At 41.6% G+C, this 72,089-nt stretch overlaps 3 protein-coding genes across 4 annotated transcripts in view; 1 reads left to right on the top strand and 2 right to left on the bottom strand.

Moving 5' to 3' along the window:
- The window catches only part of ephb2a (eph receptor B2a), a 37,443-nt gene extending 14,749 nt beyond the window's left edge, over positions 1-22,694 (bottom strand). The window contains exons 1-2 of one of the 2 annotated variants that reach the window (XM_028408912.1): positions 22,595-22,694; positions 4,456-4,520 (exon numbers count right to left, since the gene is read on the bottom strand). In XM_028408912.1, the coding sequence (XP_028264713.1) occupies positions 4,456-4,520; positions 22,595-22,694 (165 nt within the window). Of the gene's footprint in view, positions 1-4,455; positions 4,531-22,594 lie in introns of those variants that run through there. The other variant, XM_028408913.1, reaches the window with a different exon arrangement.
- Positions 22,695-37,624: 14,930 nt separating this feature from the next.
- LOC114438495 (histone-lysine N-methyltransferase SUV39H1-like) lies at positions 37,625-45,960 on the top strand. Its single transcript, XM_028409902.1, has 6 exons — positions 37,625-37,748; positions 39,076-39,221; positions 40,044-40,703; positions 43,248-43,394; positions 43,760-43,889; positions 45,081-45,960. Exons 1-6 carry the CDS (start codon positions 37,730-37,732, stop codon positions 45,212-45,214), a joined length of 1,236 nt encoding a protein of 411 aa, XP_028265703.1. The 5' UTR covers positions 37,625-37,729; the 3' UTR covers positions 45,215-45,960.
- A 7,459-nt stretch (positions 45,961-53,419) lies between these two features.
- gpr173 (G protein-coupled receptor 173) lies at positions 53,420-57,531 on the bottom strand. The gene is made up of 2 exons (XM_028410197.1): positions 57,095-57,531; positions 53,420-54,802 (listed from the first exon to the last, which is right to left on the bottom strand). The coding sequence occupies exon 2, from the start codon at positions 54,602-54,604 to the stop codon at positions 53,420-53,422; it is 1,185 nt and encodes a 394-aa protein (XP_028265998.1). The 5' UTR covers positions 54,605-54,802; positions 57,095-57,531.
- Between the last annotated feature and the right edge of the window lie 14,558 nt (positions 57,532-72,089).

The following is a 72,089-nucleotide window of genomic DNA, read 5'->3' as shown; positions in this document are numbered from 1 at the left end:
CAGCACAGCATTTAAGTTGGGTTGAGGTCTGGACTTTGACTAGACCATTCCAAAAACTTGATTCTTTTATTTTTCAGTCTGATGTAGATTTGCTGCTGTACTTGCTGAACAGGGTCATTGTATGACCCTGTTCGACCAAGCTTTAACTGTCTCTTCATGTTCCACTCAATGACTGCAAGTTGTCTAAGTCCATCCCTCCAATCTGCCTTATTATGAATAATAATAATAATCATAAATAAGAAGGTAAAATCACAACTATTATTAGCAACATTCTTTTGTCCCTGCAATTTCACCACAACAAACAAAATCAGGCATTTTAGCCTGCCACAATCTCAAAAAGGCCAGCGAAATCCTGGAGGAACTAATTTCTCTGATGTTGGGGCAAATTTGCTGGGATGTCCACTCCTGCGAAGATTAACAGCTGTCTTGAATGTTTTCCACTTGTCAATAATCTTTTTTCTTGCTTTTTATGTCTCTCTTGTCATTGTGTTAACCAAGGGTGTAGTTTTAGCATGGACGGAGGTGACACGTTCCCACCAATGTCCAGTGATTACTAAATTGTCCCCACCAGTAATTTGCTCCCCTCCAAAAAAAAAATATTCTTATTGGGTGCAGGAAGGGTTAAATTCAGTTCTATTCTGGCATTCTACCGATAGATATCCTCCTGTTGTTGATACTACCCAAAGCCCTTGATTTTCTCATTCTGATTGGGTTAAATCAAGGGCTCTGGTCCTACTGTAACACATATGGCTGTGCCTTTCCCTGTTGTTGTGTAGCTGCTAGGGTTGGGCGGTATCCAATTTTGATACCGTCAAACACCCTCCACATTTTTTCCCGGTATACGGAAATACCGTGCCGTGTGCCAGTCCCGATGCATTTTTGTAATTTTATCAGGTTAAGAGCTCAACATTTATGTTATAAGTTACGAATGGGAGTTAATTCATAGCACTTTATACTTTGATACAGCCTAAATAAAAACATTCTAAATAAAAAAATAAAAACATTAAAACAATAAAAACAGCCTAAATAAAAACATTCAAAGATAAGCTTTGATATATTGTTATATATCCTGCATATCATTTATCAGTTTAAGCTGCATAAATTCTGATAATAAAAACATTTGTCTGGTAAACTGAAAACCTGCCAGTCACGTTTTCCGCTGCCAAGTTTTTCTAATGAAACAACAATAAACATAAGGCTCAGACGGCAGCACGAACGTGTTGGTTTGTGCCTACACCATCTCAGCTCCGGCTCGACTTCCAAAGCGCAGCAGTGTTCTTCTAAGGGACAAGGTCACAGGTGCAACTTTAGCTCTCTCGCTCTCTCTCGCTCTCACTCTTCTCCGCGCTGTCACATCATGTTCATAAACTTTATTAAACGTCTCCAAAGTAAAATATATTATACTACTGAAAACAAGATTCAACCACACAAGGCATTAAATATGTATAATATTTGATCCTTATCTTCTATAAGTTGCATTTTTTTTATTGACGGTATTAAAAATGATACCGTCGCTACATGTATGCCCCGCCGGCATACCTTAATATCTTAATACTGCCCAACCCTAGTAGCTACATTGGTTAGCAGTGCCAAAACACATGCGAGACAGCGAGTGGAAGATCGAAGATAAGATAAGATAAGATAATCCTTTATTAGTCCCCCGCAGGGGAAATTCACAGTGTTACAGCAGCAACGGCACATGTAAGAAGAAAAAACAAATATAGAAAGTAGATAAATAGAATAAACACAAGGTGAATGAATGCTTCATTAAATACCAGAATAAAGTGACTTGAGTACTAAACTGTTATTGCACGGTATGATCTGGTATGGTGAAGATGACAGTTTAGATTATATACATAAGAGCTGTAAAAAATAAGGTTATTGCACTGTTATTATACGTTTATTAACTGAGATAGCGAATAAACGCACACTGGCGTGTTTTACTATATGACAGTCACAGTCAGAGCTGTGTGGTCATTGCAAGGAAGGCGGTAACCTGTTTAAGCATTTAAAATATAAATCCAAAGATGATGCCTGCCTTTGTGACTGACTGTCTCATTGTCATGACTATACCTCTCCACCAGTGCAAAATTTTTTGCACTGGTGGATTTTGCAGTTGTTAGCAAACTGCATTGTCAGAAATATTGCACAAACTATCCAGTCTCGTGCTCTCCTGCAGTACTCCATAATCATAGATTATTCAGGTTCTCAGGCAGAAGTAAAGAAGTGACAGCTATTGGCATTGTACGTGCACTGTGGGACTCACTGCCTAAACCTAATTACACAGGCTGCATGTCAGGCTAGTCCTTTAATACGAGATGCTTTAGGGTTCATGATCTGGGCTCATTAACCAAACAGTCTGCAAAATTCAAAGCTATGTTTTTAGCAACAGATTCAGAGGGACAAGCTTAGAGGAGATGGCAGCATCTGGATCTAACACAGGTCCAAGGGCAAATGGATTGCATGAGAGGTTTGAAAAGGGCAAAACGGTGCTTGGGGCTTCTTTTGGTATTGGAAGTTATTTAGGAGTTAGAAAATCTCAACAAGTCCCTGCAGAAACAGATTGCAACTATTGCAGGAATGAAAAGCTCAATAGAGTGTGCCAGACCCACTCTATAGCTAAAAGGATCTGAAACTTAACGATTAAACATTTTCAAGAGAGCTTTAATAAAGCAGTGCAAAGGGTGGACTCTCTTGGCATTGAACCCATTCAGATCCCTCACCAGAGGAGGCCACTAAAAAGATACACTGGTGGGGCTAGCCCTGAGGGTCACCTGAGGAGCATTACAGATTTTTACAAAGTGCTGGATAGTGTAGATGTTCAGTTTCAAGAGAGGTTCAATCAATCAGATCTAGGAGTCTTGCAGAAGCTGGAAGATATTCTGCTCACTGGAGAGGTGGATAGCATTGTGGATCCTGAGGGCAATGCCAGTGGAAGTGAGGGATCTGTTTGATTCAATTTCAGTTCAATCCAGTTTTATTTATATAGCGCATCAAAAATGGCCTAAAGTGCTTCAAAGAGACCCAGAGCCTGAACCCTCTTAGGAGCAACAGTGACAAGGAATAACTCCCTTTTAACAGGAAGAAACCTTGAACAGGACCCAGCTCATAAGGAGAACCTTCCTGCTGACAGTCGGCCGGGTAGAGGAGAAGAAGAAGAGGTAGACAGGATCAAGTTGAAGCACTTGTAAGGCTTTTAGTCATTCCAGTGTCATCTGCTGAAGCTGAAAGAAGAGAGTTATTCAGAAGTCCACCAGATTAAGCAGTGTTCCCTACTTTTATTAATGTCGATGTATAAGAAATGTCACTATGCACTATGGCTCAAGTAATGTAGATAAGTGTTAAAATGCAATCTCACAGCTTATTGGTTGTTATTATCTGGAGGAAAATATGTCTTGTACTGAGTTTTTCCCTTTGGTTTTGGTTGTGCAGTGCTATCTATTTGTGTTGTTGCTGATGCACGAGACCTGTTTCATTTGCACCATAGCTAAAGTAAACTGGAATTATTCATTGGTAAACTACTTCTTTGTCAGTCATTGGTTTGAAATTAATGTAACACAGTGTGGTAGTGTTTCATTAATGCAAAAAAATCTTACGTCCCCACCAATGTCAAAAGCAAATCTACGCCTTTGGAAACACACCTAAATGTGCCAAAACGTCTGTTTTTATAGAGGTCTGTACACCTACTGATGATCAATTCATCAAGGACTGATGATCAGCAGCACCTGCTGCAGCTAACACAATTCATACATTAAATCCTATGGGAGGGGGGCACAGCCTTGAACACAATCTTTTTCGTTTGGCCTCATTTTTGCTCAATAGTCACTTCCACAACCTTCCTATGTAAGCTCTCACAGCAGTAATGCTTGGGCTAAATGTCCACATGTTCCATATTGGCAATTGAGCTAATGTAACATTAGTCAGGTGTCATTTCAGGCTGGATGTAATTATCAACCGAACGTGTTGTTTTGAGAGGATGTAATGGCATAGCGTATGTGACTTCCTCTGAGTCAAGTAATACTTACACCAAGCCGGCTTCTAACTTACATAGATAATTCATGTTTCCACTGAATTTATGCACATATACAACATTAACATGCATTTTTTAGAACGATAGACATGTATTTAGGTATATTTTATATAGAGAAGGAAAAATGTGCTCTTCCTTACTTCTCGCAAGCAGGGGGTGAAGTTACCTAGAACTTATATTTATAAACCCAGGCCAGTGGTTATGCAGCATACAGATCCCTTCTTTGTAAAAGCAGGACTTATTGAAAGTGGTCTGTAGTAGCTGTGACAGGGTGCATGACAACACTGACTTGCAATTTTCAAATTTCAATTCAAAAGATTTAAAATAAAAATGAAACTGAATTAAAATGAATCTAATCCAACTGAATAGAATAGAATAGAATAGAATAGAATAGAAATGATTTGCTCATGATTTGTTACACTCACCCCCTGTGATGGGTAGATGGTCCAGCCCAGTTCTGCTGTTGCTGTTGTTGAATCCATTAGTACTTCTGCAAAAATAAACAGAAACAAAAAAAGGTTAAGGTGTTATAAAAATAAGTTTTGATGAAAACCTAATTTCCATACTATTATCCTACCTACTGTAATTGTTATATGTAATATTTTATCAAACTCTTTAGTTGATATACATATACTATAGGTCCTCTTCTGAGGTTTTGTCCACATTGTCACTGGCTTTTACAAGCACCTGCTATCATCTAGTACCAAAGAAATGTCCCTAGAAAAAACAAATTGAATGAATGCATAAGAAAATGAAGCAACATCAGATAGATCTTACAGTTCATTAGCCTTACAAACTACTACTAGCCTGTGCATTGCAAAACCATCATGAATTTATAATAAAAATCAGACTAAAATTATGCTTCCAAAGGCAGCCAATGTTATTTAATTGGATACTGATATTTAGTATTTGCACACACACACTCACAGCATGTTAATCAAACATTTATGTAACAATGTAAATACTTTTTGGATTGCTTGGAGTTTAGCTGTCCCTAAGGCTTAAAAGCACACAATTTTCAATTTAAGGACTAATGCTTTTAATTTCGGGGCCAGTATTTGCAGTGTGCATATGTATAATGCAATTGTGTTTATTTTTGCAATTATGAAAATCTGTGCAGAGCATGCTGCCAATGTCTAATAAAAAGAGAAAACAAGGTTGTCTGGCAGAAAGTTTAACCCAATTTATGTTGCAATGCAGGGTGCTTGTTTTAGTGAATACAACTGCACCCTCATTTGATTCTGCTGCAGTATTCTAGCAGTCTGTGCAGCTTTGCTATCTGACAAACCTTCAGTCCTACGCACACACAGACACACAAACCCTGTGTATTTATTTTGACTGTGGTTTGCTCATTTTATTCTCCCCACTAAACACCACAGCACCCCTACTGCCACTCTGCCTGTCTGAAGACATCTGCTCACCCCTCCACTACATCCATAAGCCTCAGACTGAGGTCTACCACAGCCGAGAGAAACAGTGTCAGGTGAGACCATGCTGCTTCAACTGCATAGCCAACATATGTTTAATTATTTAGATCAAACTGCTTTGCTGAGCAAAGCGTCCACCTTCACTGGCTTTGAAGGAAGTGATGATCACACAATGTTGGTGGTGGCTACAGACCAGGCAGTAGCACACCAGTAGCTGGTGTGCTAGAACAAGCAGTATAGTATAAGCACTATAAAGTTTAACTAAACAAGGTTATATTCAGCATAAGTATGTAAACCAAAGTGGGGAAAAATAGTAGCACTACAGCCAATAAGCTCTATTGTAATACAATACAAAATATAAGATAATAATAAGATCGTTGTATCACTAGGTGAATTGATTGACTTCATATTATGAATGTCAGTCTTGTATTGGTAATGAATCCGGCTGAAATGCCAACACCCACTGTTCCATCCAAATGGCCCATTTTTCCAAGTGCTCACTTCCTGTTAGTATCAGCAGTGATTAATGAGGAGCAGGGAGGTAGCAGCAAACCAGGTGTCAGAGCTGCCGCTAAACAGGAATAAAGAGGCCTTGAGCACTGACCCGCAACCAGTTCCCACAGACCTAGCCAAGAAGGAAGCATAGATGGGAGAAGACTGAAGATCTAAATGTGTCTGCTGCAAGCAGCATTACAGCCTGTGGTGTCGCACACATTTATTACTTATTAACAAGAAAACATATTACATCTTGTAAACCATTTTGTGTGTGGGTTCTGTTTTTGAGTACACAGACAAGGGACACATTATCAGATTAAAGGAATATTGTCCAGCTCCAATTGCTGATACATTTTTTCTTCTTTTTTTTAATGACACTCCAATGCTGACCTATTATGAGTAAACCGCAAATCTGGTAATAAAAATATGTAATGAATTTTAATTCTAATGCACTTTACATTTGGTACCAAGCCTCAAAGTGGTATCTATAGACAATCAAAAACCTCCAAACTGCAGCCACACTTGTGCCTCTTTTATAGCCACCAACATGGCATCACTATGTGCACTGGGAACACAGTAAACATTAATCAACTTATCTCTGCATCAATGTTCATTTTGGACTGATTTCAGTATCTTCATGCATCCCTAACTCAGATAATCTGATGGGAAGATTATAGAATAGAATAGAATAGAATAGAATAGAATAGAATAGAATAGAATAGAATAGAATAGAATAGAATAGAATAGAATATACTTTATTAATCCCTTTGGGAAGGTCCCTCAGGGAAATTTGGGTACCAGCAGCAATACAACACCGACAGTCAGAGCAAGAGTTAAATAGAATAAAATAAAATATAATACAGTAAAAAATAAAGGATAAGAGGAACTATGTACAAACATTGCACACCAGCATAAATGGTAATGTAATATAGTGCAGTAAAGTAAAGGAATTAAACATTGCACAGCAGAATAAATGGTACAGATGGATTATTGCACATATAAATTATTGCACATATAAATTATCTCATGCTACAAGCTGTGCATGATGCCCAGCTAAACACTACCATCCATCCATGTATTTTCTTAGTTTCTTAGCTCCAACTTTTGTCACATAGAGGTTTGAGCTATCCTGGCTACAACTGGCAAAAGGGCAGAATACACCTCGGACAGGTTGCCAGTCTATCACAGGGCACGCATAGAGAGACAAAACATCAGTCAGACTTAGTTAGCCCAACATGCACATCATTGGTATAGGGAAGGAAGCTGTAAACCCACACAGGCACAGGGAGAACATACAAACTCCCAGAGAAAGGCCCCAGCCACACTCAGAACTGGAACCTTCTTTTAAGGCAGCAGTGCTAACCACTGCACCACAGTGCTCAACCACTGAACACCATATATGGGGCAACAGCTATTCTTCTGCAGCATATCATTATTACTTGCCCACGTAGCCACCAACAAGCTTGTCTGCAGGCAGATCACCATTTCAGTACTGGTGAGCAACCTAAGTCAGATCACACATCAGCAGCTGGCCTGCATACTTTTGGACTCTGCTTAAGGTGTTCAAAGTAGAGCAGACAGGTCCCTGAATAGACTGCCTGCAGGAGAGGGACTGACAGCAGGACGGGAATAATCTGTGGGTGAATGCAAGCCAGGTCTTATCAACCCTGACTGGGTCACCTGACGTTGGAAGACCAGAAACATTCAATTTTCATCAAAGCAACTATGATATCGGTGATGAAAACAACAGGTTAAAACTGATAATAACAATGAATAACAAAGACCACAAATCCATAATCTGTCCAGCCATAACACATTGATATTGGTTCATGGAAACTTTTTTCAATAAACAGGGTCTGAATATTCCCTCCCTTTACAGTTACACAACAAACCCTGTCACACCAATCTATCCTTTGACCTAAAATGGGGCAGACCCTTTTCAATGATTTGCCTTGTAAAATATTTGCAGATGTCCTAATGATATCTTGGATTTTTCAGGTTTTTGTAGCAAATCTGTCAAAGGTCATTCACCAGTGTGTTTTTATTGATACTGGTCTGGACGTCTCACTCTGCCTATGACATAAGATTTATTTATCTGATTGGTTGTATGTCTATCCTATCTATCAATCCAACTCACATCCACAGACACCAGACCGATTCTTTGTATAGAACAGAAAATGAAGTAGGATGGCTACCCAACCCTACAAATCCATATTTTTATATGAAAAATTGATTAAAAAAATGCTGTTACTTGAAGTGAAGTGTTATGGCTCAGTGAGTCTTAACAGCTTTAACAGTGTTCTCATAGTTATCGTTATTTTCTTGTGGATTTACCACCACACTGCATTGGGACAATTTCACCCATTTGCACAGCATGTTTTGAAAACATCCAACAAGGAATCTTCCATATTAATGAAGAAAGAAAGACAGAACTTGATATGTGTGTTAATAATGAAGAGGAGTGCTGCAGTTGTGCATTTAAAATGCAGGCAGTGCTGGCATTGGTTGGAGCTGCTGATGGGAGCTAGAGCAGAGAAATGGGGACAGCATGGGCTTGCAAGGGCGGGGGTGCATTAGTATATGTTGCCCTCCTTTCGTGACTAGACATTCGTCATGGCAGCTCTGTCTCTGCAGTTTGAACACAACTGAGTAGCCACAATATGCTGGCAGAAATCACCTGACATAAAGGAACCACTGAGTATCAACAGTAATGATGTCCTCTACCGTCTAGAGCTCAGAGCACTTAATGGTTTAGAGCACCTAAATAATACCTTATGAATTATTATTTAGGAATGGAATGCATATTTCTGTAAATATGTCATTCATTTTACCAACATAAACTGTAATCTCATTCTTTTTTCTGTCCAATAATGGCTCCCTCCCCTCCCCACTGACTCCATCTGTCCTATACATACATATATATATGTATATATATATATATATATATATATAGAGAGAGAGAGAGAGAGAGAGAGAGACCTCTTGTTCAGCCTTTCTCTGCATGATTCAATGAAAAGTAGGGCAAAGAGGAGGAGAGAGTGGGCCAACTAAGTCCAGCACACATAATCCTTGTAGGCTGCACCACGCTCTGTGTGCCATGCTGGATTAAACCCCACTGGGATACATCAGCTAAATTTGCGTTGTTTTATGTCACAGTGCTGCTTTCAGCACCAGCCTTCAGACTCACACACAGTCTCCTCATTTGTCCCTCATTAGACAGCAGACATTGTTTATTTTTGGGTTGCTTATAATAAGCTTATAGTAAAGGTTTGAATGTAAGCGCACAATGTAAAGGTCACATTTTCATACTGTTGACCATCAGGACAACTGCATGGTGTTTCATTCAGCCAACGTGTCCCTAAGAGTTTATAAATTAAACAGGATTTAGTCATGATTTAAGCAAAACTTGATTATTTAGGAATCATTCTGGATTCTTGCTGATTCTTTCCTTGTTTGTAGCATAATACATGTTTATATATGAATTCAATTCAACTCTAATTAACTTCACTAACCCAGGCTGCATGCACTGCAGTTAATAATCAAAAACAATTTCATCATTCGTTTTTTTATTTGATTTTTTTTAAATCTGCTTAAATGTCAGTAGAAAAAAATTAAATTTGATTGAAAATAATAACATATATTTCTGTTTTTAGCCTTGCATATTGTTACAGGATACTGTAGTGGCAGAAAATCTTTCCATATCTTTGTGCAGCATACAGCCATTAGCCGTTAAAAATGTAACCACTGTGAGTTGTTTTGAGCTGTGTATTATATCTGTCTGGGGCGTTTTATAAAAATGTAAAATGTTTTATTGTTTTTATAATAAATTGTATATCTTCACACAAACACACATTTATGCTTAATATGTCTGTGGATGCTCTCATTGTGTCTGTTATTTGTGCTTAATGGTTTACATCTTTTTGTCCTGCCGCTGCATGCTGTGCTCACCTGTTAGTTCCTTTTTTACAGTGTGGCTTCTTTTACTAATTCACCACTCTTTACATTACTAAAATGATACTATGGTTGTTAGGTTGTGTTCTTTGTGTTGTTGATGTGCCTGTGTTTAAGACCTGCATGGAACTGAGTTTTCAATTCCTACAATAAAATAATAATTTATTTAATTTTATATTATTTATTTTTATTATTATTATTATATTTCGTTACCAGTTGAACAAAGGGCCTGAGTTATTCGATTTATATGATTAGCACAATAAGCACAACACCTGATGTGAATGACATAGGCCTTGGGATCTTGGACCCGCCTGCTGCAGCAGCTGTGCGCAGCATTTCTCAGGGGACAGTGGGGGTTGTGGGTTTTGCGGGGGCACCATTATTTTGTGGGTCTGAAAAGTTTGGGAACCCCTGCTCTTGGCAATCTTGTCCACATTCAAAATCATTTTTGCCACAACTCAATTTAATCCAAAGCACCAACCTCATTGTTTGCCTTATGAGAGCCGAGTTATGATGTTGATGGAAAACTTTAATATGGGTGGGTTCATCTGTTAGAGGCTTCAAGGAAGAAATGTGCTCAATGACCTCATGGACCCCCACCATCACCATCACCACCACCATCACCACCACCACCACCACCACAGTAAGTCACAGAGCTTACACTAGCAAAAAAACAAAGCACAGAATCAATAAATCAAACATTGCAATGAGGCACCGATTTCTATGTACATGTCCAGCACTACACAACTTAGAGCTCAATTCGCAGTAAACTTTAATGATTAATGGTAAACTTTGGCTGCCTCTGTGACGACTAATATGATCAGCTGAAACAGGTCAGTCTTTTGTCACACTGAGCACTTTTAAACTGATATATGTTATTTTAATGTTTAACTAATCAGGATTAAAAGATTATTCCTCATCACACAGGACAGGAACATTGTACTCAGACCCTTTCTGGACACACTGCATCAGCAGTACAAACATGTAAAGAAATTACAGGCAATACTATGGTTTCTATTGCTTGATACATAATTAATTTTCCCATGTAAAATATGTTGAGAATGTGTCTGTTAAAAACAGGCTTAAATGTCTAAATGTTGCAAAGGAGTTTTAATGTCTAAACCTAGTGTCATGCTGTCAGTTCCAACACATGTGTGCATCTTTTCTTGAAATGTAGCATACACATAAGCAGTTGAGAGAAAAGATAATAGATGAACATGAAAACATTTTCTAAATGGCAAGCGATCGACCCACATCCAGGTAACGAGACTGTTTTCAAAATGTAATTAGTAGAAAGTACAGATATTTGCGTAAAAATGTAAGGAATAGATGTAAAAAGTAGGCAAAAAAATCCATACAATATGGAGTAAAGTAGACATACCCAAAATTCTACTTCAGTGAGGTAAGTTTTTATACTTTGTTACTTGACACCACTGTCAGTCTCACCGGAGATTCGTGCAGCAGTCTCAGCTGCAGTCAGAGCAGAGAACAGTCACACCTCTCTGTGCCACTCGTGTGCAAAGCTGCCCCTGGTCTCATTAGGCTTACAGGACAGGATGTAAATATCATATTTAAATGGCAAAAAAAAAACTGTGGTAGTTGAAACACTTTTAATTAAATTATGCAATGACGTCATTTAGTGGGACAGCCAATAGCTGTTGGCAATACTGGAGCGTCTCTGAAGCACTAACACAGACAGTGACAGAATGGAAACTTCAGAGGGGCAACAGCAGCAACACAATAGATATTATTCTCCTGCAGCTACTGTCTACAATGTATTATTTTTGGCCCACCAGCTAAACAGAATAAATCATACATAATCAACAGGCAGCAACATGTTTACATGGTGTTCTGAGCAGACCATTGTCAGCACATTTCTTGTCTGCGTCATCATGGTGCGTCGCACGGTGCTGTAGGGTTTTTGGATGTTGGTTACATCAACCCAGAGGTTGCAGTGCACAGAACCGTGATGCAAACCGAACCGTGGATGTTGTGACCACACCAATTTCTACATCTCACACTAGAAAATGTCACTGTTTCAGCAGCAAGGGAAGCCATCCTGCCCCTCCACCCTCACTTCCCACAGGCTCTTGATAGCATATTTCAAACTTATGTAGTTGCTGCATTTTAACACATACACTGTATATAAACGATTTTCCATGATGCCCTGGGCAAAAATTCCCAGGGGCTCCTCCAACTAGCAATCATCACCCCTGTATAATAAATAATCTGACACTAACAACATAATATCAAATGTTAACTTTTTTTGTTTTAAAAGTGCAGAGCATATTTTCAAAATAAGACAATAAAAATGTTAAAGAAGCTGGAACATATCAGCATGGCATTATTTACAATTTATATTTGATTTTACAAGGACAGTATGGTTTACAATGGTTCCAATACAGAGGATTGCACCATGTTCTAAAGCCTGCATTGTGGCATTACATTTACAGAATAAAACAAAAAGATACATTTTTCATCATAAAACTGTTTTCACTACGGAGGACTAATAAAGGATGCTCTTATCTTACACCACCTGCAGACAGCACACAATCACTTCCATCAGTGCATCTTAGCAGTACAAATGCATACAGGCTAAATTCTATCATTTAACATTCTTAGCATGACAGTTAAGCTTGGCTAGACTGGAGGCTGCTCAGTTTTGTCCATGTTAGCTCAGCGGTTGTTATTTTCAGCCTTGCAAGCTAGCAAACAAGTCATTGCTTGTCTTTGCCCCTCTTTCTTTTTCCTTTTTTTGCTACCAGAAGTATAACTGGGATTCATTTTAACGTTGCCGCTCTCATATAAGACTGACGGTACTCGCTCAGACAGTGACAGGTTGGGGGTGGGGCCTCTTAGGGAGTCTGCGCCGGTCAATCACTGTCATTGCAAACTTGTCACTGCCTTAGTACCCTTGGGGGCCCACTTATGGCCTCGGGCCCCAAGCATTTGCCCGTACTGCCTGTTGACAAGCGGCACCTCTGTCTATGGTCTGGACAGGTAGTGCTCTGAAGGACTCCATTTCTGAAACACCTGGCGAGACCCTGGCCTACACCAAACCTGGTTGTGTCATGAAACAGTTCAAAAAGAAAGAAAAGAAAGAAAGCAGAGGTCCCACAGAGGAAATGAAGACTTGATACCTTTTAGCGACCTCTATACACATGTACATCGCCAGTTGTGATGGCCATCTGTCATTACTGGAGAAGGTGAAAATTGACTGTTGTTGTAGTGTGAGGATGTGATGACATGATGGAGTAACAGTGTGCTCCATGGATTCACAGTCCTGTGGTCTTGTGCACTGATACATCAGAGCCTGAGAGCAGTGGTTAAAAGTCTTTGTGAAGTGTGAACAGTCCCTGTTCAGTGTCTTGGTAAACATCCAGAGTAGTGTGTGTTCTCAGCTGCTTTTCTGTAGAAGTATTTTCCCTGTGTAGTGCACCTTACTGTCAAACAGCAGCAGGTTTTACATGCAGGGTGTCTGGGACATTTATTGACTACTGTACTAATTCTTTTAATGATCTCTAAATGGCTTCTGTGTTTGTGGGGGCCCCAGCAGAACACTTGTAATAACAGTCAAGTGCACAGCTTGTAATAGCAGGTAATTTACCAGATAACATTAGCGCACCCAGGTCTTATGAAGGAAATATTTGTAGTGACAAAGATCCTAACATTGCTCTTTCACATCTTCATTTTGTGTTGTAACCGAAATATATCTTCCCCATCCCTGTTATTAAAAATAAAAGCAGCAGTGGAGTTGACAGGCCTTTGGATGTGCATACCTTTCTTGCTACAATTTCTAAATGTGTTTTGTGTTTTGTGTATTAGCTTTGGCTTGTTCTGCAGGTATAAATAATAGAAAATCTACAAGAAACGAAAATCATAGGGATACACTGATAACTCTACTGTCAGATGACACTGACAGTACAGAGGCTGATTGAGCAGATGTCACACGGACCAAATGTACTGATCTCCTGGGGAAAGAGAATATGCTTCAGTGGGTTTACACTTTTGCTGAAGTCATGCTTCAGTTGTTTCACAGTCTCAGTATCTTGTTGGGGAAAATGTACTAAAGCATTTGGCCTTTGGGAAAATATAATACCAGCCAGAAGCATAGTGTGGAGACAAAAAACAGAATGCTATGGGTCACAAAATCCAGCTGGAGTGGACATTACTTACTGTGTGTATATAATATGCATTGTGAAATGTACACTTCTACGTTTACTTCTGTATGTAGATTTCCCTGATAATGCATGAAGTAGCAAGAACCTGGACCAATTTGTGTCACTAAATGATTACCCCCCTTATGAAAATGTCATTCCTTTTTAAATACCTCACAAGTCCTGTTTAGTAGATCAAAGAAATTTAACACAATTTTACCACAGTATTACCCTGAAAAAAAGCCTTATTTAGCTAAAATGTGCAGACTGATTTTTTTTTTAATTTTTTTAAAGTGTCCTCTTTGTTTGGACATAGGGACAATCACTGTTGCAACGATACTATGTAGTCTATGCTTTAACTGAGTGACCCCGTATGTGACATACTTCTACATGCAGTATAACAGAGTCAACACTTGTGAAAGCATCATGGTAAAAGTTAAGGTTAGACTTAAAGTGGCCTGCACAAAGCTCTGACTGAAATCTGTGCAGTGGTCCATGCCAGAAGACCATCAAATCTAGAGGAGACTGAGATTTAAGCTATCAACAATTTCATAAACATTTCAGTACATGTTTGCACATTGACTGTTTTACTGTATGGCAAATTGTTTGCTTTCTATAGCCAGAAAAAAACATTCTGTAACACCCTCTCACTTTTTTTCCAACACACTATATATGAGGACATAGTGCTCTTTTTCTGGCATACTAAATTGTATATTTGTGTGGGTCCAGAGTAGCTGCCCAGTCAGTGGATTTTCAGCCTGTCCACTGCTACTTTCACCAAGGATCTCCTGTGATTTCTGCATCTCAGACAAAGTCCCTGGTTGTATTTTGTGACAGTAGGCCTTACTATATATACTGTGTTGCCTGAATGAGAATAAAAAAACATATATATAATTTCTTAAAAAGAGGAGAATATGTTTTTAAAAAAAGCTTAAACAAACTTTAATAAAGTGCTCTAATGCCAAATGTTATCATCACTGGATTATCCTCTTTTTTGACAGCTTTGGTGAAAGGCAGTATAAAATAGACAGAGTACATGAGTACTCAACACTGAATGAAAATAAGATGAATGCCATGTTTTAAAAATAGCTACAGATGGCATGAGATTATGATCCCAGGACAGCAGGCTAAAGAGAGTCACAGAGAGACTCAATTAAAAATACAACTGTTATTTCATGCACAAGCTCCTTCAAAGAGGAAACAGCCTGGCCACTGATGTGACACTGCTCAGCAACATGGATAACACATTTTGTTATCCAGTTCAAATTTCCAACTTTGGTGAAGCAACCAAAGGCTAGTGAAGAAGTGGGTCATGGGCTGTTTTGATGCTCAATGTTTTCTGTCACTGCTCCCAGAGGCGAAAGAGCACTGTGCTGCTCCCAACACTAAATATCGATTGGCTTAGATAACTAACTTCCTCTGAGAAATGTCAGCAAAGGGCACTGAGGCCAGGCCTATAAGAAATTAGGACAAATGGTGTAATAGGATCACATAGGTTGTGCTTTAATCAAAACCAGTTGTGATAATAGTTAAGATATAGCAAACCTCATTTCGGGCACAAATGTTTCTGGAGACATGGCTGCGATCCAGCATCCAGGTACCTCTGCCATGACATTTCCTTTAATGTCAGGAAGAGTTTGCTTGTATCCTCACTGTCCCTTCTTTTTAGGTAACAAATCACATTTTAGGTGAAGTGGCTTAAAGAGTTTCAAAGTTAAAACATTGCAGAATTTGATGTTCATGTTAAAAAGTAGAAACAAGTTGAATATTTAAAGACTATGAAAGAAAAAAGAAGAAGAAAACCTCATCCTAAACTGCAGGCTCAAACTCAGCCTTTGAGCGGATATGGTACACTACAAAGCAGGTTATGTGTAGTTCACATGTGTTCCTACCCAAAACACATAGTGCTGGTGCAGGAGGGCACATGATTTTAAGTGAGGATTAAAAGAGCAGACCTATTGGACCGCTTTGCAGCAATCAAACTATTATTTCACATGGAATGAGCGAGTGAGTCAAACAGGGTCCTGGGTGAAGGTAAACAAACATGAGCCCTGTCTTTAAAACATTAATGTGTCAACAAAAAGGAGGAGTTAATGTCAGAGCATGTGATTAAAAAAAAAGTAGAGGATATATGCATGAGGTAAATTATGCCAATATGGAGATGACGATGTGCCACCTCCTCTTGTTATCACACTGTGTAGTTGTAAGTAAGTAATCTATATTTATGTAGCACCTTTCCCAGATAAAAACAACAACAACAAGATGCTTTTAAAGAGCATTTAAATAAACAGAACATTTAAATTTTAAAACAAAATTGAACAGTAATAATAAACTCTACAAGTTCAGACGCCTTCCTTCAATCTTCTCCACATATGATGACCTGGATGACTGAGAATCTTCATCAACATGTTGCCAATCACTTTGGGAAGGACACCCTATGATTGGTGAGGGAACATGAAAAGACCTCTGGGAAACTGGCAGACTACAGGAATCACCTACGCTTCAGCCTGAGATGCAGACAGGAAAAGTTAACCCCGAACAGCCTATGTCTCGGATCCATCAAGGGCCACAGAGCAGACACCATCCTGCAGAAAGCCCAGAACCAACTCCTCAACGAAAGGATTAGGCAGATCAACTTCACCATAGATGCTCTCATGGCCGCAGACAACATCACAGCTTGCCGCCCTCCTACCCAGCGAAGTCATGGATGAAGTCATCAAACTGACTGAAAAAGTCCAGACGGTACAGCACACCAAGGGTAAGGAACGACAAAAACGCAAATTCCATAAACTGAAAACTGTTTTCTCTTTTTTTCTTTTTTTTTCTTAAAAATGCAGCTGACCTACACACATGGAGGAGGGAAGACCACTCACCGCCACAGCAGGACACCCAGGACAAATGGGTAAAGAACCTTTCAGACAGACAACTGAGCCAGCTGGAAAAAGAAGTTCCAGAGGTGGACCTCATCACAGCCACAGAGTCAGCCATCAAAAACAACAACCTGACAGACACAGAAGCTGAACAACTCTGCTTGAAGGTCACAGCCACACTCTCCACTGCTAAAGCACCGCCATCCAACCTCTCCATTGATGAAAGGAAGGCCCTGATCGCACTACAGAAGGACCAGGACATCACCATCTTATCAGCAGACAAAGGAAGATGCACAGTAGTCCTCAACACACAGGACTACCACTCCAAAGTTTAGATATGTGGATGACACCTGGGTCAAAATCAAGACCAATGAAGTGGAACGGTTCACAGAACACATCAACGCAGTGGACAACAACATCAAGTTCACTCGGGAGGACACCAGGGACAACAATCTGGCCTTCTTGGACTGCACAGTACATATTGAGGATGACAGGAGCCTCAATGTGGAAGTGTACAGGAAACCCAAACACACGGACCAGTACCTGCTGTTTGATTCACACCACCCACTAGAACACAAACTGGGAGTCATCAGGACCCTGCAGCACAGAGCACAAACTGTACCAACCAGCTCAGCGGGGAAGAAGAAGAAGGAACATCACATCAGGAAGGCCCTGCAGACCTGTGGCTAGTGGGCACTCATCAAAGCCACAAAAACAAGACCCCCCAACAACAAGAAGAAGGACAAAAACCGGCGGAGAAAGAACATCTCCATTCCATATGTGTCAGGAGTATCAGAAAAACTCAGCAGGATCTTGACATCCCGGTCCATTTCAAACCAATGACAACACTGAGACCCGAAGGATCAGACTCCCAGGGAGAAACACAGCAATGTGATATATGCAGTCCAGTGCAGTGAGGAATGCTCTGATCTGTACATTGGAGAAACTAAACAACCACTCAACAGAAGATTGGCTCAGCACAGGGGAGCCACCTCCTCAGGACAAGACTCAGCTGTTCACCTTCACCTCAAAGACAAAGGACAACAAAGAGGAAAGGTGCTTTGAAAGAGGAGTCAAGGAAGCCATCTATGTTAAGCTGAGAATCTTCATCAACATGACAAACAACAATAATAAAAGTGTCTTCTGCTGCTGAATCAACAGTCAGCCACATGGAGAGACAGGGGCGGAGCGTTCCAAAGTCTTGGGGTCACAGCCTGAAAGGACTGGTCTCCCTGGGTTTTAAGATGAGTTTTAGGGAGCTTAAGAAGGTTCTGGTGCGAGGATTGAAGGCTGCAGCCAGAGAGGTAACATACAAGCATTCCAGTTGTTTGGAATGGCCATCAAGGGACATAGATCTCCCAGATTCCTGAGGCTTGACAGAGGATTCCAGAGAATCAAGGTGGTGAGTGATGAGGGGAATTTTCTCATCTGGAGCCATCACAAGATTTTCTGTTTTTATCATTGTTAGGTTGTAGACAGTTTTATCTAGCCAGCATTTAACACAAGAAACACACTTTATCAGCTATTGCAACTGGTCTAACTCTGTATTTCTGAAGGAACAATACAACTGGATATCATCAGCATAAAGGTGATACAACACATTTTTAAAAGTACGTATTGTTATGTTTTAAGGTGTGTGTTTTAGGACCCAAATGCAGACACGAAGAATGACTGAGGTGAACTGAAGGTGAGTATAAACACAACAAACCAAAATCCAAAACACAAAAATCCCAAAAACACAAAGTCCAAACCAAAAGAGTAAAACAGGAACTAACAAATCCAACAAGATCAAACACAAAGGAGATCCAAAAGAGAGGCCCGGAACACACAGGAGGTCTCTGGAAACCAAGGAAGACACATGAGACGACCCCGTGGATAAACTGACAGACTGACAAAAACCAAGGGAAACACAGGACTTAAATGAGAGGATAATGAGACACAGGTGAGACACATCAGGGCGTGGCAAGCAATCACAAAGGAGGGAAACACAAGGAAGGAACACAAGGGGGAACGTGGATTTTTATCAAAATAAAACAGGAAACACGCAACAGTTTCACTGTTCACTGATCCACTCTGTTTATAGGCCTTAGTTTCATGTAAGTATGGCAGTAGCAGTACCTAGGACATCTAGGCCCCACCCCCTTACGCAGAAGTGTTGAAAATTGTCCACTCATGGCTTCTCCCTTAAGATTAAACTCTTAGACTGTCACCTTACTTTTTAAAGTGTCTAAAGACACAGATGTGAAAAAAATATATATACTATTTTAATCACACGTTACAAAACATACCTCCCCATGTATAAAAAGTGTCTGTTATATTTTTGGTAACCATGATGGCTGGTCCATCATCAACCCCAAGAGGGCACACCACTATGTTCACACCAACGTTTCAGGATGAGAATGGGCTGACTGTGTGTGTGTCTTTGTGTGACCATGTCAGTGTTCGTGAGAACCAATAGTATTACACCATATTGAAATCATCAAGGAGTCTGAAAAAATGGGCTCCCACTGAAGAGAAATCACCAAGTTGAGGACTGCTGTCACAGCAACAAGGCAACTCAAAGTGCCGCTTGCATACAATGCAAAAGAAACACACATTGAACAGACATTTAAACACACAAAAATACAAACAATAATAATAATACTAGCATCAATAAAACACTCGGCCAGTATAGAGATTTATACATTATTCTGCCGCTGATATTCCTCCTGCAGCCACATAATATTGCATCTAATCACTCACCCACAGCAGCAGCAACACAGACTGCTACAACACATTGCAATTATGTGCAATTCACTGAGGTATGTAGCTAGATCTGTGCTGAAGGTAAAAATAGGCAGTGTATCGGAATGTAGAATACACACTGAGAGGCAGGGAGGAAAACATGGACCCTCACGCCAAAGTAAAAGCATCTGTAGGAAATTCAAGTTGTTGTTATAATGCGGAATGTCACCAGAGTCTGTCAGCATTAACTTACTTTAGTCTGGTAGAGGATCAATGAGCCATTAGATGACAGGTGGGACAGTCACATTAGAGCTCAATCCCCTCCATTTTCAACTCTGACCCCTGATACTTGCTGTAATGTGTTGATAGTGTTTCTGAACAGTGAGGGATTAACAGCTAGCAAAACTAAATATTTCAGATACACTGCAGGCCTGTTGGCACATCTGTACTTTTGACTGGAAAATATTTTAAAAAAAGGTACAAACTTATTGACAACAAACATGTGGACATCCCAAGATTCCAGCCACATGTGATTTACATCTCCACTGTGCTTTCGGCCTCTCTGCCAGATGGGATTTAATCCATATTCAGACACAAAAGTATCAGTGAGGCCGAACACAGCACAGGTCCACAGTCAGTCCTAAAGGTTCTGAATGGTCCCCGGGTCCTTCAGACCACATAAAGCATCATACCTTTGGGCATTGCCATGTTAAAAAATAAGAGGTGACCACAAACCAGAGATGCACTCTGGTGGCTTTCTACTGATGTGGTGATATTATCCAACTTATCCTGGACATTTGCACATATACCAAAAACTTTCACACACAAACACTCAGTGTCTGTGTTCATGTTGCGGAGATGCAGATATTTCATTTCAGAAATATATGTAATGACATCTGCGCACATTTAGCACTTAAATTAAACCACTGTTGGCAGTGTTATGAATTGACAAATAATGGATGTGAAAGACTAAAGACTTTCCAGCCCTCCAGCAATCCATCATCACTGGAGCAGCTTGTTATGTGTTGATGGCAAAGAAACAAACTAGCTTTAAGCCACAGAGACACAGCCTGGATATTTAAATGATGCTTCAGACTCCTTAATAAAGTGCTTGATTAAACAATCCAAATAAATAGGGAAGTCTCATATTTTAGCAGCTCTATGACACATAAGTCTGTTTTTCTACATTTTAACTCAGGCCTCTGTACTCCAAGATCCCTGAGGACAGCAGCATTTTTTGTCAGATGTGAATAGATTAAAGAGCCTGCATCCAAAACACTGACTAACTAGAGACAGTAAAATGTGCCAAAGGACATCTCTTTGACTTATTTTCTCAGGTTTGAATAATTTTGATTTTTGCCATACTAACAACAGCATGTTTAAAAGTGATGGAGTGATTTATGTTCTGATTGATGTTCTGATTGATTGTCTGATTATATTTCAAATGTTGAATCACTGAGCCTATTTTGTGTGTTTGCTACCACCCACGTTTTTCAAGAATGGTTTGAGTATATCAGTTAAACACCTAATATATGGACTGTTAAGAATGATGAATAATAAATATTAGAATACTCATAATGAATTCTTTATATTGATAAAAGACAAACTATTGTGAACGATTTTAGTAAAATATGTTTTGCTGTTCTATACATTTCTCAAGCATATGTAGGCATACATGAAATATGAAGAGAAACCACTAAAATGTATCTACGCTAGAACCTGTAGGTACTGACCTCAATCATTACAGTTTAGATTTTTTATTTATTGTTTTATTTTTTTTGTCATTTTTGTTGTTTGTAAAATTCAATTTACTCAGTTAATTAGTTTGTAGTATTTATAGTCTATTATGGAAACCTGCAGCATGTTAACATATAATCATGAGACATGTATTCATAATTAATTTGAGACTAATTAGATAGCAAAGAACCTGTCTGCCAAAAAGCTGCAGCATTGTTGTGACAGATTTTAAAGTGCTCTGAAGCCGAAGCTTATTTCAGTCAGCTGATGGTTTAAGAAGTATGTCAGTTATGCTGGTCCTTCACACGCATTGGGCATTAATATCTGATCTAACACTGACTTTACTCCATTTCTTTTCCTTTAAGTAAGCTTAAGGGCTTTAATCTTATTTCACTACCAGTTTAGTTCATTCATGTAACCTTCCTCAGCTCCCTATTTAACAGAACAGATTTTGATGACTGCACCATGCAATCAAGTAAATATATGGTTATGTTGTATTTACATATTTTCAAGATTTCAAAGGAATTCCATTTAAAAAAAAACAGTTAGTTTTGGATGATGGTTGCACAGCATGAGTTTGTACTCACTGACCCACAGCAGGCCAGGCGGAAGCAAGGGTTAAATCATACAGTCATTTGTAATTTAGACACATTTAATGTAGCACAAATATAAACATTACATTTTACTTATGGGATTAAATTTAGGTCTAGAACTAAATTGTTTTATTATCACTGTATTTTCCTAGAGACAGGTCTTTTCTTACATGTATGCAGAATGCTAGCTGTTAACCCACATGTTGCAGAGCACTTGATAAATAATAATAATAACAACAAAAAGTATTGTATAATAATAATATTAATAATAATAACGTATGTAATAATGTATCGTTGTTATTGTTATTTAACGTAGGCTAATAATAGGCTAAGTGTTGTTTTTATAATAATATTAATAATAATAATTATTATTATTATTATTGTCATTATTATTATTATTATTATTGGCAGGCCATAAATATATACAAAAATAGAGAGTACTAGCCAGAGAGGCTGATGACTGCCAGCATGTCGGTGTTTTCCACAGCTCTCCTCCTGCTTATTAAAAAGCACACAGTCCGGGTTTTTCCATAAATGATGGAGCTGTGCCGTTCCTCTGCGCGCCTCCACACACATTCACACTCAAACACAGAGTTGAACACCGGCTTACCTTCGACAGCCCACACCGACGGCAGTATCCACAGAAAACACAGGAAATTCATAATCATAGTCATTCCAAGCATCTGACTGTGTAAAGCCAATGCATTCATCGCGGAGCCGTCCAGCAGCGCTTCATTGACTGTGAATTCATCCAGAGATAGAGCGCATCCTCCTCCTCCTCCTCCTCCTCATCATCATCATCAACAGCAGCAGAGGGATAAACGCTGAGGAGCTGCCGGTCTGGGCGAAACCAAAAGGAGGGGGCGTACAAACAACGAAAAACCATACAGTGCGTTCTGATCTATAAAGTACTTTAAAACCTTCGGGGACCCACCTCTTTTAAGTTGCTGCTAAGTCATCTTCTTCAGAACAGCTGTTTTCTATGATGATGATGATGATTCCCCAGTGAAAGCTGTGGGTTTAAAAACGTTTAAACAAAATAAATGCCAAAATAGCATCTACTGTTAAATACCCAGCTGGGTGGTCTAGTGAGTGTGTGTCTCACTGCCAAATCCTGCTGAAGGGCTTTACTGACATCTAGAGAAAGGTGGAATCCTTTTTCAAGGAATTTTTTAAGGATCCTTGTTTGCAGAAAACATGCCCACTCATTGGACTGTTCCATTATGGATCGTAAGTTAGCGTTTGTTCTGTTCTCAGAGTAAATGAAGTAGTGCTGTCTGGGCAGAGTGTGTTTTCATAAATATAACATTAAGAGCAACTGGTGTTCATGAATATTTTGGCCAACAGCCAACTTGCATGATGATAAGATGTCAGAGGGGTTGTGAGACGGAGGACACAAATGCAGACTTAGGTGAAAGCAAACTCAGAGTTTAATTCAAGCAAGGTTCGGTACACAGGAGTTCAGTCCACGAGGCAGAGGTAATCCAAAAAGGCAAAGGCAAAATGCAGTAGTCAAGTCCAATCCAAGTCACACACAAGAGAATCCAAAACTTACTCGAAAACACGTAGGGAAAAAACACAAGAATCCAAAACTTACTCGAGAACACGTAGGGAAAAATCACAAGAGCAGAAAGGCTACTTGGACGGCTGTGTCGCATGGAAGACTCACAAAACGAACTGGCAACAAGGGGCAGGAAACACACAGGCTTTATACACAGGAGGGCGGGAAGACAATTGGACACAGGTGAAGCACATTAGGGCGGAGCAGGTAATCACAGGTGGGGGAAGGGAGCACACATGAGGAAAACAGAACTGAAACACAGGGGGAAGATCGAGTTTCAAAATAAAACAGGAAGTGACTAGTAAAACTAGAACTAATACAAACAGAAAATGAACTACAAAATAAAAGACCTGGCTGAAACCATGACAGTACCCCCCCCTCAAGGAACGGCTCCCAGACGTTCCATTAGAAACCACGAGTCTGAACAAAAATACAGGGAGCAAAAAATCAGTCTAATAAGGGTCCAGAAAACAAAAACTCAGAAAACTGGGTAGAGACCCAGCGTGACGAAGTCTGGGGGGGCTCAGAGAGCAAGGCCAGAGGCTGAGAAGGCCGAGATTTCCCAGGGTCGAGAGAAACGGCGGGGGAACACCAGAGACGAGGTTGCAGACCCTCCAGGGTCTGGGCGGAAGAACAACAGAGATAGAGACGCGGCCCCTCCAGGGTCCGGGCGGGAAAACAACAGAGATGGAGACACAGCCCCTCCAGGGTCCGGGCGGAAAAACAACAGAGATGGAGACGCGGACCCTCCAGAGTCCGGGCGGAAGACCACCAGCGATGACGAGACGACGGACCCTCCTGGGTCCGGGCGGAAGACCACCAGCGGTGACGAGACGACGGACCCTCCTGGGTCCGGGCGGAAGACCACCAGCGGTGGCGAGACGACGGACCCTCCTGGGTCCGGGCGGAAGACCACCAGCGATGACGAGACGACGGACCCTCCTGGGTCCGGGTGGAAGACCAACGAGGACGAGACGACCACCAGCGATGACGAGACGACGGACCCTCCTGGGTCCGGGCGGAAGACCAACGAGGACGAGACGAAGGACCCTCCTGGGTCCGGGCTGAAGACCAGCGAGGACGAGACGACGGACCCTCCTGGGTCCGGGCTGAAGACCAGCGAGGACGAGACAACGAACCCTCCTGGGTCCGGGCTGAAGACCAGCGAGGAAGGCGAGGCGGACCCTCCTGGGTCCGGGCAGAAGACCAGCGAGGAAGGCGAGGCGGACCCTCCTGGGTCCGGGCAGAAGACCAGCGAGGATGAGACGACGGACCCTCCTGGGTCCGGGCTGAAGACCAGCGAGGAAGGCGAGGCGGACCCTCCTGGGTCCGGGCAGAAGACCAGCGAGGAAGGCGAGGCGGACCCTCCTGGGTCCGGGCAGAAGACCAGCGAAGACGATGGGACTGACCCACCAGGTTCAGGGCAGAAGGTCAGCGGAGATGAGGAGGCTGACCCACCAGGGTCAGGGCAGAAGGTCGGCGGAGACGAGGCTGTGGACCCTCCCGGGTCCGGGCAGAAGGTCAGCGGAGACGATGAGGCTGACCCACCAGGGTCAGGGCAGAAGGTCGGCAGAGATGAGGAGACTGACCCACCAGACGAGGAGGCTGACCCTCCAGGGTCAGGGCAGAACGCCGGCGAGGACGAGGCAGAAGACCCTTCAGGGTCCGGACAGGAAGCCAGAGCCGAAGACGAGGCAGAAGACCCTCCAGGGTCCAGACTGGAGACCGTCGCTGGAGCAGAAGACCCTCCAGCGTCCAGACTGGAAGCCAGAGCCGAAGACGAGGCAGAAGACCCTCCAGGGTCCAGACTGGAAGCCAGAGCAGGGGACCCTCCTGGTTCCTGACAGGAAACCAGAGCAGGGGACCCTCCTGGGTCCGGGCAGGAAACCAGAGCCGAGGACCCTCCGGGGTCTGGGCAGGAAACCAGAACTGAGGGAGGACCACCGGCGTCGGAACTGAAGACCAGAGGCGAAGGACCACCGGCGTCGGGACTGGGGCTCGGGAGCGGTGGACCACCGGGGTCGGAACAGGGACTCGGGAGCGGTGGACCACCGGGGTCAGGACAGGAAGCCGGGGACGGAACCCCACCATGACTTGGACAGGAAACTGGGGTTGGGGGTTCCCCAGTGACAAAATCAGTCGCTGGGGCTGAGGGTCCCTCTGGGTCAGGGCGTGGACCCAGAACAGATGGCCCTCCAAGGTCAAGGCTGGATGCACCCCCTGCATCCGGGCGGAACCGGAAGTGGCGACGTCGTCGGGAGCCCGCCTCCGGGCGGCACTGGGGAGAACGGTGTCGACTGTAGACTGTCTCCGGGCGGAACCGGAAGTGGTGACGTCATCAAGAGCCCGCCTCCGGGCGGAACCGGAACTGGTGACGTCGTCGGAAGCCCGCCTCTGGGCGGAACCGGAACTGGTGACGTCGTCAGGAGCCCGCCCTCTGGCCGAGATGGGAGGAGCGACGTCGCCTGGGACCCGCCCTCAGGCAGCAGAAAATCCCCAGATGAGTCGTGGACTGGTTGGGGGAACCATGAGGGCAGAAAAGAGGCCACAGGAGCAGTGAGCTCATCCATCTCCTGGAAAGGCCTTAGAAAATGGAGGTGGAGCCAAGGCTCAGCATTTAGCGCTTGGCTCATCCCTGTTCTCAGTACCTCTTTCCAGTTCCACATCTCCCCCAACTGCTTTAGCAGGACAACCCTGCGGTTAACCAACCGCCACATCTCCTTGTGGTCTGTGGGAGGGGACGGCAGATTGTCCACCCGGTCTAACTCGGCCTGAACAGTTTCCCAAAGCCGGTAGACCTTCCTCCAGAGATGCACCATCTTAAATGGCGATTCCAGAGGGCTTTGGCTTGAAACAGCCGCTCCGACTGCTTCCATGTCTGCTGCGTCCTTTAATGGCCAGTTCGTAATGTCAGAGGGGTTGTGAGACGGAGGACACAAATGCAGACTTAGGTGAAAGCAAACTCAGAGTTTAATTCAAGCAAGGTTCGGTACACAGGAGTTCAGTCCACGAGGCAGAGGTAATCCAAAAAGGCAAAGGCAAAATGCAGTAGTCAAGTCCAATCCAAGTCACACACAAGAGAATCCAAAACTTACTCGAAAACACGTAGGGAAAAAACACAAGAATCCAAAACTTACTCGAGAACACGTAGGGAAAAATCACAAGAGCAGAAAGGCTCCTGGGTCCGCCGCGGAAGACCACCAGTGAATGGAGAGACGGACCCTCCAGGGTCCGGGCGGAAGACCACCAGCGATGACGAGACGACGGACCCTCCTGGGTCCGGGTGGAAGACCACCAGCGATGACGAGACGACGGACCCTCCTGGGTCCGGGCAGAAGACCAGCGAGGACGAGACGACGGACCCTCCTGGGTCCGGGCTGAAGACCAGCGAGGAAGGCGAGGCGGACCCTCCTCAAACAGTTTTGATTGTGTTTAGGGCTTTCAGTGTCCGTTCCCATTTACATATATACAGGCTTTTTTCAGCTGTGGAATTTCTTGAAGCAGCTCCTGTCCAGCTGAAGACAGAGCCCAACCTTGCACTCCCCACATTTCCAGGGTGTGCTTTTTTTTGCACTGCTCCCTCCCCATGCTAGCCTTCTGTCTTTTGTCAGTGCTTTCTTTTTCATTAGTGGGGACAGGAAAGTGGTCTTGAGTGTGGGGGGGTTGAGGTGTGGCAAACAGCTCCTCCTGGAAAGCGTTGGCTTGCGCTGCTGCATCATGCTGAGCTCCTTGTCCACAAGTAAGCACAAGTTACAGCAATGTCAGAAAGGTGCTGAAAAAAATGTTGTTGGCCAACTCACCCACTGCAATGTGCTGTAAAGACTCTTGCAGCGGTCTCAGATCAGAGTAAGGAGAGAGTTGACCATTTGGAGAGGGTCATACTTCTCCTCCCCCCTTTTCTGCTCATTGATGGCATCCTTCTCTAGATCACTCATGTGCACGTTTGAATTGATAGCTCTCTTGACATCACTGAAGCAGGAAAGGAAAATGTGTTTTTTTCTCACTCATTTGTTTAGGAGGTTGCAGACTGACATAAACAGCAGCATGCCAAGGTATTTTCTGAGCACCTGTTGGAGTGATGTGTCACCATGCAAACTTTTTCCCCATCTCCAACTTCTTCTTGGCATTTTGTTATTGTGCATCCCTAATGCCTCGGCCTCTCCACAGATGTAATTTCGCCTCCTCTCTGTATGACTCAGGAGGATGGCCCTTCATCAAAAAAATATGGTGGCCCTGAAGGTCAAAACACAACGTTCACAAAACACAACTACATCTCAGAAAAAAACTACATTTCACAAAACACAACCACATTTAACAAAAAACAACCACATTTAACAAAACACACACTGACAACAGCTAATTTGTTGCCAGGATAGAGAACAAGATGGCATACAGGAGTATTTTGAGACATACATAAAATGTATGCAGAAAAAAGATCAGACACATTGTAAGAAGAAGAAAAATCTAAAATAAAAATATAAATGAAGACAAACAGAATGAATGCTTGTGGCGATAACAGAATAAAGTACTGAATTGTTATTACACATTATGATCATGTATGGTGACAATTTACGCTTTATACATTAGAGCAGGAAACGTTATGGTCTAATGTGAGCAGGCCTGACTCTAAAGTCTGACAGCAGCAGGTAGGACGGCCCTGCGGTTGTGGTGAGCTGTCTTGTCGCCCCCTGTGTGCCATGAAGTTTTCTGCATTTTCCTGTCTTGGCTCTCTCCCTCCTTTTTTCATCCAAGGTGTTCTGATGAGGCTGCAGTGTCTTCTGGCCGGAGCACTAGGTTGATTGGGCTCACCTGTTTCCACTCCCCCACTCTTCCTCTGCTGATTTAAGAATGTCACTCACTTCCACTCATTGTCAGTTCTTCAGCGTACCTCAACAAGACCGCTTGTCAAAGACTCTTAGTAAACCTTTTTCCTACCAACTTGTAATACAAACCTTTTTTTCTCACAGGAGCTGCTGAGCCTGGCCCATTCCAGTCTCTGATTCAAACCTTCAGAGCCTGCAACACATCAGCCTATTTTAGCATGGGTTCTGTCCAATCACAATCAAGACGTATTGTCCCTACCCTTTCCGTTTTCTGAAATGTTGTTGTGTTTTGTGAAATATCGTTGTGTAAAAGATATATAAAGATATTACATAAGATTAGATAAGATATGTCCAAAAGAAACACTTGTGTTTCTACCAAGCAGCAACCTTCGGGGCTCAAAGTTAAAGCCCATGCGGAAGTGTCAAAACTTGTAATTCACGCCGCAACAGCTGGGGGCTGGCTCCAAAAGCGAGTCATTTCCATAGACTCCCATGTTAAAATGGCCGACTTCACAGCAGAAAAAAACATGTTTACAGCCTGGTACAAAAAACCACTCAGATGATAGGTTCTCTTCTAGTGTCAATTGTAGGGGGGGTGAATTTTTTTACAACTCACTCGTTTCAATGGTATTCTGACTTAAAATTACGCCTAATTATGGGCGTTGCCGCTTGAGTGACAGACAGTTGACCTGTCTGTCACTCAAGCGACCTGACCTGACCTGTTTCCTGCTTCCATGATCGCCCGCCCCCCTAAACCCCACTCGTGCTCCCCCTCTTTGTCCATATTTGGAGTTTTGGCGGACGTGACGCTGCCAACATGGCGGCGGTCATCAACGTCCTGGAACCTCCCACCGAGCCTCAGAACGGCTCTTCAGAAACAAACGGGTGACGTCACGGAAGCTCTGTCCATAGTTTTTACTGTCAATGGTTTCTACACAAAAATGTGACACACCCCCTGCCTGCTCCTGTCCATCCTCTTCTCTCAGGGGCTATACTCACTTTTGCAGATCGCCTTGAAATTTCTTCATCCACTATTTACAAATGTTTTGGCACTGAAATCTATGAAACCCTAAGTGTGCCAAAAAAAAATGGTGTAAGAAGACGAAAAAAAAAGGAAAAATCTAACTAAATCTAACACTACTACAACAATGCTTATACTATTATATACAATATAATATTTACAATGAAATATCAGCTTAAACACTACTAAAATATCACAAAATCAGAATCAGATATACTTTATTAATCCTACCTATTAATACTCCTGCACCTCAGCAGCACGTTGTAAAGAGGATGGAAGCTGTTCTCCAGGATCCCCCGCAGCTTAGACAGCATCCTTCTGTCTGACACTGCTGTCAAGGAGTCCAGCTCCACCCCCACAACATCACTGGCCCTTCTGCACACTAGTACCACCTCACAGATCCATGTGGTACCTGTTACACTGTTACACTCTGTTCATATGAGGGTCTGTGTTACAACCACCACTCATGTTCTGTGTGTTCTGTTCTGTTCATTGTATGTCTGTAATGTCATGTCAATTTATAGCCTTACTTTTAGATTACTTTATTTACCTTGTTTTACTTGACCTTATTTTATCTTATTTACCTTATTTTTATCTTAGTTTTATCTTAGTTCATGTTAATCATTATACGTTTTATGTATGCACCAACCACTAAGGCAAATTCCTAGTAAAGTGAATCCTCTTCACTTACATGGCAATAAACACGATTCTGCTGCTTTCAGTCTGCTGCCCCAGCACACGACAGCAAACAAAATGGCACTGGCAACCACAGACTCATAAAAAATCCTCAGCATAGTCCGACAGATGTTAAAGGACTGGAGCCACCTCAGAAAATAGAGGCGGCTCTGGCCCTTCTTGTAGAGGGCTTCAGTGTTCTTAGTCCAGTCAAGTTTATTGTCCAAAACCACTCCCAGGTATTTGTAATCCTCAATGTCCACACTCTGGAAACTGGAGCCTTGTATGTCTTGGTCCTCCACAGGTCCACAACCAGCTCCTTTGTCTTTGCCACATTGAGCAGCAGGTGGTTCTGCTCACACCATGTGACAAAGCTGTCCACCACAGTCCTGTACTCAGACTCTCCACCTTTGCTAATACATCCCACTATGGCAGAGTCATCAGAAAACTTCTGAAGGTGACATGACTCAGTCTGGTAGCTTAAGTCAGAGGTGTGGAGTGTGAATTTTTTTACAACTCACTTGTTTCAATTGTATTCTGACTTAAAATTACGCCTAATTATGGGCGTTGCCACTTGAGTGACAGACAGTTGACGTAACACAACGTGAGTTTCCTGCTTCCACCATCGCCCGCCCCCCTAAACCCCGCTCGTGCTCCCCCTTTTTGTCCATATTTGGAGTTTTGGCGGACGTGACGCTGCCAACATGGCGGCGGTCATCAACGTCCTGGAACCTCCCACCGAGCTTCAGAACGGCTCTTCAGAAACAAACGGGTGACGTCAGGGAAGCTCTGTCCATAGTTTTTACTGTCAATGGTTCTGATTGATCTAGAGTTTTTGACTAACACATCACTACTGGAAATCAGAGGTGTACAGAAATGGAGAAGTCCCCTTTGGGGCTTCTGTATTACTGACCACTACATCAGACAGGGAGCTCCCCAGCCGTACAAACTGGGGCCCATCTGGCAGATAGTCAGGTTGGATGGTATTAAGGCAGGGGGTCAAAGCGCTGAATCCGTCCGTCTTATTTCCGAAAGACCTCACGTTCTGTCAGCGTAAAAATGGATGGTGCAAAAATCATAGTTTAATGTACAGGCAAGCGTTCATGCCACAGTTTATCAGTCCAAGACAGGCAGAAGTACAAACGGGGGTTCAGAAGATAATTGGAATAATCACTTAATGATCCCAATTAGGTCAGTGTATATGGTAAACACAGCTGTGTGCTTTCTTAATGTGTGACAACCTGTAGCTACGGTACGGTTAGCTGGTGGAAGCCTAGCTATGTACATATGAATGCATATATTTATGTTTTCTGCATTTACATACAATACATAAAATATGGTCTCACTAAGAAAACTATGGCAACAAACTAAAACAATCACAATGCTATATTTATTGTGCTATATTACATTAAACGGATGGAGTGATTTGTTGTGTTGTTTTTTATGGCATCATTTTATAGTAGGCCTCAGCCAATATATTTTTGGCTATGGTAAATCCATAGGGAGTCTATGAACGTCACCCTACATGGGTTTAGGATAGATTATCAGATTATCAACCTTGTCACCCAATATCATTGTTGGACCTCACAAATGCTCTTGCATCTAAATGGATAAAAGACTGGAGGTTCCTCCAGCAACACATAAATGCCTCTGATGTTAATCTACCACCTAGGGATGTAATGTCTGGTGCTCTACATAGTGTCAGTCCCATTATCTACTTCATAGGAACACAGCTATCACTGAATGTTTTACTTGTCACATAATAAGAGCAGAGTTTTGTTCCTGCTGTCACATCCACAGAGATTCTACAGCTGACATGTCAGAGCCATTTCATAACGTGAAACTTGGGTGGTTGAAGAGAGGGAGAGAGAGAGAGAGAGGAAGCAATGCTGGCAGTTGAGCGAGAGAGAGAGAGAGAGAGAGCTCAGTGAGGAAATAGAGCAGAAGAATATGGGCCTGACAAAAAGGAATCCAGCCTGCCTCCAGATGAGTGAGGGCTGCAAAACAACAGATTAGAGGAGCCCAGGGCTTGTTTCCATGGAAACCTTTGCCCAGGGAGACGGCAATGAGAATGCAGCAGATTGTAGGTCAGACGCGCCATCAGCGATCCAATCAGACGTAATCTGTCTTGACTTGTGGGTCATAGATTGAGTAATAAAGCTGGTGCCTTTCCGTGGCTGCTCTCACTGCCGGGTCCTAGTCCCAGCACGCAGAGCAGAGCAGTGTCTTCATATTCACTGGCCGACAGCACAATGGGCATCGTGTAGGCACTGGATAATACATCAACAACAAAACGAGAACACCTCAAACTGGGTATTAAAACAACTCAGATTTAAACATTCAAATATTTTCACTCATCCCTGGTGTGCCAGTGGTGAGGTAGCACGATTTAAAACATGCAGTCTCATTTGTCCTCATAACCGAATGAACAGAAAATAAAACTTGAGATAGATAGACATTTTTCAAGTCTCCTTTTAAAGAAAATGAATGTAATGATATTTCTGTGATCTGGCTTTTTCTCAAACTGATAATGTTGTTTCATTTAGCCAAAATCTAACTACTGTAATAACAGCTACTTACAATACATAGCAATAATAAGCTAAAAACTGCCAGGAAGTGTCCTAGCTTTGTCTGGTTTTCACAGTTCTCTGGATTTAGGCATCATGAGTACATTTACAGTGACAATTGTTTGTCTACTCTGCTGCCGGAGTGGAATGAGCCATGTGCACCTTTTAGCGAAGGGTCAAGGATTTCCATTTTAAAGTTCTACACGTTATTCCTCCTTTGTTTCCATCATGATACAACCACACACCCCAACAAGACTGCATGATACATGTGCATATGTTTTTTTTATTAACTGATATAACGTGCTGTAATGTGGAGGCAGGAGGTGATCTTTTGGCCTGGCCCATGCAGAGCATAGCTGGCCAATAGAGATGCAAAAAGTCTGTAAAACAGGATAGGTTGAGTACATGGATGGCACCACACGGCGGACATTCACCCAGGAGTCAGGGATGTGCGTCTGCTCTGGACAACATTGTTTTACATACTGCTAGCTTTCGCTCCCAGTTAAGTAACATTTTTACTTTTGGAAAGGGGTTAAGCATTAACCACTACTTGATAAACTTAGACATTTGTCACCCTTTCTACCCCACAGCAGTGTTTCAGTGCAAATCAGCGTGAATTTACATAAAATGTGAAACACAAAAAATGTGTAATAATACCACAGAGTTACGTGAGACATGAGGTGTGTTCCACCTAGTATCAGCAGAAGGTGTATGGAAAATATGAATGTATGCTAGACGTAAAATGGGAGTTAAACGATGGCAAACTGCATTAGCACAACATGCAGCACGCAAAATGTCATTCAAAGTTGTGTGTTATTTAAAGTCCATGATATGATATGATAGTAGGTCTGTCTGAAACAAATGAGCAACAAACAAAACAAGGATTTACTCTCATAAAAACACATAACTAATATCATTAAGTAACAAAGTAACTAATGCCAAAACCCTGGATTTAATGTCATGATTCTTTTGCTAGGTGGTGTTTTGGCTGCAAATTTAGAAACATAGATTGTGGTTAAAGAATAACAAAAACATCTGTGTTTAGACAACCAACAGCATTATTGTAGTATTAAGTTATAGACTCATCAGGCAGAATCTGGTTAATGTATGTTTGTGTGTAAAACACAAAGAATCAGTCAGAAAGGGGACTACTTTGGTCTGTGCCCATTCAGCCATTTACAGAGACCTCTGGTCAGACACTTTGGGTCCTTAAATCCAGAGTCCAGTGTCGTCGCAACATTCAGCCAGGTGAGGTCAGTACTGTCCTTCTGTTTAGTTGGCCACTAAGCCTGCGCTCCAGTGTCAACACTTCTATGCTATTTTTTTTTAATGTGGGAGCTTCACTGCCACTTTACAACACGTTAATGCTGACCAGCAGCCTTAGCACCAAGGCCATGAGCTACAGTGACACAGGAGCCATGGCTGTCTTAGTTTAAATCAAATAAAAAAGAAAATGTATCACCTGCATAGCAGAAATGTTTGTAGGCAGGAGATTTGGGCACAATTAAAACAGGTAGGATGAGGGTAATTATTCTGATTACAGTTCTGCAAACTATGATGTAATGATTTGTGTCAAACTTGACAAACGCCTCTAATTTGTTGAAAACTAGTGACTCCAGACTGTTATCAAACAAAAAGAATACACAACTGACTGTTAGCACAAGAGGGGCTCAGCATTTTGAGCTTGATATTTTTAAGTTTTAATTTCATTTTGTTTCTGTGTAAAAGGTAAAATAATGTAAGCTTCCCAAGTAAAACAAGCTAATATTTCTTTGGACTACTAAACAGAACACTGAACATTTGACACAGAATGACATTTTCATAGGCTGAGCTAGCAATTTTGTCTCAACCAGTATTCTTTTTTATCTTCTTACATCATCTTTTTACTGCATTGTCATCATGTTTTATGGCTTTATAGCAGGTCACCATTAACCAAAGCTTAGTAGCTCAAACCTGCAATGTGATGATGATTTTGATCATTTTAAAGCTGGTCATGTGTGGTACTGTGCCTGCCCAATGCAGAATATGACCGTCCCCTCTGTGTTTTCAGTTGTTTTGTATTGTCTTTCGATCACTAGTAGAGGCAATCCATTTTAGAGTCCAAACTGAGTCTAACATACGCATCTTTGGTATGTGGGAGGAAGCTGGGGCACCCGGAGAAAACACACAAAGCTAAACAGGATGGCACCAAAGTGTGGGATAAGGAACAAAAAGGGCGTTGAAAGCAAAAGTTGTACTAGCTAGTGTTCCTCTATGGCCGTGCTGTTAGAGATCAGGTGAGCTGTGGGTAATTATGCAGTTTTACTTAATTGGTACAAAAATTTACTATAAATAATTATATTATATAGTGACGTCAGAAGTAAATACCCCCTAGAGTAGAGATTTCTCAACGGCGGAGAGAACTGTGTTGGACAACACGTTTTGAACGAGACAGCCGAGAGCACTGACATCCACTATCTTGCGGACTTTTATGGGAAAATGAATGTGGTCTCTCTGAAGCTCCAGAAGAAGCTGTGACACTTGTGTGACACTTACTGGCATAATTTGGGTAGGCGTCAGCAAAAGACTTTTCCTTACCTTACCAAGATAGATCTATTATTCTTATTCTTATTCTTATTCTTATTCTTATTCTTATTCTTATTCTTATTCTTTATAAAGGAATTCTAAACATTCATTTTTGGAATAGGCTGACAGTCTTGTACTTACATTTAGGTGTTGGGAGAGCTGACAGACAACTATCTGCTTCCTTACACTGATCACTTGAAAGCAGTGAAGACAGACTTAGAGATCCAGTTCAGGGACCTTGAATTGATTGAGGGTGACAGAGCCATTCCAGGTGGATGTGTCCAGCTGTGATGTCACAATACAAGAACGCCTCATTGACCTCCAAAATGACAAGGAGGCAGATAAGTACAGCACCCGGCTGAATTTGGTGGCCTCAGACTGAAACTGACATCTAGCTGTGTCCTGCAGACACAGGAGCTGGCAGTGAGCAGGAAGCTCATGATGTGGGTGCCTTTGTTTAAGAAAGGTTAAGAACCTGCGCTGACACAGTTTTCTATTTTTTGTGTTGTCTGCTCGCAGAAGTGTGTGTGTGTGTGTTGTGAGGTCTAAAACACAGACCTATTCACTTCTGCAAGACAAAGATTCTCAGACACACTTTTTTACTTGCAAGGGGAGACGTGCACCACCTGTGCCACTCACAATCTCCAACGTCTCTTTCCCTGTGAGCAGTATTTATTAAGCACAAATTATAAATCATGGTTGCATGGGCAGACGTTATTAAAAAGTTATTGTCCATAGGTCATCGTCATTGTCCATAGGTCTGATGTCCATCTGGTCTTCCTGTCTCCATGCTCATTATCCTGATGAAACAGACTGTACAACAGAAAAGCTATTCCAACACAAACTGTTAACACACACCACAAGAGCTTCATATTGTCCCTTCTCTAATTGGCAGTAGATCAGCTGTTTTCTTCACCGGGTGTGAGACCAGTGTACCTATTGTTACCGGCCTTCCACTACTCCGTCGGTGGGGGCAGAAGCAGTTTGCAGTGTGACTGATGTATCCACATGTCTCTTTCCTCGATCTTTACTGCAGTGGGAGTGGCCAGAATCACCGTATACGGTCCATCCCACCGGGGTGCTGCCCAAGTCTTTCTTTTGATGACCTTAACAAGGATCTGGTCTCCTGGCTTCTGCAGTGATGTCTGCAAAGGAAAAGAAGAGTCTGGCAGATTATTGGCTTTCTGTACTTCTTTACAAGCAAACATCTGGCACATCCAGTCTGCCAGTGTGTTCTCCCGCGATGCCTCATGCTCTTCCTGCACAGGGTCACACACCGGCAGACGGAAAGGCCTGCCATGAATGGCTTCAAACGGTGTTACCCCTTTTCCTGTGGGCACTATACGCATGTACAGTTCAACTAGGGGCACACAATCTACCCATGGCCTTCCAGTTTCCTCCATAGTTTTTCGTAACCTTGCTTTAATAGTTCCATTTGTCCGCTCTACTAATCCAGCACTTTGTGGATGGTAGGCACCGTGGTGTTTTAGTTCTATACATAACTGTTTTGCGAGTGTGTCAATGATCGTGTTTACAAAATGAGAACCATTGTCACTATAGAGACGCTCTGGAATGCCATGTGTAGGAACTATGCGTTTGCACAAAGCTTTTGCTACTGTGAGGGCATCAGGTGAAGCTGCGGGCACTATTTCTACCCATTTTGTGAGTGGGCAGATGAGAACCAGACAATATTTGTACTTTTTGCACATAGATAATTCAATGAAATCCATGCAGAGATGTTGAAACAGAAAAGCTGGAATTGGCATTTGTCCTCTTTTGGGTCTTATATTGCCTTGCACATTTAATGTGAGGTCTAAAACACAGACCTATTCACTTCTGCAAGACAAAGATTCTCAGACACACTTTTTTACTTGCAAGGGGAGACGTGCACCACCTGTGCCACTGACAATCTCCAACATCTCTTTCCCTGTGAGCAGTATTTATCAAATAATAAATCATGGTTGCATGGGCAGGCGTTATTAAAAAGTTACATGGGTATCATGGGAGTGCATGTGCCTCACTCCCTTCTGTGGCCTTGGCTGGCATATGAGTGATAAAGAGTGGAATGTGCAAAGAACAGAATATACAGACTAGTTTTCTAACACAGAGCAAAATATGATACAATTTACCTACATAGCCCCAACAGTGTGTGTGTGTGTGTGTGTGTTGGGGCGAACTCCAATGTGCGCGATACAAAGAGCAGAGACGTGTAGAAACAGGAAGGTAATGTGCCGTTGTTGGGACACACTGCTCCATGGCTGTGTAGCAAACTACTAATTTCCGGACTGAGGTGGCAGCATCGAGCCAGCCTTGCGACTATCCAACCATGTCGTGTCTGACAGAAGAAGAGATGAGCCGCTACCGGAAGTGTCGTCACAGTGGAAGCAGAGCTCTGCAGCTAGTTGAGCTTTTCTGAACCAATGGGAGGATTGACGATTGACGCGTATCCAATTAACAATCGCTACAGGCTGCGCTGCCGCAGGGTCCTCCTGACCAATCCAGTGTCTCCTATTTTGGCGGCGGTGCGGAAAACATGGCGGAAAATTTGAAAGGTAAAACTTGAAGGCTGTTATTTGTTATTATTCGTAATATCATATGCATTTGTTTGCTGTTGTTACATACATACAAACCCTTATACTAGCATGCATTCACACGCTTTCTTATTTTCGACTTGTGTGGTGCGGTGTGCATTCGGTGACATCAGGAAGTCAGTTCTCCGAAACTCCTATTTTCAGTTAAATTGAGCCCCTTTGTGTAGAAAATGTTCACTTGTGAGTTCATAGTAACTGTTAGAAACCTCAAAGCACACACATATTTCAGATATTCAGAGTATACAGTAACTAGTTTGTTACGTTGGTTTCTAAGTTGGCTCTGGAGTACGGGCGCTGGAGTTTAGCGGGCGAAACAGTATTCGATAAGCTACACGCGCCATGGTGCCCATCGGAAACATTTAAATGCTGAATGTGTTGTCTAATGTAATTTGTTGTCAGGACGGAGATAGACACAGTTGTTACTTTTTGCTTCCTTTTGTAGGCAGCGACGTTTAAAGTACAGAATACAACAAGTTACGTTATTACATATTTAAGTGATTATAGGACGTGTTTTGCAGTTCGAGTTTGTGCAACAGTAGACGTAGACGTCCTTATTAAACCCGAAGACAGATATTGCGCTCAAGAGAAAACGGCACATAGTTCAGCGTGCACAGTGCCAAACTGTTGCAGAATTTGTGGCCGTTCATATAGGACGGTTCACACAGAGATTTATTAAATTAAAGACATGGCAGATTCGCTCGGGATTAAGATGAACTCCGCAGTAAAATATATCCCGTGATGATAGAGTATTAGAAATCCCCATAACTCTTAGATGTTGTCTTGTTTGCTTTCTGTTTCTAATTGCATTCTGTCATACATTGTATTTAGCAATTGATTTACTGGCCATTTAAAGATGAACGTGATATAAACATTGTAATCTGATATAGTATTAATAATAGGGCTTTAGGTTTTGAATCTTGATCTTAAAATAAATACACTATCTGCAGTAAAGGTAACTGAAATTCAAAGCATTCAACTTTGTTTGCACATGTTTTTTTGTTGAATAAGAGAATTTAGTCAAATGTATGAATCAGAAAAAACAGGTTCCTTTTAATGCTGTAGAAAAGCTTAAGCATAAACTTTCTGCATTTAATGTCTCTTTAAAAGGCTGTCATTGTGTGCTGCTGTGTTGGCGGTTAGAAGCAGAGTTATCAGATTTCAACTAAGAAAAAAACTGTCCTTCTCACAACCTGTGCTTTCAGATAAAGTTTCAGCATTTTGCACTGTCAGTAGAGTGCAGTGCTGGTTTGGTATCATGTCAGTGAGGTGACACGAATTGCTTTGTCAGATTGCAGTGTGCCCTGCAAGATGTCCTGGGATGAACTTGAAAACCTGTGTCGAGGTGAGAAGCTTCACTGCCGAGAGCTTGGGGTGAACAGAGCCAATGTGAATGAATATGAAGTGGAGTTCCTCTGTGACTACAAGAAGATTAAGGTATGCTATTAATTCACATTAGTTTCTGTTAGATGTTGTGGAATAGCCACAGAAAATTGTTACTGCAAATGGCAGATGTGTGGTCTCACAGTCCAACTGTACTATAATGTGTCTTACATAAGACTGTAATTCATAATGTGGTCATTGCATAGCTCCCTTTTCTTGTTTTTTCTTTACAGCAATAACTGCATACTGCACCTAGTATACTACTAGTATACTACAGGAGTTTATTCCATTTTCTTAGGATGTTCTTATGAGGTCTTGGCATATTTTGAAGTTTAAAACTTAGTCAGGACAAAAGTTCACAACTTCACTTCCTGATAGAGGAAATTAGCCTTTTAAACTAAAATGCAGTGAATCAAGACTGAACTAGAATTATTAATCTAATGTACTGTGTTGTGTACACACACTTGTAAGCCTTTGTAACGGTGTAACCTGAAGGGGTTACATTTTGCTGTTATGACATCATGGCACCTGGATCACTGTATTGCTTTTTACTCGACTGTTAACTAAACACATCAAAAGTCTTACTTTAAATGTTGATACAAAACAGAATTTTTAAATGTTATCATAACCACATGTGTGCTTCTGGAACATGAAGGTTACTCTTTATGTAAGAGTCCTGCCACACACTTTAGACTAAAAGGTGCCTTATTGTCAGGTTTTTAAAAGAAGGTTAAAAATTAAGATGTGTAAATTGAAAACCAGAAGCAGGGCCAGGGTCGCCCTTTCAGAGAAGTGACAGCAGAGAGATGCTATGGACTTAACAGGCACAAATAGACTTCAATCTTTTTCCCAAATTGATGATGTTGTGCATTTCAGGAGGAAGAGTTCTACTTTGTAAAGTGGCGGGGCTTCCCGGAATCTGAAAATACCTGGGAACCCAAGAGGAATCTCAAATGTCCCAAACTGATGAAACAGTTCCACCTTGACTTGGACAAGGAGCTTAGGCGCCAAAAGAGACGTTGCATCCCTAAAAAACTGGATAAGGAAGTCACCTCATTCCTGGTCCAGAAAGCCAAACTTCGTCAAAGTCTACAGCGGTGGGAGGCTCAGTTGAATCAGACCTGCAACCACCCAGGTCGCATTTTTGTTATTAACGAGGTGGACTTTGAAGGCCCTCCAAAAAATTTCACATACATCAACAACTACAAAGTAGGCAAAGGCATTGTGTTAAATGAGATGGCGGTGGGCTGTGAGTGTAAGAACTGTTTAGAGGACCCAGTGAATGGGTGTTGCCCTGGGGCCTCTCTGCACCGCATGGCCTACAACGAAAAGGGTCAGGTCCGGATCCGCCCTGGACAGCCCATATATGAGTGTAATAACCGATGCAGCTGTGGACCTGAATGTCCCAACAGAGTGGTGCAAAAGGGCGTCCAGTTTGACTTGTGTATCTTTAAGACGGAGAATGGCCGGGGATGGGGTGTCCGCACGTTGCAGCATATCAAGAAGAATACATTTGTCATGGAGTATGTGGGAGAGGTGAGTACCATGTTTAATGATAAAAAGTAATCAATCAATCTAACTTTATTTATATAGCACCGTTTTAAACCTTGCAACACAAAGTGCTTTTCAGGAGTTAAGTTTAAATTAAGCACACACACAACTTTATTCATTGTACAAGGTAAAAGAAATCAGAACAGGATGAGACACAGAACAAAGAAACAACGCCATTACTTTCACCATGTTTTGCAGTGTAGGCAAACACTCAGGAAATGCAAGTAAAACCTAAAAACAACCTGATAAATAAAAGCAAATCAGATGAATAAGTTGGGCTATTAAGCCCATGAAGAGAACTAGTAAACTAGTAAAAGGATTTAAAAATCAATTCAGAAGCTGACAGGAAGTCAATGCAGAATCTCTTTTGTGAGACCAGGGAGAAGAGCATTGCAATAATGTGTTCTGGATGTAATAAAAGCATGCATCTGCATTGGTTGGAGAGAGGAACGGCCTAACTTGAGAGATGTTCTTAAGACGATAAAATGCAGTCTTAGTGATTTGTTTGATATGTGATAATAATTACAAATATAAATACTTTATCTGTGAGATAGGATTTAAAGCAGTTAACCAGTAAACCGGTTCTCAAATATATTGTGTGAGGTTAAAAAAATAATTAATTGTTAAAAAACAAGTTTCTCTAAGATTTCGCTTTAAAACAACAGGTAGTAATAGTAATATTACAACAGAATTTTTTCAGAAACATTCACAACTTTTAAATGTGTGTTTGCACTGAAAGGCAATGAAGATTAGCAAGGAAGCTTTCCATGTTTTCTGACGGCCATTATCATATGCCACATCTTTTTATCTGGCAACACATTCCCTTCTGATAATGAGTCCCAATAATTTTGAGTTTGTAGTGACATTGCTGCTAAATGTAATTGGTCCACAAATTATTATTCATTTACTGTAAAGAATTAGTCTGTGACGTCAAATGAAGCCACGTCTGGGTCCATTCAGATCTTCTCCACCTTGTTCACAAAGTCCTGAGAGTTGTGGATGTGATGTAGTGTGTTTCCCACCAGTGGTGTCAGAAGTTCAACCAAGTGCTTAGCTGTTGTAATAGTAATATATAATACAGATTTTTATTTACATTTTTTTCATAAATGTAACTTCAAAAATGTGTTTGCACTGAAAGGCAATGAAGAGTAACACAAAAGCTTTTTATGTTTTCTGTCGGCCATTATCATATGCTACATCTGCAGCGTGCACAAAACACTGACTTGTTCCAGTGTTCCAATGCCATTTCTCCAATTTCCCTTGAAATTGTCCAATTTCACTTACGGTAATTGGTCAGACAATTAGTATTCATTTACTGTAAATAATTAGTCTACATGTGTCTATGTCAGCAACAGGTAGTGACGGGCAGAACACTTGAATACCCCTTAGAGTTACATAAGTGAACAGACTTTTGTGTCAGCACATGCATTAATTTGTCTGGCAGCGTGACTGCTAACTTCTTTTGGTGCTGTGTGTGTGTCGGGGCGAACTAACCCTAAATTACTTTTAGTGTAATCTGGTTGAATTATTGAAATTAAAATAACATTAAATGGAGGGGATGTGCAGTGGCTCAACGAAGGTTTAGGGCTGCATGTGAACCAGTGTTCATTTTAACAGTGGTTTTTTATTTCAGTTTAGTTTTAGTCACTCACCAAAGACTAGATTTAGTTAAAGTCGCATTTTAGTCTTTTATTTTGTTTTAGTTAAAATTTAGTCAGTGGTTTTAGTCTTTTTAAGCGATTTGACAGTTGGTTACACTGTAATAGATTTTGCAAATTTATTTGGTAGTAAACACTTCATTGTAAGCATACCTATAACTATTTATAGGCATTTAAAATAAGAATGTATCATGTTACACTTTTATAATAAAAAATGAATGCCTAAGGGCTGTTAGAAAAAGTGCAATATATAATCATATTCCTCTCAAGTTCTTTATCCTATTACAGTGTTGCGGGATGTTTCTAGCATAGGTTCATGTGACATAACCAGACAAGCACCGCCACCGGATGGGAGGTCATCCAATAAGAAAGATAGACTATGAGTTTAAATTTGAGTTAAGATGACTAATTGGTTAAAAAGTCAAGCAATCAAGCCAGGGAGGATGGTTGTAACCGAGATTGTCCGGTTGGTGAGCGTCATGTTTTTACTTGTTAGTTCACAATGAGAGGATGTTGTTTTCGCTGTCAGTGCTTCTGAAATTTACGTTCTTGTTGCACATTAGTCACGGAATAAAGGGTTTCGTTGACAAAATGAACACTGATGCAAACACATACGTCATCTTGTTTGAGGTTCTCAAATACTGTGAACGTTCCACTACATGCACACTCCTTACTCAGACCACACGTGCCGTGGGGCTTGCACAAATATATTGCCATCACCAAACAACTGAATGTAGTAGCTGTATTGCCCAACCTTACTCTGAATTGCTGGATTTAAATTTGGGTGTCAGAGCTCTCGCACTTCAAAGACAGGAAGTTAACTATGCTGTTAGTTATTTATGTTGATAATGTTTTGTCTTGTTCCCTGTAGATCATCACAACAGATGAAGCAGAGCGGAGGGGTCACGTGTATGACCGCCAGGGCTCTACATACCTGTTTGACTTGGACTATGTAGAAGACGTGTACACTGTGGATGCAGCTCACCTTGGAAACATTTCCCACTTTGTCAACCATAGCGTGAGTGTCTTCAGACAGTAAACACTAAAGCAGCTCAGCTCAGCTCAGTCATTGAAGTGAAAAGCTTTCTTGCTGGGTTATAGTCTAGTAAAATCAGCTGCACCTGTAAAAGAAATGAAAGTGTCCTCTGATTCTTGTGAATCTATATGTATATATAATCTATATCTAATATACATTGTATCCTCTCATGAGCGTTCCAGATCATACATGACAGATCAGTGACGTTACCATCATTTGTATAGGAATATTTATGTGAATTAAATGTACTGGAGTTGATGTTTTTAGTATCTGATAGATTCATTGCTGCTTATACAATTAAAAACAAACATAAAGTGACTAATCCACGTCTGTTCTTCTTTTTGCAGTGTAACCCCAACCTGCAGGTATATAATGTGTTCATCAACAATATTGATGAGAGGCTTCCAAGAATTGCTTTATTTTCAACGCGATCTATTCGGGCAGGAGAGGAGCTCACCTTTGACTACAAGATGCAAAGTAAGTGTTCTGATTCAACAGATTTGCTTTGCTTTTACAGTGGCACCTTGGATTGGGAGCATAATTCATTCCATAAATGTGCATGTGATACAAAGCACTTGTATATCAAGGCAAATTTCACCATAAGAAATAATCGTAACTCAGATGATTTGTTCCACAACCCAAAAATATTAATATAAAAATGCTCCAAAATATAAAGGAGCAGGGTTATAGACACCTCTCACTAATGGGAACGGTAATTGTACCGATTGTACCGTAACCTCTTCTCTGTGTAAATATTTCCAATATTTTATCTAATAAAACTAGAGGTTGACCGATGTGATGATTTTTATTACTTTTTCTATTCTGATCCTGTTTTTTAAAAATTATGCTAGCCCATGGCTGATTGAAACTATACCAGAAACGGTTTTATTAGGACTTTAGTTTTATACACGAGAGCGGCGCAGAACTAGAGTGATGAAATTTAAATTAGTTAATGTCTTTGCTTTACGTTGCAAAGATTGCTTGACATTCCGTTGCTTGTGAGTCTGTATCAGAAGCTGCTTTTGCATTGTCTCTCTTTCTGAGGGGCTTGGATAGCTACCGTTGTTGGAACGTGGCACTACAAATCTCACGATAACTGCAGTCAGTTTGCCGTCATGTTTGAGATGCCTGCACTTCTTGTCGTAGAAAACATGAGGAAGTGTGTTTTCAACAAGGCCTGGCTTGGTAACAGCGACTTTCGCCGCTTGTTGCAACCGGTTCTTTGCAACCAGCAAGCTCGTTGTAAACCTTCCAAGCGGACCATCCAGTTAGGGACCTTGGGTGTGAAAGCACTTGAGTCTCACTCCAAAGCGGACAAGCACCAGCTTGCTGTAACAAGCCTTCAGCACCCAGTTTTGTATATCACCCCTGTGTCACCTCCACTTCGACTAACGACCTTCGATTTAATTCCAATGAGACATCAAAATCGGAGGTGCTTTGGATTCTTCAGTCAAGTACAATGCAGCTGTCATACAACAGTTGTACTCATATTTGCAGCATCTTGTTTTGGGTGTTGCGTCGTGTCGGTCTAAGATTTCATTCACAATGGTCTTGAAATGTCTTAAAAAGGTCTTAAACCTGCAAGAACCCTGCAGTTAACATAACCTCACAACAGAGTTACTAGAAAATATAAGGCTGAAGTTGAGTAGAATTTCTCTTCATTTCCAGTTAATCCAGTTGACACCGAAAGCACCAAAATGGACTCCAGTTTCAGTCTAGCAGGGCTCCCTAGCTCTCCAAAGAAGAGGATTCGAGTGGAGTGCCGCTGTGGATCAGCCTCATGTCGAAAATACCTTTTCTAACAAGGAACACGGCAACAATGATTTGTAAAAAGATATCGAAAATTATGCATATTTTTATATAATTGTTTTTCCTATCTCTCCATTTCAGTTGTCTGTACAAACTTTTTGCCATCAATCTTTTATCAAACCTATTTTTTGCTGCATCACTGGATTATAATAACAATTCAATTAATTATTTCCCTCCACAAAAGAAGAGATGAGAGATTTTTAGCATGTTACGCCACTCTTCTCATTTTTAATCTTCTGCATTAAAATGTGTGTCCAAAAGGACCACTTCTACCACAGTCTGTGGACAGAAGTAGGACCAAGGATTTTGTCTGGTTGTTGGCATGCTACACACATTTGAAGATGTGGGAAGTTTGAACGTGCAGGCATCCTTTTTTATAGTGAATGCTTGCTAAATGTGGTATTTCACTAACAGGCTTTCTCATTAAGTGTCCTTATAGGGAATCTATAAGGGTTATTTTCGTCTCCCCTGTCTATCCATTAAAATGTGTCTGTCTCAACCAAAGAAATGTTCCATAAAATGATTGCTGTGAAACTGTCCGTTATTGTACTGAACACAACCAGTGACTGATGATGGGGTTATAATGACTTACTCTGAACTTCCATTCATTTTTGTCATTTTGTACAGTTTGTTTCTGTTGTTGTTTAATAGCTGTTTTTATAGTGTTTAAACATTTTAGACATATGACATATTTTTATTATTGTGAACAAAAACTATGTAAATAAATAATTGTAGTTAACTGATGTTTTGTTGTTGTTCCTAAATTATTGTTTTATTCTGGTATAAGTAGTTTATTTTTAAAATGGCATTTTTAATAATTGGGGACCAATTTTACCACTAGATGGTGCTTTTTACAATCTAAAGCATCTTAAGGTTGTTTAGTATTTATGTGTTAGTATATACATTTTTGTGGCCTTTAAAACACCAGTAGTTCTAGCTAACTCCTTGCACAAAGTAGTTAATAAGTAGTATTATTCCATGATCTGGAAGGACATGCCACAGTTCAGCTGTGGATTTAGTCTGTCTTCTGTATAATCCTAGACTGAATCCACAGTGTGGAGATCTTTTGGACCCAATCAGTTTTTTCTGCATCTGAAGATAGAAATCATTTGTATATATATATCTATATATATATATATATATATAGATATATATAGATAGATAGATAGATAGATAGATAGATAGATAGATAGATAGATAGATAGATCTATACAGATATATATATATATATATATATATATATATCTGTATAGATATCTATATATCTATATAGATATAAAAAAGGTAGCTAGGCCAACTTGGTAAGGTAAGAGAGGCCATAACGCCTAGATCCAGCCTAATTCTGTCAATAAGCTTGATGTGTCCCGTCAGCGTGCTGAAGGTTCCTTGGATGAGAATGTAGGTCATAGTGGCATTTTCCCATGTCCTCAGTAAAATTATTACTGGTATCCTGACAAATTCTATAGTCTAAGCTGATGTGTAATTGGACAGTCTGGAACCCATTTTGGGCGGCAAGAAATGCTCTGGATTTATGTAGGATCAGCACTTGGCAGGTGGCTGATGTCAGTGAAAGGTGAACAATCCCTATTAGCCAGATGGTGTCTGGATCAAATGAGACCATACTGCTGGGCAGGAACAGTCTGGATCAGGCTTGGCTCTTTTCTCACAGATGAATACTGTGTGGTAATGATGGGAGGAAGTAGCTGGATAGTATGGCTGGGTGATAAATCGATTTTATTGATTGATTAGAATTTGCTCTTTAGGACGATTTTTGTTTCATGAAGATCAATTTTCCACCGCAGACGCATCCCGCTGTTCAAATGTTTCTATCATCTATCCTCACGGTGCTCCAAAGATCTTTAATAACACAGATGTCCCACTCTCTCCTGATCGCCCGCATCACTGCGTGCGTGTAGTAGCGTCAGTAATCGAAGGAGTGAGGGCTCCTACCGTACAAGACCTTGTACAAGACCAAACTCGGCTGACAGCGGGATGCTGTGAGCCGAGAGGACTGTAATGCTGGACTGAGAGTTTGGACTGAATGCTGGAGGCTTTGTTTTATAATGTTCTTCAATCATGATGCAGGTGCACTGGCTTCTTTGTTAGCTAACGTATTAGCTACCGTCTGCTAACATGAGTCCATCAATGACTGATTAACATTAAAAATAAAGAAGGAAAACTTCTGCTTGTGTCAGCTATAGTTGCATTTCATCATCATCCATTCAGCAGCCTCTCTTCTCTTTATTTTAACTACACATTCTCAATTTGAACTTCTAGATGTTTTCTTATTTCTGTACCTCAAACGGAGGCATACGCAGCTGCACTTTGAAAATGTGTTGTTTTTAATAAAGTGGGAAAAATAATCGTAAATCAGGTTTCATGTGAAAAACAAATGACCAGCCCTAATGTATACGCTTGAGTTTTTCTTATTACAATTCTTTTTCTGATGTAATTATTTGGGATCCTGGAAAGTATCTGATTTTTACACAATATCATTGTTTTGTAAAATCCACATTTCCTGTTGCTAAAACTTAGTGAATCAGTCAGTCTGGTTTATCATCAGTGCACCATGACGCCCGGGCTTTTTAATGTGCTTTCTTAGACACAGCTGGAGCCATCCCTGGAGGGAAAGCAGAGGTCAGCTGCCTTTTCAGCAGGTTAGAAGTTTTCTTGGAAGCAGTTCTGTCACCTTTTCTTGACTCAACAAAATTGGTATTACTATAATAATTATAATAAAAATCATCTGATTGCAGGGGGTGATTATTAGTTGTGTTGTTGTTCAATTGGAATACTAATGCGGCCCCATCTAATTGAATGCATTTCCCCAATTTATTTAATTCAGTCAGTGCTCTATACATCACAGGGATTCTGTAACACTGTTCTCATCATTTCAAATGAAATTTATTTTTATTACAAAACAACAAAAATCATAAATCGCCAAAGACATGCGTAATAGCTGAACCACAGTTTTGTTTTTCCTGTTTTTTAAATGATACAGAGCAAAGGGAAACCACTGCCTTCATCATATTGTTTTGGTCAGGAGAAAATCATTCTACATCATTAGGATCTTCATCATCATCAAGCCTTTTGCTGTTTATATGTTGACCTTGGGAATGTACCATGGATATATCAACACCCACTGTAAGGAAAATGAAATCTGGACGACCCCCTCTCTCTCTGTCTCTTCGATGTACTGCACAAAGTTGCTGTGAGCCAACTACGCCTGACAGCATCACAACAAAGCAACGAAAGACTCTTTTGGACATTCATTGGTCAAATTGATATCTGGCTTGGTTATTTTGAGGCCCAGTCACACCAGCATTCATCTGTGTAATAAAATAGATTTTTTTTACAGCTACTAGATTCCAACTTTGGTCTAGTTATTAAAACAAAATATTGTTGGCCAAAAATGATCAAAGAGCAGATCAGGTAGATGGTAGTGATGACACCTCTCGTTACATGCACATGCAGTAACCAAGCAGTACTTTCTGGGTCAAAAAATGAAGCTTTGAAGTCACCACTGCACTTCCTCAAGATGTCCACTTGAAATTGGTGCCAAAAGTGAGTTGAATTCCATAGACCTCTATGCAAAAAAATAACATTAAGCCTTATGTCGAGGTTTAAAATTATGCCTAAGGAAGAGGGTGCCTTCTGCTTGCATGACTACTGAGGTCAGCTCCTAAAGCAGCGTCCTAATGAACCCACTTGGATTATAAAAACCTTCAGAGTCAGATATAACACATTGTTAAAGTTATCAAACTCACTCATCAGTTAAACTGATGTGCTTATCAATCACCTCCTGTATGTCGCTACTCAGTGAGAATTAATCCCACAGTGAAAGAGAACTGATGAAGCACTCAGTTCTGCTGCATTTAGCGTGGGCTTTTAGTTAGCTTTACACCAGGCCAAAAAGAGTCAACATGAAGGATCATTCTTAATTATGGTTGTGGCCACTTTAAAAGATGCTTTACAAACAGGGACAAACAAACATTAACAGCTGGAGTGAGTAATCAGGGGAACACCAGTTTGAACAGGTGGGTTTTGAGCAGTGACTTGAAGGTGGATAGGGAGTCTGAGTTCCTGATGTTTTGTGGGAGAGAGTTCCAGAGGGTTGGGGCGGCAGCAGAAAAGGCTCAGTCACCCAATCTGCAGTGCTTTGTTCTGATGGGGGCAAGGTGATGAGGAGCAGTTTGAAGTGGAGCCAGTCCAACACCGGATTCATTTCTCCTTAATATGTACTCAATAATGACCAATTATATGTTTTTGAAGAAGGGAGCAAAATTCATTGGTTTCAAAACACATTCATATCTTTGTGTCAGAAACAAAAGATCAACATATAAAAACATGTTGATCAATACTGCTCAAATTGCAGTATGCATCTGATCAGTATTTTTCCTCTCACTTTCCCGTTTTGCCAACACACACACACACACACACACCCATTCACACCAGCCAATAAAAACACACACACACACACACACACACACACATAATAAAAATATGATGATCAGGAGCTTCTGTTTGCATTTCAAAGACAGTTTGCTGCTATAATACACACTAAATAGTACAGAGAGAGATCACAGTAAATTCACAAAAGATAATCTGCATGATGAAACGGAAAAAAAAAACATGTTCAGATGTTCAGGCCTCTCCAGCATCAATCCACACATTCCAAGGTTTAAATTGATATCGCTAGGGGAAAAAAATAGAAATCCAGAGTACGATTTGTCTACACCATCACTATCTGTCCTTTTCCCCAAGCTTCACATTGAGAAAGCACCCAGTCCTCCAGATGTTCACCAGGTTCCACAGTGTTTGTTTCCAATTGTTTTACATAAAACATAAACATAAACATGACATAAAACATTTGTATGGAGTAGTCATGATTGTTAATTATACAAATTAGCTATACCCTGTGGCATGCTGCTGTCGACAGGGAACACCCCCCCAATCAGACATTCGCTGACAGATTACAATCTCTGTGCCCTGTCCTCAGCTTCAGCCTGCACTCCACACTTTACAGTTCCTTCTCAGGGACACACACAGAAGACACGCAGGAGCAAAGCATAGTTTCACCCAGAGTTGTGCAGCAGATGTATACGTTCATCGCATAACTGTGTGTGATGATGCCTCATTGTATGTTGATACTGAGACATTTGTGTTCACCTAGGGATGCAGATATGGAGATGTTGCTGACACGACAATATTGTCCAACAAATTTTGGCCAATTCTGCCTAACTACAGTAAACGTCAAGCCTTTCTTGTAGTTGAATTATCTTAATAATATGAATAAAGTCTCCTCACATGACCAATACTGACTTATAAAGTGCAAACTCAGCTATCAGTTTCTGAGAACTCTCCACACTGCAGACATAACTGCCCCTGCTTTAAGATCACTGACATAATGACAGTATTTAGTGTTAGTGTCAGTGTGGATTTACCAGTTTGTAAGTGTTTTCGGCCAATGCTGTTATTTTCTTTAAAAGTCAATATAACCATAATGCTTTAATCATGCCTCTCCAAGTTCTGCTAATACCTTTGACCTAAAAAGTAATCATTTCACTTCCAATCTTCTAACAGTGATGGACAGGTGTTTGCTATGACTAGGTAAAGATAATATTCCTGCAGAGGTGTGAAGCCCCTTAAGGTTGTTGAAATATGGACAGATAATGGATGTGGATGAAGGGAATCATACAGTGTTAGCAGCCAGAGCCTGTGTGTTAATTGTTTTTGGAACAGGGTTGAGTCTGGCCCGAGCTCTGGTTGTAATTTTGAATCATTTCACTTGTCACGTGGAGAACGTATGTCTTACATCTCTAACCAATGACTCAGGAAAAATCCTACACATATACACAAGTATTCTAAGCTTCATTGTTTGTTTTCTATTGCGACAGCAGAAGGAAGCTTAAGGGGGAAAATCACTGCCAAAATGGAGGTTCTCTTTACAACCAGGATGAAAATTAGTGTTTGCAGAGACTTTCTCCTGTCTGATATGTGATGCCACATTCTTTACATGCTTACATTGACTTTGCAGTATGTGTTTTACTTTAATTTAAAATTCTATAAACACTTTAGCTTTTTTTTTTTTCAACGTTTATCACTTCCTGCTTGGCTGATGTTCACTTCATCGTTACTCTGTGTTGAGCCAGTAAATCAATCAATCTGTCCAGCTACAAAGTACAGGGGTCAGTTTCACCTGCTTTACTACAAATTCTAGTAACAACAGGTGCATTGGAGAGGCAATTTGCATGTGCTTGACATTTACTTCCTCCTTCTCCTTCCTGACTGTTTCTTCTTTTTGCTACTGTCCTTTCCACTACTGGTAGCATGTGCTACCTGCAGCCCAGTATGTATAATGCTATAGGTTTGCTGCAGTGGTAGAGTGTAACCAAGTGTTTGTACTTCTTTACTATACTTAAGTAAATGTTTACATATCTATACTTAAGTAAAAATAGTAGTGCATACTAAAGACTTTTACTCCACTATATTATGCAGCTATTATCAATACTTTGAACTCCATTTCTACAATGTTTGTTGTTAATCGTTACACTTTATGAATACAGTTTTGCCACAATTGCCTCAATCTACACAAAAATACGGATTGTGTTGCTATCTCTGAAGTTTAAACCAATCAGGTGGCTCTATCAGCTCTAATGATAGCAGAGCTCATGTTTGGGAGCAGCATAGCAGAAGACTACACTGTCACTGGCATCCTGTCCTTTTCAGCTAACCTTCCCATTGAGTAAGCCTCCACTGAACTGAGCCACCTGCAGGTTCAAACCAGTGGTGGAGAACATTGGATGAGATACCAGGGTCTTGTTCTGCCAGGGATCCTCCTGTTCTTCCTAACAGAGCTCTATAAAATTACCTCTAGTAGATCGCAGAGGGTGGATAAGGATCCTATGTCCTCTAGTGGAACTTGCACTCACAGCCCTGCACTCCCAGTAAAGGACAGTGCCTGCCCACCTGTGACCACAGTCTATAGATGGTTCCTGAATGATGAAGCCATTGATGCCACTGACTGACTCTCACTGACCTAAATCCAATTGAGCAGCTGTGGGATGTCACATATCTGATGCTGCCAAGTACCACCCCAGACTGTCCAGGAGCTCACTCCTGATCCAGATCAGGGAGGAGATCCACTAGGACACCATCTGCCAACTCATCAGGAGCATGTCCTAGGGGTGTTGGGAATGCATAGAGTTATGTTGGAGAACATCATGAGATGCTATGATCAAATTCTGAAGCAGCCTTTAATGAGCTGATCCTTTTGGCCTCCATTGACGATTGTTACTTCATTGTTCTGATTATACAATGTCATTAGTAAAAATTTTTTAACTTGAATTATTCATTCAGATGATTTTTATTTTTTCAGAAATAGCATACAGTGAGGACACCTCTGCACCATCTACTACTCAAGCTACAGACAGTGCTGAGTGTGTGATCAGATCAATTTTCCATTATCACAACATAAATTATTGTCTTATTATTATCTTACTTTACTATACTTATTATAATTATTAGCACTTGTTCATGGTTAATAATTAAAATCATGTTTTTATCTGGGGATAGCTTGTTTTCTTTTTCTTCTATTGTACCTACTGTACACATTACCATTTGTGGGAATCGGCCAGCATGTTTTTGGTGTCTTATCCACACAGCGAAGTGGCCCACAGGCTGTTAATTTTAGTGTAAGGGTGCAGTCTTAAAATGTCAGTTCAACAAATCACCACAGAGAAACTATGAAGTGTTCATGATGCCCACTGTTGCTGTGTTTAGAAATCAGTCAGTAAAGTTGTAGGTGACTGATTCAATCGACTCAGTGTCAGCATCACAGTTTTTGAGACTGGAGACTTCAGACTTTGAGATCAGTGACTACAAGCAGGAATACGGTGAATGAAGTAGAAATACCTTTGGATAGAGACAGAAATGAAATTGCATGTAATATACTTTCAATAAATGGAAATCATAAAACAAATGAGCAACCATAGGTGTAAATGTCTGATCTACCCATCTGCTGAGTTTTAGTAAAATGGGTTTGGAAATGCATACTTACCATTCAGTATTTAACCAATTTACTCACCATTTTACACCCACTACTTAAAAGTAGCTTGCAATTCATCAAATGTCACAATAACTTAAGCAAACACAATATACAATACATCGGTGGCTGCCCCTTGGTTTCTCATCGTCTCTAGTTACATGACACAATAAGGCTCTCGTGGCAGATGAGGTTTAGTCCTGCAGCAGGCTGGTAGGTGGGAAAGGAGCCCTTTCTTCAAGTCTTTGTTAAGGAAGAAACAGACAATGGGGTTAACCCCGGCTTGGGCAAAACTCATCCATACAGTGGTGGACAGGTACCGGTGTGGTATTGTGCAAGCTTTAACAAACACTCTCCAATAGCAAGCCACTATGTAAGGAGACCAGAGCACCAGAAACAGCAGTGTGATCACATAGAACATCCTGCCAAGTTGCTTCTCCGCTTTAAACTCCTCCATACCCAATAGGCGCCGGTTCTGGTTGTGCAAGTTCTGCCGGATTCCTAGCAGAGTGGGTGGCATTGGGCCCCTACCGAAGCCTGCGATCCAGTTAGCTGCAGCTTGACCTGTAGCCCCTGGCCCGTGGAAGGTCCAGTTCTGACTGATAGCTGGCACCATCTGGACAGGCTTCATTTTGCGGTGTTTGTACTCAAAGAGGAGTAACTTCATGTAGACCACATGTGTGGCCAGGATAAGCACAGCCAGCATTAGCATGAAGCCTAGAGTATCATTAGCCTTAAAGTAGCGATGCTCAAAAATGCACTGGTCCTCCTCACGAATGAATTTGTAGGTGCCCACGTCAAAAACAGGTGGGAATGCCATTGCCACAGAAAGGGTCCACACCATGCACACCACAGCCACACATGTCCAGAACGTCATGCGCTTTGAGTAAAAGCGGTGGTGTGCAATGGCCATGTAGCGCGTTACGCTGATACAGAAGAGCATGAAGGCGGCATGGAAGCAGAAGAGTACTGCCATGAAGGCTACTACCTTGCAGCTCAGCACACTGTATGTCCAGGCTGAGCCATTCTTTATAGACACTAACACAAAGGGAAAGCAGATGGCTGAGCGAATGGTGTCTGCCAGGCACAGGTCTAGCAGGAAGTAGTATGGTGCCTTGTGCAGAGCCCGGTCACGCAGTACGAGCAGAGACACTATGAGATTGCCAACCAGGCTGATACAGATGATCAGCCCTAGCAGCACCAGTTTAACATAGGTAGAGACAGCTGAAGAAGAACTCTCTGCTACCATACCACCTGCTGTAGCCACCACCGCTGCCATGGGCCCTGCCGGCTCTTCACTGCTGTCATTTCCATTTGCCATCCCAAACGACCCGCCACCCATACCACCTTTTCTTCAAGCACCAAAACCACCTCTCCTCCACTGCCTCCTCCGTCTGCTAGTTGTTCCGTCGTCTTCGTGGTTGCTCCTTTTTTTGCAGTTTACAAGGAACAGGAACACCTCATCCCCCCTCGCCCCATTCCGAGCAGGATCCCTTTGTTGGTGTGTTTTTCTCTCTCACCCTTGGTCCTCTCCAGGGCCCTGAAAGGAAATAATGAAGAATAAGAAGTTTGATAGATCTTGGTCAGACGTGCCTGTGTATATATTTTGACTTGTGTTTATGACATTTTGCACTGTGTAACTACGACAAAAATAGTGGATTCAGCTGGTCCAAGAACTGAAGGGATGTTTGCCATCCACCTCTGAAAAAACTGACAACAACCACCCAGTCTGGGATTTACGGCCTTATTCAGACCTTGTGAACTCATCACCTTACAGAAAAGATCTATTCCTGCACACTGCAGAGAATAGAAAGCTCAGTAATGTTGTCAGTGTTCAGTTGAGTAGGATTCTTGTGACTCCCTGATCTATATGATGGACTCATATAGTTTTTGTCTCATACTATAAACAACAGCTGTTTATCACAGTCCTATGAAATCAACAATTGGTGCAGATTGGTTTTCACAAGTGGGACTTCATCATTGCTGCATTGTATGTTTTATAGAGGTCTGTACACCTGCTGATGATCACTTCATCAAGGACTGATGATCAGCAGCATCTGCTGCAGCTCACACTACTGCATCCTATGGAAGCAGTCAGAGAGGACTTTATTTCATTTACACAAGACTTCTACATTTTGGCTTCATTTTTCTTAACCAAATTATGTTCCTCATCTCTATGGCGGCTGAGCTGCTGTCAACTGGATGTGTTCAATCTAAATGGAAAGTGGTTTGCGGTGTCTAACATCACTAAATGAAGTGTCTTTTTGTCAGGACTAAACTGTGTCTGTTGTTTTCACCCCTTACATCAAACAATATAATATATAATAACAAGCAGAATTATTATGCCCACACAGTAAATAACATCTTGTCAGTAAAATTAGCCACACCCTTAGCTCCCCCTCTTATTTTCAGTTCTTGATTCCTTTTCTTACACATTCATTCAGAGATAGCCATCCTTTGAGTTCCCTTTTATTTGAAGACTTATTTGATGCCTTATTTGTGCATGTTGCCTATTCTACATGTTGCTAATGGCCAATCCTGACAATACATGCCAAGTAAGTCTTACATTGTTAGTTTATTTGGTCATGAAATCCTATTTGCAAAAAAATAAAAAAGTAACAATGACACCTAACATTTGCCCCCCCTTATTCATGACTACAGCAAAGTCCTGGGGTCTGGGCGCCATTGTGCTCCAGCACCATGGACATGCTGTCCATCAGGTCGCCAGATATTTGAGTATACTGTGGCATAAGGATTAGATCCTTTAAGAATAAAGAAATGATTAATTTGTACTTTTTTACTAGTTTTGCCTCACAACATTATTATTTTCATTGTTTTCTCAGGGAATTAATTCCGCTGGGGGGGCACAGTGACCACTTAAAAAGAGATGGATGGTTGTGACCATGGTGTATTTCCTTTATAGCCTAGCATTACTTTTTACATATGGTGATTCAAGGCATCAAAAATCCTGCTACCAAAAATAGTGAAAACGGAATCAGAATACATAAATAAAAACCTACATTAATTATTAATGTGATGGTATGGTTAATGATTTGTATCATTTACTGAAGTGGTGCTCCTTTAAAGGAGCGGGGTAATCCCTGAATAATGAATCAAAAAATAAGGTGTTAGTAGCTATTATCATTTCCAAAAACAAAACTGACTGAATTCACATCTCCATCAACTTTTTTTTACTGTGTCATTTTGGAATAGCAGGCTGTGTGTCTTTAAGGAGGGGCTTTGTGGAGCTGGAAGTTGGTTGGTGGTGGAGGGCAGAGTCACTGTCAGGAACTGGGTAGCAACAGCAGCCCGATACCTCTGGCTTGCTGTTGGTGGGAGGAGGCGACAAAGCTCACTGGATGAGATGTAGACAGAGCTGGGGCCCAGCATCAGGCCTCCTCATATGGAGTCTACAGGACTGATGAGGACAGGGGAGCAGTGTGTGTGACCAGGGAGTGTGGATGCTGTAAACCATCACAGCACACTTAGCCTGTATTCCTTCAGGAGGTGGCGCTATGTTCTGGAGGGGGGCACACACACACCAAAGCATACACTGTCCCATTAGAGAAGCTCCACAGTTGATGCTGTATTATTTGTTAAATACAACACACAGTGTGTGTTGCTGTGAAGCATTAACATTGCTCTGCATTAAGATGGAGACAAAAGGCAGCAGTCTCAGTGAGCTGCAACAGACTGGGCCTACAGGAAGCTGCTAGAAAGACACCTGGGCTCATTCCACTCAAAAGAAAAGGCATGCAAGAATGCAGTATGACATTCTGCAGACCAAACACCTGGAAGTTACACAAAATGGTAGTCATGTTGTGCTCCTTACCTGCTGTATCCTCCAGACTATGGCAGACCAGACGTCTGTTGCAGTCTACATGAAATACGGGCTACAGCAATCCATCTGGCAGTGCCCAGAGAAACAGTAAATAAGAGCATTAAACGGCGTGTGGACGGCCTTGTCAGTGCTCCTCTCTCTAACAAGAGTTAGGCGGATGCTATCGCAGAGATCATTTAAAGAGACAATGGGTTTAAAAAAGTAATAGCTGCGTTTCCTCTTTTTTCTTGTGCATGTCATGTCTCCGCGCTTTCCACAGGAGCTGCGCTGGGCGCCAGTAAATCCCCAGTACCAGTGACAGCACAGAATGTGGCCTCATCACCATCACACGGACTGCCGTCAGCCCCCTCTGCTTTTCTGGTAATGCTAATCACAGGCAGCAGTATTCTACCAAAGCATGTTTATAGCCATGTTTTAGTGGATCTGGCAGACGGCTGCAGACGCCCTCTGACGCGTCTCCCTCTCGTAGTGCTCGATCCGCCGCCGCACTTCCTCTCGCATTGTTCCAGCCAACCCGAAGGAAGCTTCCCGTGTGTTGTTCATTAAATCCGTTAGCATGCCGAAATCATCGGGTGTCCCACTCTGAGAAAAATATGTTAGCTTATTATCGTGCTGGGGCCGGAGAGCCCCCAGCAGGCGGGTTCGGGCTCCGGGATTACAGCAGGGCCAGTCCTCATTCTGTCCCGCAGCCCGTCCCGTCCTCTCTGATCTGTGCGGTAACCGTGTGGAAGGAAATATCCTGAACAGAGACAGGTTGAAGCGCACTGTTCAGAGCAGACGCGCTGCTGGAACAAGCGCAGCATCCATCGGCAGAACAGACAACTGCTCTTTAATCCCGTTTGTTCCACGGACAGGGGCGGACAGGAGCTTTCCAGGCGGCGTGGGCATTTAAACCTGCATGTTGCAATGAGCAGCTTTAAAGAAAAAAACACAACATATGCATGGTACAAAAACAGTTAAGGTTTTTTTGTGTGTGGAAGGGCTTTAATTGTTTTAATTATGGAACTAATATTGAATTGCACATATGCTCATTAGGGAGACATAGGGGTGACAGATTTGCACACAAAATTAATTTACAAGCACTGACCTCAAATTACATTGTCATGGCGATGACCAGCTGTTAATTTGTATTTAATGCAGCTCCTCAGTTGGAGTTTTGAAGAATTGCAGTTTTCCAACTTCATTTGTCTTTAAATGATGGTTATACAAAATTCAGATTCATTTCAGGAAGTAGTATTGGAATTCCAATATTCAAGATACATAATTAAGGTATATTTAACAAGGAAGCTTTGCAGTGTATTACATATGATTAAAATATGAATGTCATACAGATTATTGCACGGCCAAGCAGGTCAGTGCTGTGGTTACGTCTAGCTTCTTTCAGCTTAGACTGATAGCTAAAGTCAAACCGTATCTGAGACAGGCTGACCTAGAAAATGTTATTCATGCTTTTATTACCTCTCGCCTGGACTACTGCAACTCCTTGTACATAGGCATTGTGCAGTCTGAGCTCTATCGTCTACAGTTTGCCCAGAATGCAGCAGCTCATCTTTTATGCGCCAGAAAGAAGTGGGAGCACATCACTCCGGTGCTCTCATCGCTTCACTGGCTTCCAGCAAAGTAGCGGATTGATTTTAAGGTTGTTTTATTTGTTTTCAAATGTCTCAATCGGCTAGACCCCGAGTAACTTTCAGACCTTGTCAGGCTGCATAGGCCCTCCAGAGACCTCCGCTCAGCCAATTGATGGTCCTGGAGGTTGCTAGATCAAAACTGAGATCCAGAGGCTACCGAGCTCTCTCAGTGGCAGCTCCCACTCTCTGGAACTCACTGCCCTTAGCGATGCGGACTGCAAATAGCCTGTACTCTTTTAACTCATTGCTGAAGAATCACTTGTTTGTAGTAGCTTTTGGCACAGAGGAGCCGCCTTGATGAATGTGTTGTATTTTATGTGTACCTCTATTCTTATCATTTTATCATTTTATTGCTTTTACTGTACCAGTGTGTGACTAATATTTTATGTATTTTACTGTGAAGAACTTTGGTAGGCTCTGGCCTTGGAAATGTGCTATATAAATAAATGTGACATTGACATTGACTCATGTACACAATACTTAATTATAGTCAATTTACATTAAAAACTGTTTGTGCTCAAGGCAGGTCATAGAGCCATCAACTTCACCGTGGGCAGCCCCTGTTGTTTTAACACCCAGGAAAGATGGGACCCGACGTTTTTGGGTGGACTTCAGGGGACTGCAAAGACTCATCATGATGCATATCCCATGCCTTTAGTGTGTTTGTTTGAGTGTAAAAATTGTAATAATTTTCAAATTGAGGAAAATGAGGACAGCACTTAATTTCCCAGAATACCTTGCTGTTTCCAAGTCTTCAAAATGGTTGTCCAAATATTTAGGCCATTTTGTTTGGAGTAGTGAAATATGCTAATTGAGGGCGAGAGCTGGTTTGTACTTTTGCAATGGTAACACACGTAAAATGACGTCTTTGTTCTTTTTTATGGAAACCGCAGAGCAATCTACAATTACTACAGTGCTCCGGTCTGTGGTTCCATAAAGACCTCAAATTTCAAATGGCACCTCTAGGTTAGTTTACAGATTGTGTTTACAGACAGTGGTGTGTGCGGCCTCCATGTGCCTGTATGACCTCCTTACAATGCCTGGGCATGTTCCTGATGAGGCGGTGGATGTTCTCCTGAGGGATCTCCTCCAAGACCTGCATTAAAGCATCAGTCAACTCGTGAACAGCCTGTGGTGCAACGTGGTGTTGGTGGATGGAACGAGCCGTGATGTCCCAGATGTGCTTGATTGGATTCAGGTCTGGGGAACGGGCAGGCTAGTCCATAGCATCAATGCCTTCATCATGCAGGAACTGCTAACACACTTTAGCCGCATGAGGCCTAGCATTGCCATGCATCAGAATGAACCCAGGGCCCACTGCACCAGCATACAATGCTGCTTGAAAGTATGTGAACGCCTTCAGCAGTTTGGATGTTTCTGTTGTTTTACCACGATTTTCTTATTTTATCATCACCAGTTTTGTATGTATTGTTGTGCCCTTGTTGTGCCATTGTTCTGTTGTTTTGACCTTTAATAACCCTCAGAAAGTATTTTTTATGTTTCATTATATAATTTCATGGCTAATTACTGCTCCCGGAACTATGTAGGAGAGACCTAGTTCCTTTCCGGTTGAGAAAAAGTTCTGTGTTGCTGACAGCCTGTTTATGGACGCTCGCCTCCTTCAGTGCGGACTTAAGTCTATTCGCCCTGGAGCTGGAGCGCTCGGCTGTGCATGTAACTCACCTGTGTTTGCTGCTAACGTTCAGTAAATTGAGTGAAACCAAGATAATCCTCTCAAGAGTGGTCCTTCCTCCTGCATGTAGACATCTTAAACTCCTGTTAGCCGGAGCTAACAGTATAAAATCTCAGATCTATGTTTTATAAGTTGCATGTACTTGTTTAGTGGAACTTGTTTAAGTAGCCCAAAAACTACATGAAACCTGGAATTAGTGTATGTGCAAAAGTAAGTGAACCCTTGTATTAGTAGCTTGTGGCTCCTTTTGCAGCCATTACTTAAACCAAATGCCTTCTGTAACCTCTAACCAGTCTCTCGCATCTGCTTTTGGGGATTTCCTCCTTGCAGAACTCAGCCAGTTGTAAAGGTTGGAGGGACATTTGGCATGTACCATCTTCTTTAGGTCTCGCCACAACATTTCAATAGGATTAACATCTGGACTTTGACTGGGCCAATCCAAAGTATGAATCCTCTTTCTCTGAAGCCATTCAAATGTAGTTTTGCTGGAATGCTTTGGGTTATTGTCTTGTTGCATAATCCATGTTCATTCCAGCTGCAACTGTCTGACTGATGGCAGAAGGGTCTGGTCAAGAATTTGTTGATATACTTGGGAATTTATGGTTACTTGAATAATATGGAGTCGTCAAGGTCCAGAAGCACAAAAGCAGCCCCAGACCTTCACATTTCCACCACCATGCTTCATTGTTGGGAGGAAGTTCTTGTCATCATTTGCAGTGTTGGCTTTTCTCCAAACATGGCAGTTTTGATTGTGACCAAATAACTTTATTTTGGACTCATCTGTCAAGAGAATGGACTCCCAGAAGGCCTCTGGTTTGTGCTCTCTGGCAAAGTTTAAACGGGCAGCTTTGTTCTTTTTTGAGAGCCGAGGCTTCCTTCTAGCAACCCTCCCACAAATGTCATGGGTGTTCAATTTTCGTCTGATCGTAGACGCATGCACAGATGCTGCCAGAGTGGTCTGCAACTCTGTAGAGGTGATGTGTGGGTTGGCCTTTACCTGACTTATTTTTCTGGTGGCTCTGGGTGATAATTTTGATGGGCGCCCACTTCTAGGCAGTGTTGCTGTCATGTTGAAGGCCCTCCATTTGTAAATTAGTTGTCTTACTGTGGTGTGTGGTATGTCCAGTATTCCTCCGCCAATGTAAGTTCCCCTCCGTTCCTCTAGAGGAGCCAGTGCGCGCTACGGCCTTAGATGGCCGCCTCATAACCCGGGTCACCGAGCAAACACTTTGTTATCCTTTCTCCGCCCCCTACCACCCGCAGTCAGCCGCCCGCCACTTCAGAACTTATGCAGCTGGGCAGGGCCCGCCTCACCCCAGAGGAAAGAGACCACAGGCTTAGAGAGGGTAGGTGCCTCTACTGTGGGGATAAGGGTCATCTTATTTCAGTTTTTCCCATTCTCCCAAAAGAGGGAGCTCATCTGCATGCCTAGGGGTGTGGGTGAGTCAGGCACGTATTAATTCAGACCCTAGATGCTCCCTTTCTGTCCAAATAATTTCTCAATCTGTTTCATTCTCAGCTTCCACCTTGGTTGACACGGGGGCAGAGGGCAACTTTATCCTCAGTATTCCTCCGCCAATGTAGTTCCCCTCCGTTCCTCTAGAGGAGCCAGTGCGCGCTACGGCCTTAGATGGCCGCCTCATAACCCGGGTCACCGAGCAAACACTTTGTTATCCTTTCTCCCTGTTCCCCTCTAATGTTTGGCAGCCCTTGGCTCAAAATCCAAAACCCTCACATCGATTGGGTTAATCACGAAATTCTTCAAGGGCTCAAATTCGTTGGAGCGCTTTTTGTCACTCGACCTGCCTGCATTCCGCTACTCCCCCCTGTCCCAGCACTGACACTAAATCCCTTTGAACCACCTAATTTGGTCTCCGTCCATACCGACTATCACAACCTTGCTGAGGTGTTCAGTAAATCTAAGGCACTAGCTCTACCTCCTCACCGCCCATAGGATTGCACCATCGATCTCCTCCCGGGGGCACCGCTGCCTACAAGCCGTCTTCACAGCTTGTCGCCCACAGAGAGGGGATCGATGGAAAAACACATCAGCGAGTCGTTGGCGTCTGGCATCATCCGACCCTCCTCTGCCCCTTTGGGGGCCGGCATCTTCTTCGTAAAGAAGAAGGACGGCACCCTCCGACCGTGTATAGACTATTGCGAGCTAAACAAAATCACCATCCACAATAAGTACCCTCTCCCTCTCCTGAATTCGGCCTTCGAGCTCCTCCAGGGGGCTTGTGTGTTCACCAAACTCGACTTGCGTAACGCTTACCACCTGGTCCGAATTCGGGAGGGGGATGAGTGGAAAACCGCTTTCAACTCATCCCTCATCCCTCGGCCACTATGAATATCTAGTCATGCCCTTCGGGTTAACCAACGCCGTTTTTGTTTTTCTGGATGACATTTTGATTTTCTCTCCCAATGCTCAGGACCACGTCTCCCATGTCCGAGCTGTCCTTCAACACCTCCTGCAGAACAAACTCTATGTTAAAGCTGAGAAGTGTGTGTTTCATTCCCCATCAGTTAGTTTCCTACAGACTACAGACCAGTTGCCCTGACTTCACATGTGATGAAGTCTCTGGAGAGGCTGGTCCTGAAACACCTCCGTGTTGTTGTTGAACCATCGCTGGACCACCTGCAGTTTGCTTACCAGCCCTGTATTGGAGTGGAGGATCATCATCTACCTGCTGCACAGAGCCCACACCTACTTGGAGGAGGCAGGCAACACTGTTAGAATCATGTTCTTTGATTTTTCCAGTGCATTTAACACCGTGCAGCCTGCCTTTTTGAAGAGGAAGCTCCTGGACATGCAGGTGGAGACCCCACTGGTCACCTGGATCATTCACTGCCCTTAATGCTCGCTTCACAGCCACCCCCATTTTAGAACAGCCAGACCCTACAAGACAGTTTGTAGTGGAGGTTGACGCCTCGGACTCTGGGGTGGGGGCGGTCCTGTCCCAGCGCTCTGCCAAGGATAATAAGCTTCACCCATGTGCCTAGTTCTCTCGCCGCCTCCCACAGAGAAAAATTATGATGTGGGCTGGCCGTGAAGCTTGCCCTGGAGGAGTGGCGGCACTGGTCAGAGGGCACAGACCAACCATTCCTCGTTTGGACGGACCACAAAAACCCTGCTTACATCCAGTCGGTGAAGAGGCTAAACTCCCAGCAGGCTCGCTGGCAACTCTTCTTCAGCCGCTTCAACTTCACCATCACCTTCAGACCCTGCAGCAAAAACACCAAGCCAGATGCCCTCTCCCGCCAGTTCGCTAGCTTTCCCTCCCCTTCCGAACCCGAAGCCATCATCCCTCCTACCCAGGTCATTGGCTCACTCACCTGGGAGATCGAGGCTCAGATCCTGGAGGCCCAGAACACCGAACCCGATCCAGGTAATGGGTTCTAATCGTCCCAGCTGCAGTCTGCTCCCAGGTGCTGCAATGGGGCCACGCCTCCCGCTGGGCGAGGGGGGTACTGTGGTGTGTGGTAAGGTGCAGCATTGCCCCCTGTGGGCCACCACACGCCACGTCATGGTCGTGCTGTGTCTCCTTCTCCCTCCTTCTCCCTCCTCAGGTGCTCTGGGATGGCAGTGACTGCAGGGTGGAGCCGGGGCTGAGCAGACGCACCTGTCATCAATCACCTCTTCAGCACCACTTCTTAAGGGCCTCACTCCTCTTCACCAGTCACCTGTTCTTGCTAACCACACGTAGTAAGAGCTGCTCACCACTCTGCTCTCCTGAGTATTTTTCCTGGCTGTTTTTGACCTTGCCTTCCTTTTTTCCTCCCAGGCTACTCCCCGGCGTCCTCTGCAGTCCTGCCGTGCCGAGTGTCTGTCCAGTTGGCCTTTTTCCTCCATAGTGGATGTTTTTAGTTAAACTTTGTTTTTTGAATAAAAACACTTACAGTCGATGGATGCAGATGGAATCTTGTTGAGATGGTCTTATATACCTCCCCAGACTGATGGGCTATCATTACCCTCTTCTTCATGTCCTTGGATCTCTCCTGTCCTCTCGGCATTTTTGATGTGTATGGGACCACGTTGGCTTGGTTGGTTTCCGCTCTCTATAAAATAGTGCAGGCCAATCCCTTTTCCAATGATGTCTCATTTCATTGGTCTACTTAAATGATGCATTAAGCAGGCACATGTGTTTCACCTGAGTCTGTTAACTGCTTGACTTAATCAATGCAGCTAGGGGTTCACTTACTTTTGCACATACACTAATTCCAGGTTTCATGTTTGTGGGCTACTTAAACAAGTTCCACTAAACAAGTACATGCAACTGATAAAACATATATCTGAGACATAGATCTGAGACACCTAAAACGAGAGGAGAGTTATTACTTCAAAATAAAACCGGAGAGCAGGGTCATGACATCAACATCCTGTAGGGTGGAGTCAATTCAAATCCATTAACTTCAATTCAATTCAATTCAGAAATTTAGAATGTTGCACAACCCTGCTTTAAATATTTGTTAGAAGAGCAATGGCCTAATTTTATTTTCTAGCAGTCAAACACCTGAGAGCCTCCACTCCTTCCTCTACTCCTCCAGCACCTGACCTGGTAACAAAGGAAGGTCCTCCAAGTTGTCCAGTTCTCACTGATGATCCTGCACTGTGGACAAACTTCATTGATGACAATACTGATCGTCATATCTTGTGTTGTACAGAGAGTACATATTTCTCTTGATATATTTTGATTGTGTTGTAAGTTTTTATATTTCCTTGATATAATATTTTCATATGTGTGTTTGCACATTATTTAAATAAAAAGGTTTCTTATACTTATCACTGTACATGTCTTTGTGTTTGGGGTGGCATTTCCATATAATCTAGTAGCCCGTAGGACCCCAGTGGTACCTTCTTGCCTAGGGCCCCTATAGTGTCTGGCAAAGGCTCTGCCTGACAGTTCACAGAAATGTGCCTCACACCCTTCCAATGTCAGGTGAGGACTCTCTAACATGCTAACACTTATTATCTAACATCAACTTCTTATTTATGTGTGATGATTTAGATATACGTATGATTAGCATTGTGAATATTGAATATCTTGCCTCAAAGAGCATCTGAAAATGTGCCTCTTCAACCGTTATATAGAATTTCCATAAGGTGGCAGTCTGGGATTCTTTACCACAGCTTTCACATTATTGCAAGATTTAGTCAGAAATAGAGGAAATATATACACACTTTAGATATACACTTTATTAGGTATAAATCACACTGTCAAAATCATTTTAATAAAAACAATTAATCCATCTTCATGTGCAAGAGATAGATGTGTAGATTTTAATACAAATAATACACCATAGTATGTTTCAATAGATGTGTGATTTTGCTGCACCCAGCATACTTACTTCGGCTGTCACTATCCTCAGTACAGACATGTCAAATGACTAGGCTGCCAGGTAAGCACATTATGCACTCTCATCAAAGAACAAAGAACTCATCGTATGCGCTGAAAGATAAAAGTAGAAGGATGGAGATGGAACACATTTTTTCTGATAATATTTCTTATGGAAAGATGATGGTTCACCATTATTTTTCCAGGTTTATTATTGCATTTGATATGTCTGAATCCAATTGTTGGTTGTCTTCTTTGCTACATGCAGGCCAATATTTTAAAATAGTGTCATCAACTGCCTGACTTAGGGTTAAATAACTTGCTAAATGTGATAGCATGCCAGTCCCTGATCATGATTTTTTTTTACCTTATGGAGCCATATAGTCTCAACTCTGTAGGAAGTCTGCAAGTTTCGTTTAGGTGCTGTTTCTATTTGCTGCCTGGGTTCTTTTTCTAGTATAGCTCTCTCCCACTCTTCTTTCTGTTTCACTCTTCTACCTTATTTTGTGTCCTCTCCTTGTGCCTCAGTATGTGTGATGGTGGGCTCCTTTTCTACCCCCCCCCCACCCCCCTCACCTGGTACTTATCCTCGCATCAGCTCCTGGAAGAAACCCAATTTCACTCTCCATCCTCACAGCTTGTTTTGTTGTTCTCTGTGGTAAAGTTCTCGTTCAGGTTGCTCTTAAGCCTCTCTGCTCCACTACCTGGGACCCGGCTCAAAAGGGAGAGACACAAAACTACAAAAAAAAAACTGGATATAAAGTTAGTACCATGAAATAATGGATCATTCGTCGGCCTGATGAGGGGAGAGGACGAGGAGGAAGAGAGGAGAGGAGGTGGGGTAATAGAGACAGTGGTGGTGTTGAGGAGGTGGGGAAACTGCTCAGTTGATCAAGTTTGTGTCCCCCGGCAGCATAGGCCTATAGAAGCTTAGCTATGATAAAGTTTAAAGACTACGAGTCAGCATGTTTTACCTGTATGTCAACAAGTGACTATAAATAGCTATCACCCCTACACACTTTGTTTGAGGCTAACTACACGCATTACTAAACAGAAAGGTTTGAAGTCTAGTCTTAAAGGTGTAGGCGGTGTCTGCCTCTCAGACCCAGATTGGTATCTGGTTCCATAGTAGGGGTGCCTGATAGCTAAAGGCTCGTCCTCCCATTCTACATCAGTATCAGAAATACTTTATTAATCCCAGGGGGAAAATGTTTTTATGAATTCTAGGAACTACAAGTAAACCTGCACTCTGAGATCTGAGTGTTCTATTGGGAACTTATGGTACTATCAGGTCCTGCAGATATCATGGAGCTAGTCCATGTAGAGCCCTGTAGGTGAGGAGAAGGATCTTGAAGTTTATTGAGCCAGTGAAGATAAGTTAAAACAGGAGATATGATTGATTAACCCTTGTACATGAGGAGGAGACATCATTAATGAGAACGAAGTGATATCTGTCAGATAAATATGATTTAAACCAGCGCAGTGCTGTCCCTGTAATCCTAATCTTGTGTTCTAATCTGTGTAATAAAAGGCTGTGATCTACGGTTTCAAAGGCAGCACTGAGATCCAGTGGAACAAGTACAAGTCCACGGTCTGATGCCATGAGGAGGTCATTAGTGACTTTAAGCAGTGCTGTTTCTGTGCTGTGATGGGCTCTGAATCCAGACTGGAACACATCAAACTCCTTCAAGTACTTTAGAAATAAAGTGAGGTTGGAGATCGGTCTGTAGTTTCCTAAGATGTCCGGGTCCAGTGAAGGTTTTTTAGGTATAGGAATGATCACAGCAGTTTTAAAAGCCTGTGGTACATATCCTGTTGTTAAAGACAAGTTGATCTGATCTAATAAGGAAGTGCCAAACAGAGTAAAGACGTCCTTAAAGAGCTTAGTTGGGATGGGGTCTAAGGGACATCTGGTTAGATTTATTAATGCTCAGGAAGGTCTAAGGGCAGGAAGCTGTCTAGAGGTGGATTAGGACTAATAGAGGATTCTAAAGGTGGCAGCATACTGGCTGCTGGAGAGATTTTTTTCTCTAATATTAGTGATTTTATTGGTGAAGAAACTCTTTAAGTCTTCACTACTAGGCTCAACAGAGCTGTGGCTCTTTGTCAGCCTGGCTACAGTGTTAAGGGGTGTTCTTGTTTTGCTTTATTATTGACGAATAGCTGTTCTAGCTTCATTCAGAGAGTCCAGTAACCAACAAGGTTGAGGCAGCATCTACTAACATTGTTATGGTGCTTCTCTGTGTAGGCTGAACATGATCGTAAGAGTGCTGCCTAGTATATCCAAGAGAGAAATATGATGATCGCGTCTTCAACTCCAATCGCCAAACAAATATAATGTCTGCTGACACAGGGTGAATGGCTTCAGTGATATATTTAAGTGTGCATATTCTGAGTACTGAGCAGGTGAGTCAGTGTTTTCACTTTGCATAGGATGGCTCTTTTGCTTTTTAAAGGTAAAAATTTGGTTGTGTTTTGCATAATGAAACTAGAAAGAATAGTTGTAAAAACAGCAACTGCCCTACATAGAGAAAGAATAAAAAGTCTAATATAATCAGCAACAAAAAAATATAAAAAGTGAAAATGCTTAAATATATATCTAAAAAATATAGCTATGTTTGATTTCACTGTATTGTGTCTAATCAGAAAAAAAACAACCTCATAATTTCCTGAAGACACATTACCTATTAAGGTTAATAATAATAATGGCAGCGCTTTCTAAAGAAACTGTCGCTTTACAAGGACTCAGGCTTCCGCTCTGCTTTAGAGACACTCTGTAAGATGAGATGACCTTTGAAAACCCAAAAAAATAACCTAAGAATGAGCTGTTCACACCTGTTAGAATGTCATACAGTATGTTACTGGGCTTCCCCTTGGTTACTGCTGCTAATGCCTCCACTTCAAACATGTAACATTTGAGGTTTAAAATGACAATGAAGAGTTTACATAGAACAATCGATCTTTCAGTGGAAATAATATCCTGTATGTCATGTCAATTGTGCTTAAGAAGGCATTTTATCTAAATGTAACAGTGTAGTTTATACTAAAATTTACAAAATGTTTTACTAAATTGAAGTTGTGCAAACAACAAAAAGTGGAGTTGATACAGAATCAATGTGTTTAGTCAGATAATAAAAATCAGAGTTGTTAATGCATTAGTTCCAATAACTTGATGAGGTATGCCAACTTGATGATGTCATGTGTCTCTAGAACACTCTGGTATACAGAGGAGTTCATGGTCCACTCAATGACTGCAAGGTGTCAAGGGCCTGTAGCTGCAAAACAAGTTCAAGTTATCAGTCCTCCACCACCGTGCTTGACAGTGTGTATGAGGTGTTTCTGCTGAAATGCTGTGTTTGGTTTTCAGCAGACATGGTGGTGATCATTAAGACCAAACAAGTCCACTTTGGTCTCATGTGTCCATAGGACATTGTTCCTGTTCTTTGTTCAGATGCAGTTTAGTGAACCTCAGTCCTTCTTCCGTGTGTTTTTTAGACAGAAGAGTCTTTCTCCTGGTAACCCTTCAAACAAACTGTACTTGTTCAGTTTCTCTCTTGTCATTGTGTTAACACACACCTGAAAGTTCCAGAGCAGCAAACTGTCAGAACATCTGTTTTTATAGAGGTCTGTCTACCGGCTGATGATCAATTCATCAAGGACTGATGATCAGCAGCACCTGCTGCAGCTCACACTAATACATACTATGGGAGCAGTAAGAGAGGACCCAGTATTGAACACGTTTTTTTTTCTTTTAGTTTTTTGCTATATAAATATTGGCACAGTGAAAAAGTCACATGATGTTATTTACCGAGGTTGTATATGCTTTATACTAGGACCCACAAAGTCAGGCTATTGACAGCAGGCTGAAATCTACACATTTACATCAGATTAGTTACAACAGTACATTAGTTACACAACAGTTACATCAGAGACACATGCATACCCGGCTGTCACCTGCATAATGGAGAAATGGGAAAAAGATTGACTTTTTGGCTTGCAAAAAAAAAAGATTCTGTAAACATATATAGTTAGTTTCTTAACATGCACATTTTTTTATTATTACATTAATCAATGTATATATACAACTGATGCACATTTTTATGATTGCAAATACACAGGACAAATGCAGAGCATTGTCCTAAATGCACAACCATTGGCCACACAGGGGTTGTGTTTGCACAGAACATATAATATGCAGTTTCACTGGGAAAGTCCCGCCGCTAACTGCTGTGGGTACAAAAATCTACATTTTACTGGTAAATTACTGAAGTGGTGTGTTATATAGATTCTAAAGTAGTAAATACAACATTTCTTGAGGTAATTCCAGGAATCATTTTAATAAAGCTGTATTAAGCAGATTGGATCCACCGGAAGTAAGCACAGATGGCTGACGAAAAAAGGCACTTTCAGGACTTTCACTATAAAATGTCATAGACAGTGGTGGAATTCAAGCTTTGTTGAAACAATTGTTCACCCTCAATGTGGACTGAATCAGCTGAGTAAGCCCTCAAGGAAGGAATGAATCACTGGCATTTCAACAATATGATTTGTGTGCTGATTCACACGCACACACAAATACACACAAACTCACACGCAAAGGACATCATTTACAGTACACAATGAATCTCCCAGAAACTTGTCAGCAAGTATCAAAACTGAATTTTCACCTCATCATTGTGGCATGTTGTGGAACCAGAAACTACAGTCATCAAAGCTTTTTTCACACTGTTGATATTCACACGAAAAATTCATTCACACGGGTATTGACCGTAGACTACTGAGTGGGTGCTGCACTCTTTTCGGCACATCCACATCCGATTCTATTTGACAAACAGTGTGATTAAAGCATATTCCACTACAGATTACACAGTAAACATTCTTATAAGGGCTTTGAGACAATTGTGTGTGAAATGTGCTATATAAAGAAAATTGAATTGAATTGAATTGTATGTGGCAGATTTCTACTACTTCACTATTATCTAGTGAATAACATTTACACAATAGTATAAAATATCAATAGCTAGAGCAGAATATACCAGCAGAAGGACGATAAGAAGACTCTATTTGTGTTTTTTTATAGTGACAACCAATACACAATATAGTACATGAAATAAGAGTTCATAGAATGTTGTGTTTTGTCTTGTAAGCAAACTTCCTGAAATAGCAATGGCAGCAAATAAATACAAAATAAATAAAAATATCAGGTCAATTATTTAAAAGGATTTTATATGGTAGTTATGTTATTTCTAATTGGCTGGTACACTCAATGGAATTAAAGTTTTTAAGACTTTTGGTATTTTGAGGAGTAATCAAACATGCTGTCATCCGTGTGTGTTTGAAGATCTTTTCACAGGGCCTCAGATTCAATGTGGAAATGAAAAAAAGTAGAAACCCGTCAAGAAGAAAATGCATGCTGTGGAAACATGCTTACTTGCAGGAAAAAAAAATGCAGCAGAAAAATACAATTTTTTTAAGTGCCACTTTGAAAATGTGGCAAAATCATTTAGAGGTTCTTCAATACTTAAAGGACTGTTTTAAAAAACTTAATAATATTTCTAGAGGACACATATGGAAAATACATGTAGAAGATGACATGTATTTACTGTTATAACAGAGAAGAAAAAACAGGTATTTTTTGGAAAACATTCATTTATTAATAATATATATCTTTATGTTTATTGTAAATGTCAAGTCCATCTAAAATCTAAAACACTGAATTTGTTTTAAAGCTTAAAACTTGTTTTAAAATTTTTTTAAAGTATTACCATTTTTAATTTACAATTTGACAGATGTTACTCTTCACAACACGTGTCTTTATCTCACTAATGTGCAGCTACCATTGTTGCAATAGAAATAAAATGCCACCTGGCACCAAATGCTGTCAGCCCACCGCCAGCATGTCGTTTCTCTTGATATTGTTTCTGTAACAATATTAAGAAAAACTCATGTTTCCTATTCCTATTTAAACAAAACCATCAATAGTCATCCTAATTTTTTAAATGTAACCCTAGTGTAATGAAACCCTAGTCGGGATGTTACAGTCCAGTGCTTCATCATAACATTGTTCACAAAAACGAACTAAATTCAGATGGCAAACACTGCAAAAACCTGGACATCTGTTCACATTTTGGGTGTGTAAATTAGTCTAGATTCATGAATGTGTGTTGCCATAGTCATACGATATTTTCATAATTCCTAAATTTAAAAAAAAGTTGCTTACATTTTTACTTTATATTTAACTGCCAAAAATCAACAATAACAATGATAACAATCATGCTTCACAAAGCTCATTGAGTTTTTGTCAGTAGGCTTATTCACTCACTACT

This window comes from Parambassis ranga, chromosome 7 (genome assembly GCF_900634625.1).
Source record: "Parambassis ranga chromosome 7, fParRan2.1, whole genome shotgun sequence".
In the NCBI taxonomy this organism is placed as follows: Eukaryota; Metazoa; Chordata; class Actinopteri; family Ambassidae; genus Parambassis; species Parambassis ranga.
This window is presented reverse-complemented; position numbering and strand designations above follow the sequence as displayed.

Coding starts and splice junctions, on each gene's coding strand:
- LOC114438495 (XM_028409902.1), top strand. Junction 39,222..40,043: donor GTGACTACAAGAAGATTAAG/GTATGCTATTAA, acceptor TGTGCATTTCAG/GAGGAAGAGTTCTACTTTGT. Junction 40,704..43,247: donor TCATGGAGTATGTGGGAGAG/GTGAGTACCATG, acceptor TGTTCCCTGTAG/ATCATCACAACAGATGAAGC.
- gpr173 (XM_028410197.1), bottom strand. CDS start 54,604: ATGGGTGGCGGGTCGTTTGGGATGGCAAATGGAAATGACAGCAGTGAA.